Genomic DNA, 71596 nt, shown 5'->3' with positions numbered 1-71596 from the left:
TCTTATTAACTTACAAATGCACAGGAATTTAAATCACGCGTAGATTTTTTTTCTCATATATATTTACGTAATAATAATAGTAGTAATTCCGCACCGCCGTTTCCGAGAACAGGTCTTCATCAGCCCTCTGATGAAGGAATATCAGCCCAAATGTCAAAGAGAAAAATATAAATCACGCACACACCTACTCTGGGCATCAGGAAAATGCTTACTTTGGACGACTCCCTGTGGTTTTTGGCTCTACAATTTTACTTATTTTCTTACCCCCCCCCATCCCTCCCACCCCTCCTTGCCTCCTTTGTAGCCGTAGCCGACACATGCCCAATCTTGCCTCCCTGCACCCCCTCCCCTCCCACACACACAAGGACAAATCTCCACTTTTTTAGCCTTAACAGACCGTTGGGGCAAGTGCTCTGAGCACGCCACATGAGGGAGGGGTGGGTGGAGGGCGGTGTTGGATTGACAGTACCACAGCCGGCGATATTTACTGCACACCGCACGAAGTTACTCATTTGAGGCCGAGTCGACCTAGGGGAGAACCCCAGGACCGGTTCAGATAATCGTCACTGGCGTTGGCCGTGACCGGGAATCAATCTTGGGTGGCCCAGGTTCGTGGCCCGGGTTCGTGGCGTGGCATGCTAACCCGAACACTACACAAAACAAAAACAAAGGTCCCCGTATATCCTGTAACAGACTATTGGGGCACGTGCTGTTACCGGCCTTCATAGGTGGCGATGTGTTTAATAACCGCACCAAATACTCATTAGAGGTTGAGTCGACCTAGGGGAGGCCCAGAACCGGTTTAGATAATCGTTACTGGTTTTGGCCGTGAGCCGGAATCGAACCCGGGTCGCAGCGCAGCGCGCTAACCACTACACTACTCACTCATGCACCTACTTATCCACCTATCCCAGTATACACCCATTTAGTCACCCAGCCGCCCACTTAAGGAACCAGTCACTCGCCTATCCACTTTACCATCCACGCAACTGATTCAACCAACTACTCACCCAACCACCGATCCACTCAGTCACTTCCCCCTCACCCGGCCGCTCACCCAGCCAACCAGCCACTCGCCCACTCGCCCACGCAATAACTCACTCACCTAGCCATCAACCCATCGACTCACCTCTAACCCTAGCCAGCCAGCCAGCCGGCGACAGCTCCTACACCTTGCTGCACGCATTGTCTCTCTGTCGGTCTTTATTTGGCAGCCGCAGGCCCCCCCCCAACCCCACAATCCCCTTCCCCCGACATTAAACAAAAGAAATTCCCCAACCCCCAAGTCCCGACTCGCGCTGCCAACCCCGGCCTTAGACGGCCTCGTTGACAACATGTGGCTCGCAGCTGCCATCCAGAACGCACGGCACTAAAATTACATCGAAATTAAAGCCAAAAACACAATCCGCACGACACCTGCAGCCAGCCCAATCCCCCCCACCCCCGTCGCCCCTCCCCCCTTTTAGCCAGTGGTGGTGCTGCAGGGTGCAGGAGCGTGCAAGTGCGTGTCTGTGTGTGCGTGTGTGTGTTGAGCTTGTGCCGTAGGCCCCGGGGGGACAGGCGTCTATGACATCTCCTGGCCAAATCCCATTTGACAGAGAATGGAGACTGAATCCTTACCCTCGGGGCTCCTCCACAAACAAGAAAAAAACACTGCGGGTGGCCACATGGAATGTTAGAACGCTCACTGTGGATGAGAGGCTGCCACTCCTCTGTCGGAAGCTGGACCGGTACTGCCTGGATCTCTGAGGTATTCAGGAGGTCCGGTGGACCGGCTCTGGCTCCTGCCACCATGAGGGGTGGACAGTCCTCTACTTGGGGCAGGAGACTGCCAAACAACAGGGAGTGGCTCTTCTTCTGAACAAAATAATGAAGAGGGCGTGGGAGCGTGGCGGTGAGGTGTGGGACGCTGTAAACCCCAGGTTACTTTGGGTTCGCCTTCCCATCAACCAGAGGCGAGGTGTGGTGGTCGTGGTTACTTATGCCCCCACCGAAGACAAACATCCGTGGAGGGATGCAGGCAAGGCCGATGAGTCAGATGCCTTCTATGACCTCCTGTCACAGGTGCTAGCTAAAGTGGCCCCTCGGGACAGAGTCATCTTGTTGGGTGACTTCAATGCCCGAGTTGGTCATGATGCTGGCACCTGGTCTGGAGTGATTGGAAGGCATGAGCCAGATCAGCTCAACAACAACGATAAGTTGCTGCTAGATTTTGTGCAGCCCATGGGCTTGTAATTACCAACACGCTGTTTCGGCATCGGCACATCCACAAAACATCATGGATGCATGACACATCCAAGAAAGAACATCTGCTGGACTACATAGTGACGGAACAGCGGATGCGGGCCCATGTCTTTGACACCAGGACCTACTGTGGAGCTGATGTGCCCACTGACCATCGACTTGTCATCTGTAAGATGCGCCGGCCATTTCTCCTCTCCGGTGGTGGGTGTACACCCAGGACCCCATTCAAACCCATAGTGGCATGGTCTCAGCTAGCTGATGAAAGTTGCAAGCGAGAATTTAATCATCGCTTGCGGCTGGGGTTGACATTGTCCCCTACTTCTCCAGATGTCGAGGGGAAATGGGGGAGGTTTAGGACTGTGGCTCATGCAGCTGCAATGACTGCTTTGGGTGCACGGTCCAGACCTCCCCAGAGACCCTGGCTGACATAGTAGGTGTTAAGGCTGGCTGAGAAAAAACGACAGGCCCACTTTCATCGTCTACAGCATCCCACGTCAGAGATTGAGGAGGCTTACCGCAGCCTTCGCTCGGAGGTTCGGAGAACTGTGAGGCGCTGCAAGGATGGGTGGTGGTTGCGGGTTGCCGCGGACATGGAGTCTGCCTCAATGGCCCGCGATCACAAATCGCTATTAAACTCCATCAAAAAGAGTAACTTGCAGCACCACATCTATTACCATCATTAGGGAAAAGAACAGCGATCCAATCTCCGACCTCCAGGAAGAGGTTTGCAGATTTGCTGAGCATTTCGGACACTCCACCCCCACAACTCCCAATTGGTGATAAGGCAGTTGTGGAGAGAGTGGAGAGTTTTCCATACCTGGGCAGTGTGCTCATGACCCGCTTCGATTTGACAGCCGAGGTCTCACTCCAAATCAGTCGAGCGGAATTATCTTTTCATCGGTTGCATAACGCTGTGTGGAAGCTACCTGGTCTGTCGCTCCGCACGAAGCTTCAGGTCTTCACGGCCACAGTCATTCCATCCCTTCTCTACGCTTGCCAAACGTGGACCCCCCTAATGAAACATCTTCGCCGGATAAAGACATTTAGTCTGGCCTGCCTACGATCCATCCTGGATTTAACCAGGCTGGATTGTGTGAGGAGCTCACAAATACGTGAAAGATCTGGACAAAGTTCCATCGGTGAGCTCCTCCGGCAGGCAAGGCAGCGTTGGCTGGGTCATGTAGCCCGCATGCCCAGCCACAGCATGCCTAAACAGCTTTTGTTCGGCCGGATAGAGGGGGCTAAACGGGCGCGACACGGGTTAGAGAAGAGATGGAGTGATGTGTTACAGGAGAATGTGGAGCTGAGTGGACTTGCCGATGACTGGTACCAGCGGTGTCAAGATCGGCCTCTGTGGAGGAGGCTCGTGAAGAACGCTACTGGGCAGTCACCCTCCAACAACAATGGAGGTGGGAGGAGCGACGCCCACAACAACAATTGGAGCGCCGGGTGGCTAAAGCACAGCAAGTTGGCACAGTAGTGGACACAGCTGGTGCATCAGCCAGTCACCTCAGTCAGTCGACCCGTGGCACCTGGGTCTGCCCCGTGATCTCCTGCCAGCGCGCGTTCGACACTTCACGTGGCCTCAACGTGCACTTAGCCTGGCACAAGCGTCGTGGTGATATCACGGCCACTTAGTGGCGAATTGAACCCGGCGACACGGGTTCGATTCCCGCTCACTGCTAACATCAGTGACGATTATCTGAACCTGTCCCGGGCCTCCCCTAGGTCAACTCAGCCTCAAATGAGTACCTGGTGCGGTGTGTAAACATTGCCACTAAGAAAACAAAGGCGGTCGGGCGTGGTGCTGGCCACCCACCCCCTCGTGTACCGTTCCGGCCTTCATAGGTGCTCGCTAACAGCACTTTCCCCCTACAGTCTGTTAAGGCTTTACGGGGGATCTTTGTTTGTATATATATACGCGCACACGTGTGGCTCCAAATGGATTACGAGTTTAACGGTCGTGGCCTGCGATGACTCTGGTTGCTATAAGTTATACACCCCTAGTGCGTCGTAAAGGAGGGAGCAGCTCAGATGGGGTCTGGTTGTTGTTGTTGTTGCTCCAAGTATTTTGCGCACCCCCCCACCCCCGCCTCACTCCATATCCCCCCCCCCCCCCCCCCTATTTTGGAGAGAGAGAAAAAAAACATTCGCCCGGTCGATTCTGGCAGAAACTCCCGTGGCTCCAGGATTTGTTAAAGCGAAGCTTCGTTTTTTTATTCTTAGGTTTTTTCGGTAAAGTCACGTAGGTAAAAAAATAAAGTTAATAGGAGTAAAATAAAAAATAAAATAAAAATCACGACGTTTCGGAGGCAACACAAGCTTCCGTCTTCAGGTGGAAACGTCACAGCACGATAGCTGTATCAAGTGAGAGAAATTTCAAGAAAACAGTCCTTGTATATATACTGGTTGAGGGTGGGAGGAGCCAAGGTAGGCCCTGAATATTATTTTTGTGAGGTTCGGTGCGGCTGAAGCACGCTGTTAGGATGCTTCGTGGCCATGCGGTAGCAGTGGGTTACGGAAGGCAGGGTGAGTCGAGCGAACGGCACGCGGCCTGCGACTTCATCTTCCCGAGAGCATTCTGCCTCGCACACGAGGTAGCAGCACTGCTCTCCGAAACGAGGGTCCGGTGTTCTCCACTAATATTCAGTGGGGGGGGGGGGGGGGGGGTGGATTTCGCCGATCAGACATCCTCAACGCGAGGGCGGCCACACATTTTGAAAGCAGTGGGGGGCTTGACAGCAGCACGACGATGGGGTGGTGTTTTCCCTCCTCGTGTCTCGTCAGTGGCCGCACTGAAGACCGCCAGAGACCGCAAGGGGCATTGCAATGAATGTCGCTGCTCGAGTCTCACCACGTGTGTTATCATTACCCCACCCCCCCAGCACCTCCGATTAGCACGATTGGCAACGTACGGTGCGAAAGAAGTTCAGCATACATACGCACATCCATGGGCCCACTGTGTGTTCGCAACGTTTATCGAAGTGTGCTCATGCTTTGAGCGCTCGCTTCCAGCTCCGTCCATTCCCTCGCACCGCTCCACCTTGGACTTAACCTCTCAAATCTCATCCGCTCCCCCTACCCCGTAACGTCCACGAAGCGTGTCTGTCCTCTCAGACGTCAAATGCCAAGCGTCAAACGGCGCCTCTCTTTTTCCCATCCGCCCAGCCACTTTCGCTCACGCTGCCGCCTCTTGAAAAGGCGGACCAAGGACATACGCCGAATGAACACCCGGGTGGTTCAGTCTCGATTTGAAGCTTTCGTGACTGCAGGAATCCATACTCTGTGGTTCTTTCGGTAAAGCCGAGTAGGTAGAAATAAAATAAAATAAATAAAATCACGACGTTTCGATCGCAACACAAGCAATCTTCATCAGGTGGAACAAGCACGGCAACAAAATGCTAAAGTTGGCGAGTGGTTATATCAGACACGGTAGTCGAGTTCCACACGTAGGCTTTAGTGACCACCAACATGCATCACACAACGGTTGAACCCGCACAACCGGCGGGGCTATCGGCTTATGCAGCAGATCGAAAAAAAAACAAGATGTAACGTGGCAGCTTCATTTGAGAAGATTTGCGTCAATTTTCCCATCAGACGCGACGCGGAAATGGCCCCGGAGTTAGATTGCGCGGCTCTGATTGGGAATGTTTAAGCCGATAAACATAAAATTGCCTCCGACTCATTCAGTTCGAAGCTGCCGATTGTATTCAATTGCTTATTTGGGAGATTATTATCATAATACCTTTTTTGAGCATAAAAGTTCGTTGCAGATTGCGCGAAGCAGCTCGTTAGGGGGTGGCGGGCGGCATCCTCCGCCGTTCGTTCGTTGCGGAGGTTCGCGGTTCGAACCCAGCGGGCAACCCCTGGTTAATACTGCGGAGTGCATCAACCACAATACGTGCGGGTCCAGCTTGCCTCACGGTGGACGTCAGAGTGCACATGATGTCTTTCGATCAAGTGGGAGGCCGTTTGGCGCAATAATTGTCAACGTTCGTTAAGTCCTCGCAAGGCACTTAGAGAAAACGACAACGCATGCCCGTCTGCGAAACTTCACGATAATAACACGAAGCACGTGTGTTTGTCCAGCACCATAGTTCAGAGGCAATGTCACTCGGCTGTTGTGATGTTCCAGTGTAGAGGCGTGAAGTCGATGTTCACGACTGATGGACACGAGGAGGGTCGGGAGGGGGAGGTGAAATTTCCCCGCCCCACCCCCCGACGCGACCCCCCCCTAGTTGAGCAGTTTCTAGATCGGCCACTCTCGGATCGGATAGAAGAGATGGGCAATGGGTGATGGTAGACAGGAGGGAGTCAGAGCGAGTCGAGGTGGATATGCAGCTTCCCTCCCTCCCACCCACTCCATCCCTCCTTCCCACCAACTCCATCCCTCCCTCGCACCCCCCCCCCCAACATTTAATATGCAGCACGGGGGGGGGAGGCGGGGGCGATGGGGGCTGGAGGCTCGCGAAAACGACGGAGCGCGTGTGCGTAGGAAGACCTTTTCATTTTCCTTCAAATGTGGCCCAGATGGGTCTCGGCAGAACCTCTCGTCGCGAGCCGGCAGACACGCGTCTCGCGTTCACGCGTCTCGCGTTCACGCGCCCCCCCCCGCCCCCCCCCCCTTCAGAGTCCGGCCACGCCGCCCCCAGCACGCGCGCTGCCATCGCGAGCATTCCTCGCAATTATTCGGCCAAGAGGCTTTCATTTCACATTTATTTATTGTTCGTGTTCATTACATGGACTGCATTTTTGGGGAGCGGTGGCCCAGTGGTTAGCGCACTCACGGCCAACACCAGTGACGATTATCTGAACCGGTCGTGGTCCTCCCCGAGGTCGACCCATTCTCAAATCAGTACTTGATCCGGTGCGTAAACATCGCCACTTGGGAGACAAAGGCGGACGGCGTGGTGCTGGCTACCCACCTCCTCCGTGTGCCGTTCTGGCCTTCATAGGTGCTCGCCAACAGCATTTGTTCCAACAGTCTGTTAAGGCTATACGGGGGATCTTTGTCTTCGTGTATATTTCGCAAATGCGGTGGCGCAGTGTTCGGCGTGGCATCCAGAGTTTGATGTCACCCGCCACTGATGGCCAACCAACCATCAGTGCTGGGTCGCTCTCCCATCCTCCTCCGACCACAACATGCACCGAAGAGCGTGGCGAAGTATGGTCAACCAATTCTGAGAACCGACACTGCACGGCGAGGCCTTCATCCAGCAATGGATTGGCATAAGGGGATATTTTGTATTATTATTATTCAATGGAAAAAAAAAACACTTAAAAGTTGTAAATGTTGGGTGATGATGGCATGTGCGTTAGCGATCTCGGTGACACCATTGGTACCTCATTTGCCAGTAGAAAATATGATAATTGTTTTTTTACCCTTTAATCTGGCAACAAAACTGACACCTTTTTTGTTGTCTCGGGTGTGGACCAATCAACTTCAAGGACAGTGCATACATTATCAGAATTGTGTATTTTGTTTACATTATGACTACAGGTATTGTAGTCTATGCAAACATGACTCGTAAAAAAGGTGTCAGTTTTGTTGCCAGATTAAAGGGTAAAAAAACAATTATCACGATCTCGGTGACAGTTTGCAAAATGGGCAGCAGCAACAGCAGCCAACCTCCTACTTGTACACTCAGCGACTTGACGAGTGTTGAGTTAGTTTGTTAAGTGTCAGAACTCTTGGCACGATTTCGGGGCTGGGAGTGAGGGGCAGTAAAGTCGGGAGAGTGTCAGCCCCCGCGTGCGCACATAATTTACAACGACCGGGCCTCCGGACTGTCATAAGTAACGGCTCTGTGCGCACACGTGCGTGTGTGTTCAAGCGCGCACGCACACACGCACACGTGTATGTGTGTGACGATTATCTGAACCGGTCCTGGGCCTCCCCTAAGTCGTCTCAGCCTGGTGCGATGTGTAAACATCGCCGCTAGGGAGACAAAGGCGGCCGGGCGTGGTGTTGACCTCGTGTGCCGCGCCGGCCTTTATAGGTGCTAATTCTAGATTTGAAGCTTTCGTGACTGCAAGGATTCATACTCTTAGGTTTTTTCGGTAAAGTCACGTAGGTAAAAAATAAAATGTAATTAATAAAAGTAAAATAAAAATCACGACGTTTCGAATTTTACTTTTATTTTTATTTATTTTATTTTTTATAGGTGCTCGCTAACAGCACTTGCCCCTACAGTCTGTTACAGGCTATACAGGGGATCTTTATATTTGTGCGCTTTAACACGCACGCACACAGCTCCCTCCGCGTCGTCCTACGCGATCCTCCCTCGCACTCCCCCCCCACGCCCCCCCACGCCCCCCACCACCACCACCGGCGCGAGATTGAGAACCCAGTGGCACCACTTTAGCGGACGAGCGCATTCCTCATCCGAACGTACCGACGACGTTGGGGGGGGGGGGGGTGGTGGGTAGGTGGGTGGGGGGAACCTATTGAATCGTTTTTTTTCATATTTGTTTTTTTTGCTTCCTACGTTGCTTCCTAAGTCCTCGCGTGCGTCCACGTCTCCCGTGATCACCCGACCTCGCAACCTCTTGGCGAGTCGAGATGCCGCTCGCCTCCTCCTCTTCTCCCTCTTCGCACTGCTGGTGATGACGCCGTCGAGCGGCGTCCTTCATCGCAAGGCCCGTGGGCCACCGGAGACCCCTGGTGGCCTTCGGTGCGGCCACCGACATTTACATAAGCGTCGTCAAGTTTCAAGTTTCATTTATTAGGTATGGCCCTATGAGCCATTCGGCTCTTGAATCGGGTGCAACCGCAACAAACAAAAAAACAAAAACATGAACAAGAAAACATCTTAAGGTGACTATGTGCAAACAGAAAATCCAAGAAAAGACAGCAACATATGGCAGAACAAACACCGTACACCAACACTGTGTGTAAAAATCCCAGTGGGGTGCAAGTCAAACATCAACAACCACAAGACAACTTAGATTAAGGCCATCAGTCTAACTCTGTACTACAACAAACAAACATGGCCAAACCGAAAAACTTTTCAAAAATCACCAAAATAAAGCCATAAAAGCAATGAAACAGTGATCATAGGAACTGTGACCGAGTTTTCACAATAAACGACGTCAAAACACCCCATCATCGCGTTGGGGAGACAAAGGCGGCCAGGCGTGGTGTTGGCCACCCTCCCCCCTTCCTCGTGTGCCGTGCCGGCCTTCATAGCTGCTACTCGCTACCAGCGCTTGCCCCAACAGTCTATCAAGGCTACACGGGGGAGCTTTGTCGTGGTGTATGTCTGTGCGTGCGGGGAGCGGTGGTGCAGCGGTTAGCTCGCCGCGCTCGGAAACCGGCGAGCCGAGTTCGATTCCCGCCCACGGCCACCGTCGGCAATGAATACCGCGTCCTGGGTCGATCTTGGCCTTCCGCTAGGTCGACTCGGCATTAAACGAGTACCTGGTCGCGGTGCTTGCTCACAACACTTTCCCCTCCAGTCTGTAAAGGCTATACGGGGGCTCTTTGTATTTGTGTTATGAGTCTCTATCCCCCTCCCCCCGGCCCGCGTGCACACCCACGCCGGGTTCAGTGGGAACGGGAACCATCGAGCCTCAATTATTTACATTATTAAAACACGCGGCCGTATTGTTGCATCACGAACAACCGTGTACCGCGTGACATCGGGCAGCTGAAGAAAGAAAATCCTCCCAAGCGAGTTTTGCGGGATAAAATAGAATTTACAAAAACATATAAATCAAATGACGATGGTGCAGGGGGGGGAAGGAGAAGTGAAATTAAATATCGGAGAGTTCCAATTAGTCAGGCCAGACGAGTAGAGATACATTCCTCGAGGAAGAGCTTCAAAAACAACAACAACAACCACTATTCATTGCTGAGTGGCGGTGACGTTACCACAGCATTTGTGCCAGGCTAGGTGCACCTTGAGGCCACGTGAAGTGTCGAAGGCCCGCTAGCAGGAGGTCACGGAACAGACCCAGGCCCCACGGGTTAACTGACCGATGCACTCACTACCTGTGCTCCCAAAGGTGCCAACTTTCTGCGTTTTATCCGCCCGGCGCTCCGCTCGTTGTTGTGAGCGTCGGCTCCTCTGGAAGGCGACTTGCCTTCCAACTCCCAAGCGGTGCCCTTCACGAACCTCCTACTCTACAGGAGGCACGATCTTGACACCGCTGGTACCGCCACCGGCAATTGCAAACGGCTCCACACATCCCTCATTCTGTACCACATCAGTCCGTCTCTTCCTCACACTCCACACACGCGCACGCTTGCACGCTCACAGCCGGCAAGCTCATCAAAACACACACCACACGCTCATAAAACTCGCATGCTTCCCCCGTGTCATCCTCCTTGCCATCGCCAGCTACTGCTGCTGCTGCCGCTGCTGTAATCGTCAACCTCCGACGCCGCGTAAATCCACGGAAGGCGCACGAAGACGCGTCGCAGCGCTTGCAAGACGACGGCACACCAGGGTCAGAAGTGCAGCCCCTGCAGTTGCTCGCCACGCGACACTGTTGGCGGAAAGGTTTCCACTAAGGAGCTCTTCTTGAGTGGTGTTTTTGGCCGACACTGCCATGCTGGTTGTTTTGTGTTTCGTTTTTTTGTTCTTCCCTCCCCCCACCGCCGCACCTCCGATTAGCACGGTTTGGCTACGTACGGTGCGAAAGAAGTTCAACGTATTCATAATGCTGGGCCACGTCCTGTCCTCACCACAGACGGAAGCTGCCGATGGACTAACCTTCATACTGCTGGGTGGTACAGAGGGGAGGTTGGCGGGGGGGGGGGGGGGTTAAGAAACGTGCAACGTTGTCTCAGAGTTTCATTTTCCGCGCCGGGAAAATTAAGTGACGACCTCTGTTCCCGGCCATTCGACAGGGGCATCACCCCAAAGGCCACTCACACGCAGCGCCGTCAATCCACTGCTGCACTCGGTCACGGAGGTTCGTTTGTTCAGGAGAGTCTCACACGACCAATATTCATCTTCTTGGTTCTTTCGGTAAATTCACGTAGAAGGGAAACAATACAAAAATTTGTATAATTAATTTATTATTTTATTGTTTCCCTTCTACGTGACTTTACCGAAAAAACCAAGAATATGAATCCCTGCAGTCACGAAAGCTTTAAATCAAAATTTTTTGACCAATATTATTCATAATAAAAAAAGGTTTTTGGGTCAAATTGCGCAGAAATATAAAAATGCCGTGTCGTGACCCTCCACCACCCGACGCAGCCAATTAGTAAGGGATTTATCACGTAAACAAAACGCCAAGTAGTTGCTACTTCAGCCCACCGGTGTGTTTGGAGAGTAAATGTTCAGGACCATACTTCACCATGCTTCACCATACTGCACCATACTTCACCGCGGTTCGTCAGCCTACATAGGGCTTGGTGACGGAGGGATTGTCACAGCCCCAATCTCTCGCCGTTGACGTAAGCAGCAGGGGGGGGGGGGGGGGGGTCGGCAAAAGGAATGTGACAAGAGGCGACATTTATTTCGAATTCAGTAAAATCAACTAAAAACAACCTCAAAATTTCAAGAGCGGCAATGTGCTGTGTGTGGTGAATAGCGCGGCTGTCACGCACGCAAGACGAAGTGGACCACAGCTTGTGTCCACTGAGAGGACACGGGAGGTGAAGCCTGTGATGGAGGGGGGGGGATGCTGGAACAAAAAAAAAACAAAAGAGTCCCCCGAGTCGGCCTCGACTGCTTCCCGGACCATCTGACACTGGAGTCATCATTCAAGTTAAAGTTCAAGTTCATTTATTAGGTATAGCCCTGTGAGCCATTCGGCTCTTGAATCGGGTGCAACCGCAACAAACAGAAAACAAAAACATGAACAAGAAAACATCTTAAAGTGACTATGTGCAAACAGAAAATCCAAGAAAAGACAGCAAAATATTGCAGAAAAATCACCGTACACCAACTCTGTGTGCAAAAATCCCAGTGGGATGCAAGTAAAACAACAACAACAACCACAAGACAACTTAGATTAAGGCCATCAGTCTAACTCTGTACTACAACAAACAAACATGGCCAAACTAAAAAACTTTTCGAAAATCACCAAAATAAAGCCATAAAAGCAATGAAACAGTGATCATAGGAACTGTGACCGAATTTTCACAATAAACGACGTGAACAACATGTACCACCAAACTCTGCAGCCATAGCTGGCTGCATGAGTCACATCAGTCCCCAAAACGAGCCGCATGCCGCCGCTCCGAAGCCGCGGGTTGGCGACCCCCCCCCCCTAACCCCCACCCCCCACCCCCCCGAGTTGAGAGCCGTGGGCTCAGAATCGAACGACCGCTTGGGTTTGTAGCGCGGAGCGCTAACCGATATGGACCGCCGCTCCACGCGAACCGGTTAATTGCACAAGGAGGGGGGGAGTGCGCGTCCGCCGGCTCGCCTCCGGTTGTGTTTTCGGTTCGCGTCGTTTTTTCGCGAACGTTGTCCGACGTTTCGCTCCACTGGGCGAGAGAGCATCTCCCGGGAAGCGAATTCGGTGTAGTTCACGTGCAGGGAGTTGTTGTTTGATGTCGCTGTTGTCAGGATGCGAAACAGCGTGCGGTGACAACCCGAAAATACGTCGGAGTGATGTACAACATAAAGATACAAAGATCCCCCGTGTAGCCTTTACAGACGCGGGGTAAGGGGGAGGGGCAAGTGCTGTTAGCGAGCACCTCGTAAGGCCGCTGAGTTGTACACGCAGCCGCGCACAACGCGAGTGTGATTGAAATATCGCAAGCCCTCATCCCCGTACAGCAGGTACACACGGTGAGGTCCCCTGGTGGAAGAAAACTCTCGCTCCCTACGTCTCCCCCTCTCCCGCCTCGCTTCAATGGACAGCTGCCATTCGTCACCGGCAGCCAGGGATGTCGCCAAGGAAATGGTGCCAGGCTAGGTGCACCCAGGCCTTCACGTTAGGTGTCTAAGTCTCGCTGCAGGTAGGTCACGGGACAGACCCTCCCCCCCCCCCCGGGGTGTCACGGTGTGACTGACCGAGATGACTGGCTTGTGCTCCCCCTTGCTCTGAAACTGTACCTGCGTTTTAGCCGCCCGGGGATCCACTCGTTGTTGTGAGTGTGGCTACACCGCCCTCTGTTGTTGTTGTTGGAAGGCAAATACGTACAACGATCCCCCGTGTAGCCTTAACATACGGTTGGGGCAAGTGCTGTTAGCGAGCACCTGTAAATGCCGGCAGAGCACACGAGGGGGTGGGTGGCCAGCACCACGCTCGACCGCCTTTGTCTCTCGAGTAGCGATGTTGACACACCGCACTTATACTTATTTGAGGCCGAGTTGACCTCGGGGAAGCACAGAACCGGTTCTGGTATTCGTCACTGGTGTTGGCCGTGGGCGGAAATCAATCTCGTGTCAACGGGTTGGTAGCACAGCGCGCAAACCACTCTACTATGCAACAATACAATAAAGACGCCCCGTATAGCCTCGACAGACTTGGGAGCAAAGTGCTGTTCGCGAGCACATATGAAGGCCGGCACGGCACACGAAAACAAAGGACGAAGACTCGCTCAGAGGTGTCGTGTTGGTGATCAGAGGTCGCCCTCTGCTGCTTCGAGCCACGCGTGCATGCTGTATAAGTTGAGTTCGGCATCCACGTGGTTCAGAGGCATCTATTGAAACTGAAAAAAAAAATATTTACATGTTACCAGGTGAAGGCCACTGAGCTGTATAGCTCTTTATCGGAAGCGATCTGGCGATCACAAATGATAGCTCATCGAAGTGGGTTTTCACGTGTCGCAGCCAAATTATCTAAACGCACGTTGATTATAAAATGCGGAGGGAAAACACCGAAAGGAACCCGGGAGAAAAATCCATGCGAGCACGGAGGATAGAGAGAGAAAGACACATGCAAACTCCACATGTACAACAGGCGTCAGGATCTGGATCAAAGCCACGATCTCCTGCAAGCCAGGCATGTAGAATGGTGAATTAAATCACTTTCTTCAACCCGTATCACTCGAACTCTCTGGAACCTTGAGCGTGATGTGAAAGAGGACCACTGCCCGAAACGTCTACCTGTGGTATTTTTGTTTAAATTTTAAAGGCAGTCGTTATTGACGAACGTGTCGAGTGGATTTGTTTATTTGTGGTATGGTGTAGTTTTGACACTTTGAACCTTTGAACTTCGTGCCCCTTGGCGTGGTGAAAGAACACGTGGACGAAAAACACATCCGACTTCGCCGCTATCGCAGAGTCAACTCGGAACAACTCGGGCACTTCCTCGTCACGAGAGTTTCAAAATCATCCCAAGATACCAGTCAGCTCTCTACTCTGTCAAGAACATTCGTAAAAAAAGAATAACAAAATATTTTTTTCGTAGCTGCATCACGATTGCCAAGCAAATGACCCAAAGTTTCCCCGAAAACGCCCAGCGATCAGCAGCAAGCAGCACCTTTTTAACATTCGCAATCGATGTTTTTCAACAATAGTTTCGTGCGCCACTATTATTATTAATTATTAATCAGAAATCGTTCAAGTTTATTTCCCACTGAGTAAAGCAAGTTGAGTTAAGAAGCTCCTTTTCAAAGGCGACTCGTCTGGCAGACGACACGAAATCATTCTACAATCATAAAAAAAAACTAATAATGATTTAAAAAATGTTACGAGAAATAAGGATAGGTTTCACCCTTTCTGGCAATAAAACAGGTGTTAAGATGTTAAAACACCAAATAGAAACCTTTTGCAAGGAATCAAGTCTGCATTAAGCACACGTACTTGTAGTGGACATGCAAACAAATAGGCTCTGCCATAATAGAAGTTTTTTTTGGGTTAGATCGCGTAAATTTATAAATGTGTCGTTAAACCCGCCACCACCCGACGCAGCCAACTAGTAAGGGTTGTCACATAAACAGAACGTGGCCAATTCGTCACTAGTACAGCATCACCGGTGTGTTGGAGAGCCAAGCCACAAAATTTACAATCCGAGTACGACGTTTATATATTTACGCGATCTAACTAAAAAAACCCTCTATTATGGATAATATTGGTCGCGAAAGCCCTACGTGTTAAACTAAACGTGCGCTAATAATTATGTATGGATTGTCTTTGAAACGGATGGGCCTACACTAGAGACAGCCCTATTTATGGCCTAGTCTCACAAGTGTCAGACCAGAGTACAACGCCAATATTTAGCTGATATTTCAGATTTGCTGCTTCATAGCTGGTATAGCTCCTCATCCAGAGTCATATATACGTGCATTGTCTTTGTATTGGTCGCCTTTTGGCATTCTTTGGTCTGACCCTGGTGTGTGACAAGGACATAAAGAAGGCTGTTTCTGGTATAGGTTAATAATTTTCAAAGATAATTAATGCGTATTATCAGAGCAGGTGTGTTTGAACATCTTCTTGGTTCTTTCGGTAAAGTCACGTAGAAGTAAAATAATAAAATAATAAAAATAAAACATAATAAAATAATTTTCACGACGTTTCGGCCACAACGCAAGCAGACGTCTGTCGAGAAGGCAGAGTCTGCCTTCTCGACAGACCTGTTCTCCACCTGAAGACGGCTGCTTGCGTTGTGGCCGAAACGTCGTGAGAATTATTTTATTATGTTTTATTATTTTATTATTTTCCTTCTACGTGACTTTACCGAAAGAACCAAGAAGATGAATCCCTGCAGTCACGAAAGCGTTAAGTCGTGTTTGAACATCTAGTTGTATTGCCAGAAAGGGTAACACCTATTCTTACGTCTCATACTTTAATACTGGAAAAAAGGCCCGCATGATATTACAATTATGTTGTAAAATTACGTTGAAATGTAAGCTTTAATGATTTTAAGAGTCCGTTTAAATGGGGACAGAATGAAGATGCCAAGAGGCGAAAGAAGATGGTTCCAAAAGCTTGGGACAGCGTCTACATTAAATGTTTTTGATGCAAATTGCGCGCGAAATCTGGAAACTATTACGACTATTTACGTCGTGTTTGTTGTTGGCATAACGCGTGCACACGTTACAAGCACTTGTGAATTGGCTATATCTCGTGTTGGCGGGGCTCACGACACAAATCTAGCCCGGTTATATCCAATTTCGTGGCCCAACACAAATATAAATGATCAATTATAAATCCTGATACTGCCTTCCAAAAATAAAAAAACACTCTCAGTGTTAAGTTATCACTGTTGAGGTTGTCATTGCGCAACGCAGCGCTAACCGTTGCGCCACCGCTCCCTCGCCCCCCCCACCACACAGATCTACAACCCCCACCTGTGGGAAAGCCATTGGGCCAGAGTTCCCCCGCATGCGTCCAAGCCAGAGACAAACAGGGGAGGGAGGCAGCGAGAGAGAGAGCGCGGTTGGAACGAAGCAGCTTCCCCAAAAGCAGCAAAGTTCCTTCCTCCATCCGATAGCGAAAGCGCCCCCACCGCCTCCCCCCCCCCTCGATTTCGCTATTAAAGCGCTGACTCGATGTCCGCGGGCACCGCTCACGTGAGCGCTCTTCTGCAAAAAAAAACAACACACACAACCTCGTGCTCTCTCGCTGACGAAACGTCACTGCAAGGGGGGGTAGATTGCCCCCCTCCCCCTTCCACCTTCGTCCTTTTCCGACCCCCCTCCCCCACCCCCCTTAACCACTATTATCGCCCCAAAGACAAAGATCCACTGTATAGCCTGTACAGATTGTTGGGGCAAGTGCCGTTAGCGAGTTGCAGCACCTATGGAGGCCGGCACGGCACACGAGGTGGTGGGGGGTGGGGCAGAACCACATCATGCCGCCTTCGGCTCCCGAAGTGGCTAAAATGCTTTTCAAGCTCCTGCTTTTAACCTGAAGTGGCTGGAAGACGTTCTCGCCTGCCGGGCTGCACACCGCACCGGGAACTCATTTTAGGCTAAGTCAACCCAGAGGAGGCCCAGGACCGGTTTACAGATAGCCGTCACTGGTGTTGATAGCCGTGAGCGGGAATTGAACTCTGTCTCGGCGGGTTCCGAGCGCAACGTGCTCACCGCTGCGCCACCGCTCCCCACCTGCAATCGATCCCTCGTGCAGCGAGATGCACGCGAGCCGATGTCATCGCTCCGGTCTGCACGAGGTGGTCATCATCTGGGCACGGGGTGGCCATCATCTCGGACCACTTTCCCTCCTTTGACTGTCAACTCAGCAGTGGACAGACCAGGGTCTGTAATTGTGATATTGCCAGCGAGACATGACCCCGTCACGTGGATTACGGCACCGCAGCGACTACGAGGGATTGCAACAGGGATGAGGTGGGGGGGGAGATGTTCGTCATCCAGCAGTGGATAGATGATGGTTGATGATTATGAACCACTTTTGGATCATACTAGATTATTATAACGGTCTCTGTGGTGGTGGTGTTGATGATGATGCATCTGCTGCTGCTGATGATGGTGGTGGTGCTGCTCGCTGCTGCTGCTGATGATGATGGTGGTGGTGCTTGCAGCTGCTGCTGATGATTATTGATGGGACAATGAAGTGCAGCATAATGGAAGTTGCATCACTCACCACATTAATCTCAACCACGGAAGTGAAACCAAAAACAAGCGACGTTTAACTTGGCCCAAACATCCACAAATAAAAGTGCAGTCTCACTCTTACTTCCACATGACCCCGCTCACACACAGCACACACACAGCACACACACACGCCAAGACACACACAGCACACACACAGCACACACACGCCACCACACACACATCACGCACACACAGCACACACATACACACAGTACGCACACACAGCACGGACACACACAGCACGGACACACAGCACACAGCACACACACGCGGCACCACACACACATCACGCACACACAGCACACACACACAGCACACACATACACACAGTACGCACACACAGCACGGACACACACAGCCCACACACACAGCACAGCACACATACAGCACACACGCGCCACCACTCACACATCACGCACACACAGCACACACAGTACGCACACGCCAGCACGTACACAGCACGCACACACAGCACAGCGCACGCCAACACAGCGCACACACACCAACACACACCAATAAAAACACAATGGCAACCAACAACACGTAGACAAAGATCCTCCGTATAGCCTGAACAGAAAATATGGGCAAGTGCTGTTCGCGAGCACGTTATGAAGACGGGCAAATCACACAACGGCGTGGTGTGGACGTAACCACAGCCGGTCGCCTTCGTCTCCCTTGTGGCATTGTTTACACATCGCACCAGGTACTCATGCGATCATGAATCGACCTGGGGGAAGCCCAGGACCGATTCAGATAATCAGCACCGGCGTTGTGGGCGTGAGCGGGAATCCAACTCGGCTCGTCGGGTTTGCAGCGAAGCGCGGCAGGAATGCCGACGCGAAATCACCCGCACACGTCCGTGGTGCTCAAGATCCCACGAATCGCCGGTTCAATCCCTGCCCATAATCGCTCCCCGATGCAGACACTTTTTTTTCTTCCGCCACCTCCTGCTGCACCTCCACGTGTCTGGCCCCGTCTTTCCCGATTCGCGTAGGGCACCACGGTGGGTGAGACGTTAACCGCCTCGTCTGGTGTACAGGAGGAGTTCGTGGGTTCGATCCCGACCCTGCCCGATGCCTGTAACATTTGTAGTTTGCGTGTCTCACTCTCTCCACGTGCTCGCGTGGATTTTTTTCTCCGGGTCCTCCGGGTTTTTCTTTCCACGTTTAGAATGAACATCGCGCGTTCAGAATATTTGGCTGCTATACTTTGAGCGGACACATTTGGCGATTGCCAGGTAGCTTCTGAAAAATAGCTACGTAGGAGCTCAGTGGGCCTTACCTGGTAAAATAAAAAAAAATGTTTTTAGTTTAAACAGTGTTCCTAGGGGTTTTTCCGGTAAAGTCACGTAGGTAAAAATAAAAAATACAAATAAAATTTATATTTAAAAAAATATATTATTTTTAAAAAATAAAAATAAAAACAAATAAAAATAATAAATTAAAATATTTTATTCTTATTTTGTTATTTTATGATTATTATTATTTTTTTCCCCTACTTGACTTTACCGAAAAAAAAGAAAACTAAGAGTATGAATCTTTGCAGTCACGAAAGCTTCCAATCTAGAATTTAAACAGTGTGTTCATGTCATTGTCCGGCTAAATATTGAGGCTTACTTGCGCCTGTATCTCACCTTTTTCTGTCGCCTTTCATCTCATATTACATCTGCTCTGTTGCTCAACTCATACGCATTTTGTTTACGACCGCTACAACACCTCTTTGCAATATCCCTTAAGTACCCCCACCCCCCAACACTGTTGTACCTCGTTCTCTGCAATATTGATGATGGGGTGGTTGTTGTTGTGTTGTTGCTGCTTTTATTATTTTAATTTTCTTTCTGTCGCTGTGTAGCCTTCACGCAGCAACACGGATCACCCGTAGAAAATAGCCGGGGGGGGGGGGGAAGGGGGGGGTAAGTGGCCAAACGAAAAACCATCATCCCGTGTGTAACAAATCAAGACGTGTAAAACTTCAAAAAAAAGTAAACCACGACGCTCGCACAAACACGCGGAGCCCCCCACCCCCCCCCCCCCCCCGACGCCCCCCCTCCCCCCAAGAGTGCTCATCGGCGCATCCTCTTTAATTAAAGCTCCTGAATTATTTAAGCGCAGCGCTATCGACTCTCGCTCGAAGAAGCGCCGGGCGCTATAACGGGGGGGGAGGGGGGGGGGTGTGATGACGAGGGGCGGCGTTTTAACGAACGTAGCGCGTTCGCAGTAACGCAAGGACAAAGGTCACCCGTACAGCCTTCACGTCGTTTTGGGGGCAAGTGGTTGTGAACCGTTCACCTATGGAGGCCGGCACGGCTGAGTCGACCTAGGGGGGATGCATGACCGGTTAAGATAATCGCCACCTGCTGTTAGCCGTGATCGGGAATCCAACTCGGGTCGCCGGGTTCATAGCGCAGCGCGCTAACCACTGCGCCACCGCTCCCCAAATTAACAACCACCACAACCACCAATATCAGTGGTCGTTAAAATCCACAAACCCTAAAACCACAACCACCACTAGCCACCACAACCACCACGAACAATAGCCACCACTAACCGCCAACGCAGCCACGATCCACCACCACAACTACCACCACATGGCTTCCTCAGCACTAACAGAGGATCTGTTCCGCTCAGCACACATTTTAATATAACAATAGCTCACAAGCAAAAGCTTGCCGCGAGTATTAAACATTTGTCATTTCACTTAGACATTTCCAAAAAAGTTTTTTGTTAAAACCCGGAGGGAATATATACATTAAAAAAACATCACAGATTTGAGTTAATGTTTAAAGCAAATGTTTAAAATAATAATATTAAGTTGGAACAACTTGGCTGTCCTCTCTCGCACGCCAACTCATCTTTTGAATTAGCTTCCCTTGGATGCGTTTCTAAGTCAAGTGGGGCAATAGAAATCCGCGGAAGTTCCAGTGTATGCGACTGAAGAAATCTGCAGAAGTGAATTTAATTTATTAAATGACTCTGAATCATTGCAATCTTTATGTTTTGGCCGTTTCCTTTATTCTTATCAGCATTTTTAATCCCATCTGGATTCTGTCTCCACACGTAAATGAAATCCATTGGCGCTGCAGACCAATATTATCAAGCGGTATTTGTTGAACCATGCAAACTTGGGACCCGTTTCGACCTGCTAGCTCTCATCGGCAGTTAGGCTTGTTAAACGAATGCTTTTGGATCGCCGGATGTTATTGACAAAAGCAGTCCCCAGAAATCATGGGGCCCAATTCATCGCCAAAAAGAAAAGTCATTACCTTGCACACTCACGCATCACGTGTTTGTGCTTGCAGGCTCTTTCGGGTAAGAGCTGTTTGCGAGCACCTATTAAGGCTGGGGCTGTGGACAGGGCCACACCAGGCCATCTTTCTGTCCCCAGCGCGTATTCTTTTTGGCACACACCTCACTGGCTAGTTATTTAAAGCCGAGCCGACCTGAACACCAAAAATAAAACGCTACTTTCCAAAAGAGCCAAGCAAATGCGTAAACACTTTACGTGTATGCACACTGTAATTGAAACGCAGTTTTGTTGGTATGTCGATAATATGCCCCCTCTAGTACCCGATTAGTCCGGCGAGGACGCGACGAGAAGCGACTACTAAATATCGTCTCCAGAGCCGTTTGGAAGCTGTGGACCTAAATGGATGATGATACCAATCATAATGACAACTTGTTAAACGCGAACAAATTCGCAAAAGGACTCCAGGTTGAGCGCGACTCGGGGGGCGTGGAGTCAAGCTCGGAGTGATTCAAATAAGTCGTCGCGGGTCGCGTGGGTTAACCCCGCGATGTCTACAGGAACTCATCCACTCTCCAACGAGGGGCCCTGAGATTTCTTCAGATCGCCTTCTGCGAAAGACACCGAGGTCACGGCTCTGTCCCCTGCAGGGCTGATCGCGATGTTGCCACCGTGCGCCTCCCAAACTTTAGAACTACGCTTTGCCTTTTGATAAGACAATCAGAGTCGTTAGATATAATTAAGTCATGTCTTGGCGTCTCACCTCGGTAAACTGGACTTGAACTCTCGTCGAGTTTTGGCCGTTTACCCTGCAGGTTCTGAGCGTGTGGGTGGGTGGGTGAGTGGGTGGGTGGGTGAGCTAGTGGGTGAGTCGGTGAGCGAGTGGGTAGGTGAGTCGGTGAGTGAGTGGATCGGTGAGTCGGTGAGTGGGAGAGCGAGTGGGTGGGTGGGTGGGCGAGCGAGTGGGTGGGTGGGCGAGCGGGTGGGTGGGCGAGCGGGTGGGTGGGTGGGTGAGCGAGCGGGTGGGTGGGTGAGCGAGTGGGTGAGTGGGCGAGCGGGTGCGTGAGCGTGTGAGTAAACTGGCCTTTACCCCCCCCCCCCACCCCGTCTAGTTTTGGCCGTTCACCCTGCAGGTTCTGTTGCTTTCCTGCTTTCCGTACGAGGCATGGTTGGGTATCTACGGATGAAATGCGCCTAACAAAATGCAAATTTATCACGTAGGCTTTCGTGACCAATATCATCCATAAAACAGCTTTTGTAGGGGAGGGGGTTAGATGGCGTAAATAATACATGTGTCGTTAAACCCGCCACCACCCAACACACAAACCCTTACTAATTGGCTGTGTCGTGTGTTGGCTGGTTTAACGACATATTCATATTTACGCGGTCTAACCAAAACAAAAAAACCCCAATGTATGATGGAAAATGTCAATGATTATTAATATTAAACGAAGTCACGGGTCGTGCTTGGCCCGCGGGGTGGCTTTTAAGGCCCCCTCCCCCCAACCCGTTTGCTTGAGATATACACGTTGTGCTTATTACAGGGAGACACGGCTGCTGTAAGTCGACTTTTACTACTGGCCTGAAATTCACGAGCGTCCTTAATTGTGGCTAGGCGTGGTACGTGATTAAAAGACCATTCCGCGCTGCCAACAACACAACAACAACAACAACAAAAATGCAATGCGGGAGCGCAAATGTGCTTACGCGACTATGTGCGCGCGGCTAAAAAGGGGGATTATCTTCACGATGAGACGTTAATTAGAAGGGTTGTGTTAATTGGTGATCTCTGTCGGTCGCGTGTTTAATTGGACATAATTTAAACGCGATGGCAGGCAGGGATTGGGGGCGGTGGGGGATGTTGCCGAAGTCGGCCGTTGCGATGGCTTGGTTGATGGGCCCGTGATTGTGCGAATTAATGGTGATGGAATTAGCAAGTGCACATTACGCAACTTGCTAATTTGCTAGAGCCAGTGGTTCCGAGTGATTCAACTCACGCACGTGGATGTATACTATATACCTACACACAAAGCGGGCAACAGCTCCCTGTACTTGCTGGAAAGTACGTGCGGTTTGCGAGCACCTATTAATAAAAAAGGCACGCGTGATAGCGTGGTCGGCATCCACGCCCGATCCGTCTTCGTCTTCCCGGCTGCTCGTCGTGTTGTTGCATATTCGAGCAAGTTCTTATTTAAGGCCGAGTAGACTTAAGGGAAGGCTTCAAGTACCGCTTCGGATAATCGCCATTGAACGTTTCGCCATCGCCAGGAATCGAACTCGGACTGTCGGGCTCGAAGCGCAGTGCGCTAACCACTGCGCCGCCGCTCCTGCCGCCGCCACCACCGCTCGCCGCAACCGCTCGCACGAAGAAGCTCATTTTCAGGCCACCTCAACAACGCGGTCGCGAAGCGCAATTTGTGACTAAACGGTGCCCTCTGCTGGCTCCTTGTGGCATCGCATCAAGGCGCCAAGTTTGGAGACGCACCTAAAGCTCCTCCCGGGTGTAGCCTTTAGGGCTTAGGCAATTCCTCGTCGGGGCAATTCCTCGTCAGGGCAATTGCTTCTCTTGAGCGCCCACTGATAAGGCACATATGGGCAACACGACGCACGGACGCCTTCATCAATCCCAGTGCTAGTTGTGGTGGCGGTTACGCAACATGCCGCCCCAGACACTCGTTTCAGACGGAGTCGACTTGGGATGAAACATCCAGGAGGACATTTCTGCTCAGATAAAACGTGCAAACCAATGGGCAATATATAATACTGGTTTGCACGTTTTTTTTTTTAATCGACGATGGCCTTGAACCCAGGCACGCACACAGAGACCCCCGTCATCGGCCACGATCTATCTATCCACTGCTGCACATTTCTCTATAAATTAGTTGGGGGGCAGGAGAGGGGGGGGGCTTTGACAGGTTTGTGTGGGTGGTCGGGTGTGTGGTGGATGTGGGGAGCGGTAGTGTAGCGGATAGCGCGCTGCGCTACGAATCTAGCGAACCGGGTTCGATTCCCGCTCAAGGCAAACACCGGTGACGATTATTTGACCCGGTTCTGGGCTTCCCCTAGGTCGACTCAGCCTCAAATAAGTACCTCGTGCGGGGTAAACATCGCCACTGGGGCGACAAAGGCGGCCGGGCGTGGTGTTGGCCACCCACCCCCTCGTGCCGTGCCGGCTTTACTAGGTGCTCGCTAACAACACTTGCCCTTACAGTCTGTTAAGGCTATATGGGGGTTCTTTGTCTTTGGAGGATGTGTGTGGCACAGGTGCTGCATCGGCAAGTCATCTGTCAGTCGACCCATGGCACCTGCTGGGTCTGTCCCGTGACCTCCTGCCAGCGGGCGTTAGACACTTCACGTGAATGTGTGGTTGGACACTGCTTTGCTTCTTCTGGACATGTGAACAAAATAGCTTTGTAGCTCATAAAATTCCTCCAATATAAATTTACCGATTCCCGATGCTTTCTGATCCGGTCGGGAAAAAATTATCTTAAAGGAAAACCCCCTCGAAGCCGGATTGATTATATTAATGTGCGCGTACTATAATTAAATGTCTACGTTTATACGTACTATAACAATGACAAATAACGAAATATCACTTATTGGTGACATGGCCTTATTGCAGAGGTTCGCGGTTGTAATCCAGCGACAAGCCCGGATTAATATTATATAGAAATAGGCTGTCTATGTTACCCGCTAATTACTAAATTGGAATCCTGTGCAGAGCAAGCATTGCCCCCCCTCCCGACCTATTGTGAAATATTGGCAGGACACCTTCCTGAACATGTCACGAGATTCGACAAGACTTGTGGGAAAACAAGCGTGATAATTAGTCATTATCGGACATAATCAATCCACTGCTGGATGAAGGCTTCTCCAATCCACCGCCACCTCTCGTGATTCTGTTGAAATTATCTTGCACAGCAAATAGCCAACAGCGCGGACAAGGACGACAACACGTAAACATTAAGACATTTATGGTCAGAGGTGGGACAAAGTCATTGTTATGCAAGTCCAAGTCGAGTCGCAAGTCATCAAATTCATGACTCGAGTCTGACTCGAGTCCAAGTCACATGACTCGAGTCCACATCTCATAGGTGGGACAAAGTCATTGTTATGCAAGTCCAAGTCGAGTCGCAAGTCATCAAATTCATGACTCGAGTCTGACTCGAGTCCAAGTCACATGACTCGAGTCCACATCTCATAGGTGGGACAAAGTCATTGTTATGCAAGTCCAAGTCGAGTCGCAAGTCATCAAATTCATGACTCGAGTCTGACTCGAGTCCAAGTCACATGACTCGAGTCCACATCTCAGAGGTGGGACAAAGTCATTGTTATGCAAGTCCAAGTCGAGTCGCAAGTCATCAAATTCATGACTCGAGTCTGACTCGAGTCCAAGTCACATGACTCGAGTCCACATCTCATAGGTGGGACAAAGTCATTGTTATGCAAGTCCAAGTCGAGTCGCAAGTCATCAAATTCATGACTCGAGTCTGACTCGAGTCCAAGTCACATGACTCGAGTCCACACCTCTGTTTATGGTATGCCAGGCGTGGACAGATCCGGAAACGCTATCCGCATCACTCGGTCCGCCTTCAAGAAGTTTTCCTGTATAAAAAAAAATCAGCCAGATCAGAAAGAAAGCAATGCTGTGATCGTGTCTATTTAAACAAATCACCAGAAAACCGTATCGTTAAACTCAAGAAACAAGAGGCCGATTTTCGATTTAAAGCTTTCGTGACTGCAGGGATTCATCTCATTGTTCTTTCGGTAAAGTCACGTAGAATGGTGAGAAACGTCGTGAGAATTATTTTATTATGTTTTATTTTTATTATTTTATTATTTCCATTCTACGTGACTTTACCGAAAGAACCAAGAAGAAGAGGCCGATTATCAAGTGAAATTAATTTATTTTAATGAACCAGGTGATACCCCAAGAGGACCAGGGTATTCTAGTCTCATTTGGGAGTCTGAACTGGGTCTCCACAAATGCAAAAAAACTAATTAAGAGTAGAGCAATGAAGCAAATAGGAAACAGGGCAAGCACAATTGCGTCATCGCCACATGAGAAATCAAAATTATTTGGAAACGTTCAATAATTCCCCCAGACCGCAAGTCGGCTCGGGCAAATAACTTCGAGGGATCAAGGCAAATTCCTTTTTAAAATTAAAGTTTTGCTTTATTTTAAACTTGATTTGGCGCATACATTAGTTATCTTCCCATGCTTTGTTGTCCTGAGCCCACACCTCCGATTAGCACGATTGGCTACGTACGGTGCGAATGAAGTTCAACATACCTACACAAACACATTCCTGCGGAGGGAGCTGGTAGGAACGTTGGGTTGCTCGCTCAATGGCCAGGGTCAACGGCGGCGTGGTGTATTCCGCAAATATGCCCGACTGAGGGCGGGCACAAGCCGGCGTGAGTAGGTTAAACGTTGAGTTTTATAAGGGCACCACGGGGTGACCAGGCCCTCCCCACCCAGCCCCACCCCTCCCCACCCAGCCCAACCCCTCCCCAACCAGGCCCACTCCTCCCCACCCAGCCCCACCCCTCCCACCCAGCCCCACCATTGCATGACGGACGGACACAATAATCCCGTGGGCTGGTGGAACCAGTGGGTTCCTACCAGTAAAAGCTTCTCAAGACTTGTTCACAAACCCACTTGCTGTACCTCTACCTCCGAGCCACTCTGCAAGTCCCATCGAGTTTGTGAGTTTTCGCAAATCTGCGTGCTCTTAAACCAACCAACACCTTGCGTTTCAAAACACTGCATCGAAGGCGGCGCGCGCATGTGTTACAGCAAGCATATCAAGGAACGCACACTACTTGGGGTTGTCATGGGTAATGTTCAGTTACGTGTTTATTGAGAAAGAAAGAAAAACCATCTTGTTTTCCATCACAGTGTGAACAAAAGAAAAACCATGGGCACGATGGAGCATATACAATTGGGCTCAATCGGATACAGACCACGCACGACGCTACAAGGCTTCACTGTCAAAAATAGGAGTTCGCGTGACCATACTCATTACCTGTGGAGAACCGTCCTGGGCAGGGAAAGAATGGCAAAACAATATATACTATAGCATAAACTTATTAGAGAACTACATGAAAATATTGCAACTGCCAATCAGACTTTAACGACTGTAGATGAGATACAAACAGGAATAAACCTTTGGGTTAGTGGCAGGAAACTCGAATTTGCTTTGACACTGTTGTGACATTCACGAAGGGGTGGGGGCTTTTATTTTGACAGGGTGCCACCCTAAATGAAATGGGTCCGTCTTAGAGGTGCAGCCAAACGCATACCGTGCGTGTTAAATAGGCACGACACAATGTATTTATGATTAGACGTTAAACGCAAAGCATTGGCGACAGAAACGGGAGGGGGGGGGGTAGAGAGGACAGAGGTGGCCCCCTTGCCACCAATACCATTGTCATCACATCAGTGTCAAACTCTCACACATCACTAAAACGACACCACAAGGCCCGGATACATTGGTCAGGTTTTCTTCACGATCTGTCGTTCGCTGGGACAGAACATCCTGGGCGCTGGCACGCGATAGCAAGCACAGCTGTTCGCCAAGTCAAATTTCTGACCGGTTACACTCCAAAATAAATGTGGCGCAGAAAATGCTGGGGGGGGAGGGGGGGGACCCGAAGCGGCGTTGCCTATTCATGTTAGCTGAGATACGACAGTAATAAATTAGGACTGATTAGGGGTTACACGCACTTTGGGGGGTATGGGTAATGTTCGTGGCACTATTTAAACCCCACCGGTGCTTGCCGCGCGACTGTACGTGTGGGTCTCGTTACCGCCAAAGCACACTTGCCTATACTCAACGTTTTGTTTTTACACAACTTGCGCAACTTTGCGTGAAATAATTAAATTATTAACATGCGATTACACGATGATAAAAGCAATAAACTAGTAAGCAGTGGAGAGGGAGGCCAACTATTTGCTATCCCCATGGGTCCAAGCAAGCATAACTTACGACAAGTTGCTGACCAATGACTAACAAATAAAACGACCGCGAGTGCACGCGGCATCTCCTCCACTTGCAATTTTGTACAATTTAGTTTCTGCTTCCATCACGCGTGCTCCCAATTGATCGCCGTTGGACAAACGTCCGTACAAGCTGCTCCCGCGCGCCACCCCTAGAGTGAGCCCGTTTCCACGCCGCATCACACGCGCAAACCGCGGGGGGGGGGGGGTGGCAGGTTACCACCTTTCAACGTACTGACGGCGCAGTGAGGTGCAAAGTGACGCCAACCACCTTTCTCAACGGTTCTTCTGCACACGGGAGTTTTTCCCCCGGTCCGCTCGTCCGTTAATCTTTAACCCACAGCACGTATATAAACGACAAGGCTGCGCGCCAACAACTAAATCACAGCTGAGCCAAATCAACGCGAACAAGTCCAACACACAACACACAAAAACAGGCGTGTGGCTAAACAGAAACAATTTGCACCAAAGACAGGCAAGGATACACACTGCCGCCACAAGATAACGGGTGTTGAATGTACTCGCGTTGAGACCATCTCTGAAGATGACAGACCTGAACGGTCGCTTGCAGATAATTTGGAGAGTCATGAAGGGAGTCTTGGTGGCGTCCCATGGAGAGTGATGCACCCAACTTAGTTTACCAATCGTGCAAGCCGCGGGGGGCTGGTTAAGCAAGGCTCCTTAACACTGTACATATCACTGCAACGAACAAGCGTGCGCACGCACACATACAGAATCAAACGAAAGGGGAATTGTCCTAGTCGAACAAAACAATGCAGAGAAAACTGGGCTGCGACGATGCTTTTAGGGATTTGACAAAATTAATAATAAGCAAGTGTACTTATTGAGGAAGGGGGTGTGGGGTGAAGAGGGGGGTGGGGAAGCATTAGCTACACGCGCGGGTCGATATTTCACCTCTACCGCACTTGCGTGCGCGTGCGTGCACGCTTCGCGGTTAGGAGGGCTCCCCCGAGCGCCATTGCCCGGACAAAACAGAAAAAACTTCACACGAGACAAAAAAAACCCGGCTCAAACGCGCGCGTGCCTGCGCGTACCTCCACGTCCATGCGCGACAGAATGCGGTGGGCCCGAGCGACAAAATGCACATGGGCCTAGCAGTAGGAACGCACCAACAAAGCTATGCGCGCGTGTGCAACCGCGAGCACACACGCGCACACACGCGCGGGGCAACGAGCGCCAAAGCATTCACGCACGCACATGGGTGACAATCATCAAAGTGCACGCAACCGCTCATGGCGCGCGCACGCGTGGCCCGTCACTGGTGCGCGCACTGCACGCCGGGGCCCTGCTGGTAGCCGCCCTCGTCGTCCGAGCCGTCCTCGTAGGCCTCCCGCCGGCCGCCGGGACCCCCGGCGCCAGCCCCTCCGCGCGTCGCCTCCAGCTCGTGGAGATCCACCTCCTCGAAGTCGCCACTCGTGGGGCGCGGCAGCGTCGGTCGCTCGGGCAGCAGCTTCTCCAGGAGCTGGTGGTGGGAGAGCGAGAAGGCAAGGGGGGGGAGGGAGGGCAAAGCGAGAGAGGGTGATGGAGAAAGGGTGGGCAAGGGAGGGTGATGGAGAGTGATAGAGGGAGGGTGAGAGGGAGTGAGAATGGCGGTGCATGGTTACGCTTTGCCACCGCTTAACTGCGTTCCGTTTGAATTTTACATTCCAATAAAAAAAATGGGCACTGCAATTTTTGGGAAAAAAATCTAAAAGATTTTAACTGCCCTAGATACACAATGCCAGATGATGGTTACAAAATATTTTGATTAATCCAAAAACATTTTTTTTAGGTAAACATCGTCTTTCCTAGTTGGCACAGCACCAGTGAATTCGCCAATCCGACCCAACAGCCTCACCTCCAGTTTTTCGCCATCGATCCAATTCTTGTCGGGGAACTCCACGTCAAACTTTATGTAGAGGTTTCCCTTCTCGAAAGGGTTGCGGTAGTGGGGCATTCCCTCCCCAACGATTCCACGAATGCAGCCTGCACACACACAAGTCACCACCAAAACCAGTGTCATCAGCCACCATCCCATGGCACAGCTGGAAGAACGCATCTGAGAGTTGTCACATCTCTCGTTATGCTCGATGTGTTAATGATCCATCCAGCACTTGAACGCTAGCCAATGTCTTCCCTCCATCTCATCTGCATAACGTCCTCTCGGGATGCAATCCATTCCTTCGTGGCATTTGTTCTTGATTGTCGTCCATTAATCCTTGCGGTGACATGTCCCCGCCAAGCCCATTTAATAATCTTAACCCAAGTCGATTACAATTAGCCAACGCAAACACGCTCGGTCTCACATTAACGCGTTCATTTATGCACAGATATTATATTTTACCTTCATTGAGATCATCTTTAAGAAGAGATTAATTACGTTCCGGCACTCACTCATTCAACAGTCTCATCAGCCGACAGTTGCCTCCATAGCACTGTCCCATCACTGCTACCGCCGTTACTGTTCCAATGAGCACAGTTGGCCACGTACGGTGCGAAAGAAGTTCAACGTGCATACACACACCCTCCTAAAAACAAACCTACAAGTCTTGCGAGGCTCTTGCTGGGTGAACAAGCTAACGGTGAGCGACAGCATGCGCTATCACCAGGTGCCTCACCTGGCTGGATGACGTTCCCCGGGGGGTAGGTGACGAGGATCTGCCGCCCGTCGAGGTGCGCCAGCGTGAAGCGCACCCCGCACAGCGCCTCTGCCAGACCGATCTTCTTCATCATGTGCAGGTCGTTGCCGTCTCTCTGGAACACCTTTGTGAGGCGACAAAACATCGTCGTCATTGTCAAAACAAGCAAAAAAAATACCAAAAATATAAGTTGGGAAAGATATTTTACACGCGTTCGCGCTCTCCTGACACTCGTCCATCTTCCGATTATTTAAATTAACGACATGCAAGCCGATGCGGGTAGCGGTTTGGGTTAAAACACTTGCATATTTGCAAATAGTCATTTTATCTCCATGTAGAGTGAGGGGGGGGGCATCTCCAAAATTTTGGGCAACGCCTTCATCAATTCGCCTCGTTTTCAAATCGGGCAAGTACCTAATATCTACACGATTGTAAACTACAGATTGGTTCTTGTTGGGACATCTTTACAAGATGGGCAGAAGTAGTGGATTGGCAACCTTGGTTAGAAAGCGTTAAAAACAGGCGGCTAATGATTCATCCTGGCATCTATGACACACCGCCGGCCATATGTAAGAGTTGCAGGAGTGAACGGAGGTTTATAACAGGTGGCAACGTTTTATTCCCAAATCTAACGCGATGAAAGAGATTCCTCAATGAGGGAACAGCCACCGAGAAATACTTTTTCTTTACCATAGACCGAATCAAACCTTAGGAATTTTAGAGTAATCATCGATATTATACAGGGTGACCATTTGATAAATACTCCACCTGATTTCTAATGACCCTCTGTATATCATCTCAACAGGTGACTGAATATCGTGAAAGCGATAGCTCCACGTTTCAGAGGAGTGTTAACTTATTTCATGAAGTTAATACATAGCAAGGCTTTCACAGCCAATACCATGATTCTTAATACATTTTTGGGTTAGGCCAAGCAATGATCTGGCCAGATTTTTGTCGCAAGATCCTCCACCAACTGACACAGCCGAACAGGTCAAACCATCACCCATTCAATCGTATAACGTGCCCTCGTGTCATTGCTTAAAGCTGACCGGTAAGTTGAAGCTCAATACTGACAACCATATTTATAGAGGCCTTGAAATAAAACGGTGCTTTCTCCGAATGTCTCGCAGTAATGCCGTTTGCCATCCCTGTTCACACCCATGTGCAATACCTTCCTGTTCTGCTCTCTTGATAGGGGTGGGTAACCAAAGGCCCACGGGCCAGGTACAACCCGTGACTTGACTTCACACGGCCCAAGACCTACAAACTATTTGTATCCATCGCTAAGCATCTTAGCGGCACTAATCGGGCACTCGTTTCTAATTTTAACGCGCTAAAGTCACTTCGCTCGTTGCAAGGGCCCTCCCGCTAGTAGTAACCTCCGATTAACACGGTTGGCTACGTACGGTGCGAAAGAAGTTCAACGTGCATACATGAATACAGAAATGACTGGGTATGTGCGAGTCACAATGTGTAGTTGTAGGCCAAAAGTATCTCCAAGTCCTTTTCTTGCCCCTTAGGTTCCCGACCACTGACGTACAACCCCCCCCCCACACCCACTAAAGATGGCCCACTCTTTTTACACACTCCCGCAAGGTTTTACTCTGGGCATGAACGGTATTTTTTGTTCACAAACATCTTCCATCAGCACACTTCCACCACCACCGGTAACTGCTAGCCCAGGAGTCGGCAACCTACGGCTCCGGAGCCACATGCGGGTCTTCGAGAACTGCTTCATGAGGTTACGCACACGCATTGCGGCACTTGAAATAAAAAGTTTTTTTTACACCGAATTGTTATTCTGGTTGCCAACCCCTGTTGCTAGCCTCACGGTAACACAGTTGAGGATGGTGACGTGGTTGCCACGGCAACACCGTTGCCCCTGGCAGCCTGTGCGCCCTTTCACCTCGTGGTCCTTCTCCTGCAGCACCAGCACGATGTCGCCGGGCTCCAGGTCCGGCGCCTGGTCACCCTCGCCCCGGAAGGCGATCTTCTGGCCGTGCCGCATGCCCTTGTCCACGTGCACCTCCAGGATCTTCACCTCCTTCACCACCTTCTTGCCCTCGCACGCCTTGCACCGGTCGCGTTCGTTTATTACTTGGCCTGTAAGGGGATGGCGACGTACGGTCAGGAAGAACGCACGCAACGAGTGCCCCCGTGCACAAATGCACGCGACAAAGATCCCTCATTAATATAAGCACACAACCCCCAGCCGGTGTGGCTGGTTTTCCACTGGCTATTTACCAGGCCAAGCAGAGTCAGAACCAAAACCAATATTACGGAACCACTGGTGCTATGCACTTTAAATTTGGATTGAAAACACGTTTCTTTAGAACAGCTTTTTGTGTCTAGTTTGTTGTCCTTCCCCCACACGTCCAATAAGCACAGTTGGCTCCGTACGGTGCAATAGTAATTCAACGTAAATACATACATGCTGACCCACCCATAATGGACATCTGTAGAAAAAGAACTTCATAGCTCAGATTCCTCCAGTCTAAATACAAATTCTGATACATTTCAAACCGTGTCGTTACGTGTGTGTGTGTGTGTGTCATGTCAGCATGCACGGCTTGGCTTCTGCAGGTGGATAAACCCGACACGTCCCGCAGCCGTGCGGGGGCTCGCTCGGAACGGGCACGGCGCGGCTCTGTTGCGGTAGTGGAAAAAAAGAGTGCCAAGAGTGTGCCGGGTAGTGGAGGCCTCACCCTCCCCGTGGCAGTCGTGGCACATGGTCTGCATTTGCTGCACCATCCCGGGCGCCAGCTGCCGCACCATCACGCGGATCCCTCGGCCCTTGCAGCTGGAGCAGACCTCCACAGCACCAGCCTTGCCGCCTTTGCTGTATGTGCGTGCGTAAGATGGTGGAGGTGGTAGGGAGACGGTGATGAGAAATGGAGGTTAAGACAAAAAAGATAAGTTGGGGGAAAAAAAATCGTGCATGCACATGGATTATGTAACACTTTCAAATAAGCATTTTTTCTGCAGTTGCTGCCAGGGAAAATTGTGTATTAGACAACTGCAAATAATTATTTTTTTTATTTTACTTTGGTTCGTCTCTCCAATATTTTTCGGCAACATGACGGATCAATTTGGCACATTTCTTATAGGTTACGTCCCGAATAGCAACAATATTATACTGCAAGTTCACTCATATTGCATCATCATTACCAGCAGTGACCACCCCATTACAGAATAGACGGACAGACAATGTAGAAATGAATTTCAACCTCCGTTGCAAAGTGTAAAAAAACAAGTTAACGAGCCTATGGTGAAATCTCCAGCACAGTTGTGCTTGGTCACTACTTGGGATGAGAAACTGCCTGGAAATAACAGGAGTAGTATGTCTGTGCTGCAGGGTGGCCACACGATGGCAAGATAGCAGTGGATTATTCAGTCTATTGCAAAGTAGACTCAAGATGGCAAGATACGCAGTAGTTTTATTAACAGGTTATCTGGTTTCACACGGAATTGGGCAAATGTCATATGTAGCAGGACCCTCCTGAAAAAGTCTTGAGACTGAATTAGACTTTCCTGGATAAGTAATGAAAATGATTTTGTCTAATCATATTTAACCTGCTCGTTATGGAAGTCTCCATGTACAATGGAAACAAATCACCAACACAAGTACAAACGAACGCACCCATTAGGTACACAAGCTTCACACCCACACACTTGCGTTGTAACGGCAGTCACGCTGGTACGCAGCGTGTCATTTGTTCTTGAACACTTTCAATTCACAACCTTGCCCAAGAACTACGCAGATTTGAACAACGGTATTGGAGAAAGGTAAAATACATTTTGTAGCCGTTTTGTTTCGGTGTTTGGTATGTCAAGGGCTCTCGGATAGATAGGCAAAAAGATGGAGGAATGAATGCTACAATTCCTAAGCACAGCAATAATAGTCGTGAATAAACAAATTAAAGCATCACCAGAGATGTATAGGCGGATACGGTTTCCTACGTGCAGTGACCTTCACAGCTTTCATCATCACCAGTCATGATCAATAACAACGCCATAACAAAGGTCTCCCAAAACCGTAGTAATCTCCCGCGGTACCGCGATGCAGCAGTCCATCGCTCACTCTTCTCATACTGCCTACGTCAAACAGTACTCCAAACAATCGCGTATATATTGACTGTGAGGCAAGGACTACGAAACGTTTGATAATGCTTTGCCTCGGGTCTTTTAACGGCCTCATGTTGATACCCCCTGCCAACCCTAAACACTCACTCGCTACATCGTGATCAGTGTAAGGAGAGAGCACGGCAAGTCATGTCAACCTATGTATGTGCTGCGGCTTAACCTGCCAGCCATTCTGGTGACAAGGGTACCGCGTGTCAAATACCAGCGCGCGAGTTAACTTCGGAACAGTTGTCACACACAAACAAATCTGTCCCGTTAGAAGCAAGCCAAAAATGGTTTAACCCGTGTAAGTGTACAACCCCTGCTTTGTCAAACGGCTGCGGGATGAAGGCCTCCATGCCGTGTGGGTCGTGGAAGTTTGTCGACCACACTTAACCAGGATGATGATGAGCGAGAGCTGAAGGTGGTGAGAGCAGCCTACACCACCTTGATGCATGATAGCAGCCCACCCAAGCACTTTGCAGGGCTCAGCCGCGCTTAGCTTCCGAGATCTGATGAGAGCAGGCTTCGTTCCGGATGATTTGGCCATCAGCATACCTTTATACTGTACTGTGACACGTTAACCAATGCACTAATTCTACACGAGAATCACTACGTTTTGGAAATTTACCCAAACAAATGGTTAGGTAGAGGTATGTGAAAAAACTGGTGAAAATTGTTTGACATCCATCCGTGTACAATATATATGCTACCTCGAATCAGCCGAACTGACCCCCTCAGCAAACACCATCTGCGTTGATTCATGTTAATAACTATGATTGGATATAATATATATGGGAGGCACACACACCGTAAGCGCTACTAGCACAGTAATACAATAGTTTGTCTCGCAGAAATCATGTACTCTCAGAAGGATGGGTTGTATTATAAACAATTTATTATGCGGACAGATTTGCAAAGGAGACTTTGCTTATTTATTTTATACATATGCTCCGCAACGATAAATATTACTTGGTGTTATGTTTCACATAACGGAGCGTCAAACAAACTGAGACCTTATATCGTAAGGAGAGGGGTGCTTGTCTGTGCGATCTGCAGTTGACGAGCAACGATTACGTTTGCTTGACTTCAGACAAAGCTGCTTAAATTATGCACTGCCATAAGTCTACACGGCTGAAGGGTTGTGTAAACCAACGTTTATGTTTTCGTCTACTTATTTCTTGCCATTTATATTCTCTAAATGACAAAAATTATTAAATTCAGTAATCCCACTGAACACTTTCCAAATGTGCAGGTTGTAGATAAATGTTTCCTTTAACCAAGGACGGTAGATGCACTCACGGGCGAGTGCGTGACACGTGGTGGGAACGCCAAAATATTTCCCTGGTTTATAAATAATGTACTATACTTGGCATGGCCTGGATGTTTTCAAGTGCACAGATTTGTGCAGTCTGAGATAGCGGTGTGGAGTCTAACTGCATAGTTCTTGGCAATACTGTACTAGTGGTAACTGGTAAGTTCAGGTCCAACAAAAGCCGAGTATACAATTAAAAAAAAACTTGTAGTGCGCACAGTATTTACTCGCTGTCCAAGACAGAATGACTCGGAGGCACCAGGAGCCACAGACAAGCAAAAGGCAGCAGCCAAGCGGTGAGCCGATAAAACAATGACCCAAGCTCTACAGTCCTCTATACATTCAGATTTTTCAGCCAATTAATGAGTATTTATATACGCAGGAGAAAATCGGAAGCACTCAACAAAAACCCACGCATAGTAAGGGGGTAACAACATGTCGTATAGAGTGAACAGATGGAGATTAGTCCACACTTTCTGGACCGCCTGGCAGGCTAGGGTATGGGACCTTGAAGCCCACCGAAAGGGAATTTCACAACATTAGTGTGATGGCACTAACTCTCGCCCCCTCACAGTTGACTACGTACGGTGCGAAAGAAGTTCAACATACATACATTGTGCCGAATTACAGGCATGTGCCACCACCGTCCGATATACGTTGAGGCCTTTGCCCAATACACGCATAAGGCGTCGAATCTCACCAGATCACAGAAGCTAAGCAGCCTGAACCCTGGTAATACACGGATGGGCAACCACGGTGCCGAGTGGGGGTTAAACGCCACAGGGCTACATCGTGGGCAAGCGGTGGGCACTGCCGCAAAAATGTATCTGTCCAATCCTTATCTCTACAATTCTAAAAAAAACAACACTCACACACCTATGCGCCACAGCCAGACCTCCACAGCACAGTGTTTTTCGCACACGAGACCAGTGCCCACTGAGCTGCATTGGCTTCAGGTTACCGAACAAATATATTGTAACGTCGCACTCATTACAAAGTGCTTGCAGCAAATGAGCCGCAATACCTTGCTGATCTCATCAAGGAGCATAAACTATCACGCAAACTCCGGTCACCCTCGCAGCGGCTTTTGGCTAACCATCGAACAAAGACAGTCACCGAATCGTGCCCTTTCAGATGCGCTTCTATGGCCGTCTGGAACGCTCTTCCTTCCCATATTAGGACGCCACTGGGGCTAAGCACTTTTAAATCATCTTCATTAAAAAAAACATTTCTTTAGAACTGCTATTTGTGTTTAGTTCAATGTCCTTCCCCCCCACCCCTGGCGAAGCACGGTTGGCTTCGTACGGCGGTGCGAAAGTTCAACGTACATACATATGCAGGCATGTGGCTCGCTGCCACGTAGCGCAAAGCTCTACGCGGCACCGCGAAATCAAAACCTCACAGCGTGGGGCACAAACTAACCCGCTGCAGCCGCTGCAGATGACGTTTTTGCTCAGCTGGAGTTTGGTTGTCTTCCCATTGTAGAGATCCTCCAGGGACACCCTGTGTGGATACCGGGGGGAAGGGAAGAAAAGATACGAGAAGCTTAACACAAATAAATGGGTGGCGACTGAATCTTACTTACCGCTGTTTTTTTTTTTTTCAAATGAACGTAGCCAACTCGCCAGTGCCCTACAATTTCCATGGCGTATGACTATGGTACAATGACACGTGTCCGACTACCTGGGGTATCAGCAGATAAGTGAAAAGGTTGAACGTGTGAATTTTTATTGAAAATAACAACCATGTATAAATAATGCACTGGGTGTGGGCAATGTAGTATTCCGAACTTTATGCATGGCGCGCCGAGATCCCTGGATGAATTGCACTTCATAAATGTCAGTTATTGTTGTTCATGGTGAATAGGTGATGTACTGTACAAATTAAGCCTTCCACTGTGTGAAATGGGATGTAATAGAACCTGTGACGTACTTTGCAAGATAAGGCAGTGTTTTGCCAGGTGGCCGAGTGGCTCGGAGCGCTGAGCTCACACCACTGAGTGGGGAGGCGAGTGCTGCGCTCTATGCTGAACAGAGGTGGTCAATTGAAGGAATTAATAAAGTAGCTGTCAGATATCCGCTTCCACGGATCGTTCTCTAACACGAAGGGTTCAACTGCTCTGCGAGAGATCCGGATAACTTTCGCTTGTCAGAGAACAGAATTCAGTAAATTCTACCCGGCACGATTAAACAAATTATAAAGCACAGCTGGTTAAAATTACTTGCGCGCATTGAACTACAACGTGTTTAAATAACAGGATGCCGCGCGCCGCATTTTTTTTTTAACTGAGAACGTTCAACACCGCGCGGTTAAATAAACGACACGGCTAAACAAACGACACGGCGGCGTCGCAGGTGAAACGTTACTCGGGAATGTATTAACCACGACGTCGTTAGTTGAACGGGAAACACATTCGTTGCGCATCGGCATCGAGGATTACTTGAGCGGGTGCATCATGTCTTCCCCACGCCTCCTGCGACCCGCGCCTGGGTGGCCCCCGCGGCCGCCACCACCCCCCATGAATCCGCCGAAGAGGCCGCCGCCGAATATGTGCGAGAAAATGTCGTCCATGCCAGGGCCCCCGCCACCCTCGCGCAGTCCCTTCTCGCCATGCCGGTCGTACAGGTCCCGCTTCTCCGGGTTCGAGAGCACCTCGTATGCGAAGCTGATTTCCTTGAACTGGTTTACGTAGGGGAACGATGCACGGTGGGCAAGGGCAAGACACACGGGGAGGGATGAAAAGATTAAGTGACAAATTAGTGAGGAAGAACGTGAACATTAAGAAACGCAAACCGGGAAGACGATGGCCTGAGTGCTAGCACGTGTTTGCGGCGCGTTGCAGAGCTTTGTGGTTCGAGCCATATGGCCGACCAGGTTAATGCTGGGCGTGTATTAAGCGCAAGTATTTTCTTTGTGATGGATGTTAAATAACCCATGGGGAAAAAATAGTTGGCTACAAGCCGTTTTGGTGTTATGGTTACACTTTTCCACGTGTAGAGAATTAACCACCAAATAATTATTTGGGAAAAATGACTTTGTAACATCACCCCCTACTGGCAGGTTACACCTGTCTGTGAAAGTGCCTTGTGAAAAAGAATGTTGCGAATATGGAACACACTAAATGATTAATTGTTAAGCATGTATCATAATAATTAATCATCAGCCATAATCTATCCACTACTGTCAGGATGCAAAGCCTAGGGTGTTCAGCTACAAGATAAGCCTCAGTGTTTTTGTATGTTGCATTTTGATATAAGCAAGGCAAACAATTCGGACAGCCTAGAAGCTACAATCTGAACACAAGATGAATAACTTTCTTCCTCAAATTACCATTGACTTAAGATACAATCTATAAGGCAAACAGCTCCCACTGTTTGTTCTGGACTGTCAGTGAGCTTGCCGCTTCATTAATGATAAAATGAGAACTCAAAGTCAACATCACATGACTCTGGATAGTGTCCTCTAGTTGAAACAATTAAGGTATGACCCGGTGTTTATTTTTTTACAAAGCTGAGAAAGGAGGTGGGGGGGGTGTGTTCCTGGAAAAACTGGATAGGTGATTTACCTAAATTAAGGGTTATTATTAATCTCTTGTTGGCCCAGCTGGGAGAAATTATTCAACAAAATTGTGGACTGTCAAGTGAAGCCAGCACCAATTACCAAGTATTTATTTTTCAGGGCACCACTCAACTTGGCAACACTGCTATGTCATCATGACACGCGGACAGTGTGTTTTGGTTTGGCCATTTAATCAAAAACTTTCATTCGAATTAATGTTACTGTTCTCATGTGTCCCAGGTCACTGGCAAGCTGCAATACTTGATGTTTCGTCGGTATTATTTGATGGAAAAAATATCGTTGTTGTTGGACAAAGTCCAGAGAGCTTATAGTCTTAAGTTACACAAATCCAAATTATTCTCATGATTGTGGGAACCGGTACTACAGCGATGCCGCGACTCAGTGGATTATGAGAGCCAGCCATACGAAGCAAACCCAAATCGGAACGACACTAGGAATTTTCGACGTCACAACCGTCAGGTTTTTTTGATTTGCAGTTTAATTTACAGGAGCAGATGTACGGGCGCAGTGATGAGGGTCAACGCTGCTTTGATATTAAAATAACCAAGCAAGAAAATTCAGGTATGCGCATGGCTTCTGTCACACTTTCAAACATGGGGTAATTCTCAGAAGTGTTCAATTAGCGATAACGTACGAACCAAGCTTAACAATGAGATGTCACATGGCAAAATGACATGTCACTTCATCGCCCTGGCCAATAAGGCTTATATTTTTAGCGCTCGTTTTAATAGCCAAATTCTGGCCAACATTTTCATCAATTTGAGCAGCTCTTTGTCTAGTCAAACCCTTACAGCAACACAACTGTAACCTCAAGTTTACCGTATAATGGATCATCTTTACAAAAACTATCACGACCCCTGCTATGGACAAATAGAGTTTGTATATTGTTTATGCTTTAAATCTGAGTTTGAAAGCATTATGAAAGGGCTTCTTTGCTTTTTAGGTTCCTTCCAAGAAGTAAAAAAAAAATCTTACCTTGTCTCCAGCTTCAGGATTCTTGTCCGGGTGGTATTCTTTGGCGAGCTTTCTGTACGCCTGTCAGAATTACAAGCAGAGACCAGTGAGACATGCCGATCTGCAAATATGAATTGCGCAAGGATCTAAAGACAAGGAAACTTGTTTTGCTATTTGAAGCAGTGTTTTACACGTTAAACAAAGCAGACATTTTAGGTGGCTTGGTTACGTACGTCCACACTGTTAATTAAGCTTTGTGGGTTTAATACTGTGCTTTTAAATCTGCCACGGTTTAGGTTTATTTGCCAACGAAACAAAGAAGCACACAGCGGTCGGAACTCGTGATTTTATTTTTTTCTACGGAAAAATCCAGCTACCTCATCTGTGGTTTCACACAAACACACACCTGTACTACTATACAGTGCTGTCAAGGGCAGGATTGGTGGACAATAATCCAATTCTTACAATCTGCAAAGGATGGGAAACACGTCCCATAGAAAAGTGTGCAGGACCAGTGATCCCATCATGCCTTGCGTTGCCACATGACAATTGCCTCACTGCATTTATAACCACCTACACAAAAACGAGTACAAGTTGTGGCCTCTTAAAACAGAAGCGCCCATATAAAAATAGAACTGTACACCAATTTCATGCTTGTTTGGAATCATCAGTACAAAATAGTCATCGTTGCCTACTGCTGTATTGTAACTCAGACACTTAATTTGGACAAGTCCTACCTAAAATCCCTCTGAGAACACCCTGGCTCTGGCCTAAGGGCAACAGTAAACCAACTGACACTTTCTCCTACAAGTGAAGAGCAATTAAAAGTGCGTGCAGCACATGGGTCGTGAAGGCGTCACATGCGTGGCACGTTTTTATCAAGGTAGTCCAGTTTCCTCCCTCAAGCATCAACTCCTTTAAAATGGGGGTGAATTTGGACAAACATTCCAATGCAGGATCCTTCTAAAGGGTCTTGAGGCTCAATGATAACTTCCTGGATTTATAAAGGACTGAGGAACATGGACTAACATGTCCACAATCAACCAATGGCAAAGCTTCCATTAACACCAGTTCTCAATCTAGAGATAGACTTACATTTCTGATTACTGATCCAAGAGCCAGAACTGGCTTAAAATTTGGGTTCGTGTTCACATCATAGTGATTCAAACAAAGACTAACTCATTGACATAATTAGAATCAATAGCGTCCAGTGAATGTTGTGAAAAGGATATACGTTGTCTATTCAACCAAGCTACCAATGTAAATAAGAATAAGTAAAATTAACCACTGCACTGAAGAATTAGCCACCAGGACCTAACAATAAGGATTGTTTACCCTCTCAACTGTGTCGGTTTACTCTGGAAAACCTGTTTTCTTACGAAAGAATTGGCCAAATAACCAAATGCAGGACCTTCAAAGAGTCTTTAGACTCGGTATGTTTCGCATTATGCTAAACATATGCACGCAACATGAGCTTCACTGGACGCTCGAAACAAGTTTTCAATAACATGTGGTAAGGCAATGGAAAGGGAAATGGTTCGACTATGAATAGATTCCACTACTGGATCAGCAATGTAAACAAATGAGCACTGTTCCATTCTCATTTGCGTGGGAGACCAAATTGATACCTCTTTACATTCAGCCTGTGGCTCCACATTTCCTCACCTCTTGCATTCTTAACAAAACATTCACCCTAACAAAGTGTTCTTCATTGCAAACCCCGCAGGCAACTGACGGGCCCTGGTATTACTTTAGTGTGGCCCCTGACGTGCAGTCCCCAAAAATACGAAATGCTGTCAAACCCAATGGTTTAAAGTGTGATGGCCCTCACACTGCTGTGTTATTGGCGAAAGTAGCCCCCATCTGAAAATTAATGAAGACCACTGCCCTAACATATCTCCTGTTCATCCAACCCTTGACGACATTCTCCTGTTTGAAGACAAAATCTACATTTTGTGCTGTGGCCTCTGCTCAAGTTAAGGTAACCTGAGGTGGCTCAAATTCAGAGTAATGAGCTTAGAACACTTGGTTAAAATCCAGGAAGAAACCGATGATTAATCTGTGCCCCTTAGCGCAAATGATTTCATTGTCTCAGCCAAGTATCGCAGAGACACACTCGCGTGGACTAAATTATGGTTAAACTAGGTTTTGAAATGAAAGCGAATTGATGTTCACTGCCCAGTCACCAACTTCACAAGTTTGGTTTCAGTGATATGAAATTAACATTTTCCGCCAGGGCATATACAAAACATGACCTGACGAGGCCAAGTTAAAAGTGATCTTAAAACTACGTTTGTAACATCATCTTCCGGGGCCATTATATGACACAGGGCGATGGAGAAATCTCCATCTCATGACATACCACAACTGAAATGTACTCGGGGGTGGGTGATTTAAAAAAGAAAAACACGTTACTTTAGATAAAATGCAAGCATTGTATCCAGGAAGCCGTCAGTCACCCACGCTGAAATAATACAACCACGCCAACAAAACCATGCCACGGCCCTTGATCAAACCACGGCAACAGTAAGGGCAGGTCTAGGCCAAACAAAGAGCGCATTTCACTTGCCGTGGAACGCAGAGCACACGGGGAATGCAAACGCATTGCAACACCGACAGAGGTGCACATGTGCTGTTCAGACCCCATAAACTGGTGGGAGATTGAGAAATATAACGATACCTTATTTCATCTTTAACCCGGTTTTACCCCCCCCCCCCATTACCCATCCTTGAGATGATATACTGTGCTCTTTACATACATTATGAATACATTGCTTATGTATCGCAAAATCACATGAGATTCACCCGATCTCATTGTGCAGGTACGATGCTGCATAACAACAGGTTGCTATAGGGTACTGCAGAACAATGGGGGTGGGCAGCAGAGAGTAGTGAATCACATTCTATTGTCTTTGGTTCTTTCGGTAAAGTCACGTAGGTATAACATTAAATCACGACGTTTCGTGAAATTCCATTGTTTGACCTTTACTGTGATCCCACGTCGATGTTCTCTCCACCTTCACCACAAAGTACGGTCCCCCTCCCAACCCGACCCAGTGTGGGGGAGGCCCTCTCATCCAGCAGTGGATTACAAAATGGTTGTACACGTATATCACATGTACACCCGTCCTTTCTGTCTTCAGATACTGCCGTATAATCTCAAATAAATATGGTAAGGTTATTAAGTATCCCTTTGGCAATGGACCGAAAACTGTGTTGCAATACCATCCGTATTCTTCACCAGTTCTAAACGGGTATCGTTTAATCAAGTGACTACCGCCCCTAAATATATATTGATCCAACCATCGACCATAAATTCGACCATTCGCAGACCTTCCTCGGGGTTCAGTCGATGGAAATACAAAGGAAAGCCTAGTATTTAAATTTCAAGTATGGTTAAGGGATTCTGGTTTAGTGGTCCGTGCTTCGGAGTGAATGTTCAGTGAGGGGTTTTTTACGGTTCGTCTTAAGGTTGTATGGGTTTTAGGCTTCAGGGTTAGGAGTTTGGGCTAATCGTCTTAGGGTTCAAGGTTAGGTGATTGGGTTTATACATAAGGCTATTTCTAAAAACAACAAATCTGCGGGGCACGACAGTCTTATCCATTATTTTATTGGAGGAATGAGCTGCATTTAGCATTTGTATTCTGTGCTCTCAGCTTCCGTATGAGTCATCGTTGGCTATGGTTGTCTTGCGGTTACGTATATGCCACACAGAGAACGCGGTGTGCCTGGAGATGATTAGACCATTACAATTGCCGGAACAAGAGGCATGCGGCTACAGAAATTAAGGCAGGGGTATATCTTAATGTCTAATTTTCAATCACTCAATTCAAGGGACACCATGTACGATGACAGATATACATTTGTTTTAACGCGAGTTTGTTATTCTGGAAAAATAGATAACCCCCCCCCCCCCCATTGCCTCAAGAGATGGTGAAAATTGAACTTGCGTCACAATACACACGCTTTCATTTCCCGTTTAAGCACCCTATACAATCACCATGGTATTGCAAAAGCAACCTACTATAAAATAAAATATTGTACATGTGTTGTGAATTATATCGTGATGGTGCCGTCCAGTGGCGAGTGATATCTGAACCGGTTCTGCATCCCCCCCCCAACCACATTGACCAGGGCGGTGAAGTATGGTCAAACAATCACCATTACCAACCACGGCGCTTGGATGCCTTCATCCAGCAGTGGATTGACAAAGTGTGGTCGTGCGTTACTCTGAAATTTCTGCAAGAGCGTGCGATTCTAAATACATTGTCGAGACAGTATATACATGTAACACTACATTAATTAAACATTACGTTGGACACTAGACATATTTGAAAACGGAATACGTTACAAGTCGTTTTTTTTAAATACCGTATCACAAATTCTGGGTATTTTACACAAAGACCGCATTGGGTGGGCGAGGAAAACCCCCCTAATTCTGGCACAAGACAACCCTAACAGCGACAAACTCCAAGTCTTACACTCGTATCTCAATTAATCACCTCAATCATTTCTCGATTAAATAAAAAAAATCCGTAATTTTAAAACCACCAGCGCGGCGAGGCCTAATCTCCTCGCAAGCGCCTGCCCTCGCCTAGTTTCCCTGTCGTCAAATGCCGGGCATTCGCCATGTTGAAAAGGGGGGAGGGGGGGGAATGCCTCTAAACCCCCACCTCGCCGTCACGTGACGCGGCGCGGCCAATAGCGAACAGGCATATCGCCCTCGTGACGCGCGCCGACCAATGGCAACGCGCCGATTTCCCTCACTGATGGGAGAGCGACAAGGCTGGGGGGGGGGTAAAGGAAAGGACTTTTACTAGAACAGTCGGCGACTCGCATCGCTCGGGAGACAAAAAAAAGACGGCCGGGCGAGGGGAATCCAACGACGCCGCCCGGTCGACCGGACGTGGGGGTAACTGTAGTCCTCCTCACCTTCTTGAGGTCGCCTTCGTTGGCGGTAGGCGTTACGCCGAGCAGTTCGTACAACCGAGTGTCCGCTACAGACGCCATGATCGCTCTCTCTCGGCGGCGGGGAGGAGGGAGGGGCCAGAGGGCGATTCCGTCCAACTGCTTAAGACACGCCCCGTTTTAAAGACGTCATCGCGCCTCGCGCTTATTGGCTGAGAGCTCAGGTTTAGACCCCCACCCGCTCTCGGTGACGTCATTGCGCCTCGCGCTTATTGGCCGAGAGCTCAGGTTTAGACCCCCACCTCGCCCGCTCTCAACTACGTCATCGCAATGACGTCAACGCTCTCGGCACTTACCTTGAGGTTTTTGTCGCGTGACGTAATATCGCCTTCGTGTATTTCCGAGAGACGGCGTGATCGAAGCCGCCCCGGCCTGGTGACGTCGTGTCCACCATATCACCCCTCCCCCCACACACCCACGCGGGTAATGACGTAATTACGTAACGAAGTTACGCTCAAATGCATAGCTACGTGGTGACGTCTTCACGCAAACATCGAGAACACCCATCGCGTACGCCAAGAACAATGCGTCCGTCCTTCTTTCACAACTCGACAACAGCAAGGCCAGAGACAGAGTGGAGAACAAGAGTTGGACATTGCATTTTACACCACAGGTCCCGATGAGAACATAAAAGAACATGTTTCGTGATGACCATTTTTTTACTTGGCATATGAACTTAGGGGCCGTCCATATATGACGTCACGCGATTTTGGACGATTTTTGACCCCCCCTCTCGTCACAAAAAATCAGACCCCCCCTCAAATATGACGTCACCAAGCTCTGCCCCCCCCCCCCAAAAAAAAAACAGGCTTCAAATAGCTTTAAACTATTGTCATTGTAGTGAGTATTTAATGTGGCGCTGCACTGATGTTGTAGAAAACATGTATTAAAAAGTCTATTTAATAATGTCTGTCTATAGTTTGTCTATAGTTTTCTAGTTAGATTTTTGTTGCTATTTCTTTTATGCCTGATGATGATTGCTTGTGTTGCAATCGAAAGGTCGTAATATGCTATTATTTAATTTATTATTTTATCTTTAGACGTGACTTAACCGAAAGAACCAAAGAATAATTCCTGCATTCACGAAAGCTCCAAAATTAAGAACGTGTTTATATTTATTTAAAGTTGCGTATTTTGATGTGACGTCACATTTCTCACCCCCCCCCCCCCCCCCCGGTCACACATCGTCACAAATATTTGACACCCCCCCCAGGTGCGTGACGTCATTTATGGACGGCCCCTAAGACCATTTCCTGCGTTGGCGAGATGTTAACTACCTCGCCTGGTATACAGGAGGTCGCGGGTTCCATACAGATTTTGACGCATGGATATTTGCACGCCTCTCTCGCCGTCGTCGCGTGGATTTTTCTCCGGGTCCTCCGGTTTTTCCATCCACATTTAGAATGAACATGCGTTTAGGGTATTTGACTGCTCTAAATTTCCACATAAGCCACTTATTTGGGATATCTTTTGTGGCCAGGTCGCTTCTGAAAAATAGCTGCATTGCTCAGTGGGCCTTACCTTGGTGAAGTAAAACATAGTATTCAGAATCAGAAGTTAATTTCCTGAGGAAAGCCCATTGAGCCAAGAAGCCATTTTTCAAGGGCGACTCTGTGGCAGACATCACAGCATTCCACACTTAAAGATAAAAACCTAACAATAATTACGTAAAATTTTATTTCACTTAAACTTTTGTGAGTTTAATACAATAGTTGGTATAAATGACAGAGATGGCAGAATGAAGATGCCAAGAGGCGAAAAGAGACTTGGCTCCAAAAGTTTGGGGCAGCGACGTAAAAAATGATTTTGATCAAAAAAATTTGGATTGTCTTATGGTAGAAAATTGAACAGAAAATCAGCTATCCCTTGCAACAAAGATGGAAAGCATTACATATCTTGCTTTGATGCACTCAACACTGCTCGAGTACAATAACATTTCATTGAAAATGGGAAAGTTGTTTTTATTGGTATATAATTTACAAGGAATGCATAGGATATATATACAAAAATACAGTTTTACTGCCAAGTGTACATATTTTAAAAAGTTGGTAATGCTCGTGCGATTAATGACCCCAATCAACGAACAATAATTATCGTGTTTTTGCTCCGTTGAAATATCACGCGTCAAATGAAACATAAGCACGTTTAGAAAAAATGGACCAACACAGTAACATTTAAAAATTCATAAAATATAAAAGTGCTAAACATTCATAACTTAACACTTTTTGGGGGTGAAATGTATCAAAATAAGTAATGTGTGAAAATGGAAAATATTCGGCATTCTCAAGCTTACATATAATTGCTGCTAAATTTGAACAAAGTGCAAATCTGCAGTTGTATAATACGATGAAGCAAAATAATTGCCGCTCCATCACGTAACCTCTGGCTACAGCCTTCACATCACCAGCCCTTGGGTTCCGGAGTAATTGTTATTGAAATGCCCTTTGTACCGGGACATCTCGGTATTTTCAATGCAATGAGGCAACTTACATAACATCTAAAAAATGTTTAATGAAATGTGTCCCGTTGAGTGGCAGTTGTCACCTGTGTGGCACAGTTTTTGGCATCTGGCCTGTAAGCAGGTATTACGTCTGCAAGTCGAGGGCGATGATTGCGGTGTAATGAGTAATTCGTAGAGGGGACATTACTCGAATCGGAATCGTCCCAGCGACATCACAAGTGCCATAATAACACACTTGACCAACGTTAACATCTTGCTCTGTCATTAAGGAAACTTTAAACTCATGTCCATAGCCCAGCAGACATTGTATAACGTGTATACAATATGTAATTACGTATTTTTTGAAATATAATTTTGCAATTCGTAGTCTGGCCAGGTGGCTTAGTGGCAGAGTGGATCGCAAGATAAATACTGCAAATTATCATCCTGGTTGTGAGGGTTGACTCAGTACATCCCCCAAAATTCAACAAAGTGGTTAATTGTGGGTAAGTCAACAGTGGTTGTGTAATGCACTTAGACTCACCTCTTCCATAGAAATGTGAAATTTCTATCACTGGGTCAGGGATGTATTATTCAGTTGATGAGCCACCTTCTGAGTGATGTATTGAGCAGGAAATCGCTGATGACTACCACAATTAGTGCCAAATTGAATCAGTAGCGGACGTTATCATTGTCATGTTTCTTTTCTGGCCTCTCTATTTATGTGCTGTGAAGGACTATTGCCCAAAACGTTGCCTTTTAAATATTTTTCCTTTAAAGGCCACACACAAAGTGTTATTGAATACTTTGTTTGTAATTTACACACGCGACGAATGAATGAGACAGTGAGTCCGTCCGTCCCTCCCTCCTGCCAGCCAGCAAAACTGTTTTATAGTATAACATGTATGTATGTTGAACTTCTTTCGCACCGTACGTAGCCTATCGTGCTAATCGGAGGTGTGGATCCGAAGAAACATGGACATTGGCGAATAAAAGAGAACAGCTGAGAAGTGCGCAATGCAGTGTAGGGAGACATGTGCGTGGAATTACACTGGAAGAGAGAAAAAGGAGCGCGTGAATCAGGAAACAAATATCAGAAAGAATACATAGTGAAGAAAGGTGAGCTTGGACAGGACATGCCGCTGTAAGGGATGAAGGCCGACGGTCGAGACCGAGAATGGAATGGCAGCCAAAGAAGTGAGCAGCACCCAAGCGAAGTCCCCCACGGAGATGGGAGTGATGGAATCAGCGCAAGCGCCGGTGCTGGATGGATTGTTGCATTGCGTGAGAACACAAGAGAAAACCTTCATCCAGCAGAGGCTATATCATCGGTGATATTATGCACCCTGTGGTTGATATACATCCACCATAGTCGGATAAAGAGATGGTTTTATTTCTTTAGCCGACAGATGAGTTGGGAACCATGAATTGTGACACCTTGTTTAATCGTGAGGGGGCGAACCATTACGTTCCTATAAGGCAAATCAGTATTAATATTTCACATAAATTCTTAGTTTGAAAGCCTCAGCGTAACACCCCTTGCCCCAACATACATTGGGGCCTAATTCGTACGTTAACAAAAAGGAACTGTCCACCAAATTCTGAACGGAACCATTTCCAAAAAGGTGCTACATATTCACGATCGTGACTCACTTTGCATGTTTCTCGTCAATTTAATCCCGATTGTGCTATCGGCATCACGTCACGAGACCAAGTAACCCATGTAGAGCTCTCGCAGAGCAGTGCACAAACGGCCCACAGAAGCGGACACCACCGAGCTACCTCCGAGATTCCTTCACTCCCCACCCCCACATAGTAGGGGGGGGGTGGGGGCAGCACTTTCACACCTCTGGCCGAGCAGTCGAAGCGGAAACAACCCTACACTGCCACCGCCGCTGCAGCGACGGCTTTCAGATTGTTTTTAGATCGTCGCCGTGCTCAGGCGGGCTTGAAAAAGTCGGTGCCTCGCAGCTCTTCTGGTAAGTACTCCTGCTGAACGGGCGCGTCGAAGGCCGGGTTGTACTTGTACCCGCGCCCGTAACCCAGGTTGCGCATGAGCCCCGTGGGGGCGTTGCGCAGGTGCAGAGGGACCGACGGTAGCGGGCCACGGTGGCAACGCACGCTTGTCTTGGCCCGGTTATAGGCCGCGTACACCTCCACCGATTTGGGAGCGCGGGCAAGGTACGTGGCGCACTGCGCGAGGATCACCTGTGGCAGGGATGAGAAGGGGGGGTGGGGGGGCGTCACGGTTAGAGAGGAATGTTATCTCGTCTCGCTTGGTGTACACGCGTAGGTCGTGGGTTTGATCCCGTGACCCCGACCGATGCCTGTTGTATATCTCCCCGTGGTCGTGTGGATTTTTCTCTGGGTCCTCCGGTTTTTTCCCTCCACATTTATAACCGTGTGTTTAGAGTATTTTGCTGCTATAAATGTTCACAATAGCTACTACGTTGAGCTATCATTTGTAGCCAGGTCACTTCTGAAACAGTGCTATATAGCTCAGTGGTCCTTACCAGCTAAGATAAAAAGTTAGTTAATATATAGATTGTGTGTTCTCTCTCTCCCTCTCCCTGTGATGGTTGTGTGGATTATTCTCCGGGTTCCTCCCGGTTTTGCCCCCCCCTCCTCAACAATTAGAAACAACGCGCATTTAGGTTATTCGGCTGCTACTATACTTTCCCACGTGTGAAAATCCACTTCAATGTATGGCCAGGTCACCTCTGAAAAAGAGCTAACCTGGTAAATAAAATAGTTCAGTTTCGGTTGGGAGGGTGGAGGTCAGGAGGGGAGGCAGTGAATACGTAAACATATCCATGGGTAGTCTTTATAATTATGTATGCATAACTATCTGCAGAGCTCAACTACTCCAGCAATCAAAATTGGTGTTAGAATGCTCATTATATATTAATTACCTTTAACGTCATAATTCAAGCTTATGGACCATGGTGCTACTTATCCGCTCTACAATTTACAACAGTCTGCCTCGTGATGTGGCCCCATTTATTAATCATACCATTTTCCATCAATATGCTAAATTCCAGTGTTGATATGTAAACTCCTTTGTCAAGGCGCTCTCCTCCCCCCGACCCAGCTTAAATATACGCTGCCAAGCTTGGCGGTGTTCATTAGGACGCTGTCTTTCCGACAGCTCTGTTTCTTCACCTGAGGACGGCTGCTTGTGTTGTGGCCGAAACGTCGTGAGAATTTATATTTAATGTTTAATTTTTATTATTTTATTATTTCCCTTCTACGTGACTTTACCAAAAGAACCAAGAAGAAGAATCATACCATTGATAAACGCGTGCCATTGGGGAGGAATGTTGGAGGTGGACGGGGTGGGGGAGCATTGGAATCTCTAATTATGCGCTGCCAGAAAGCCGTGCGGCTGACGGGTTGTATAAGTAATACTTTTAATTTTCATGTAGAGACAGGAATACGTTCAGGATATGTATTGTCTGCTCATTTATTTTGTTATTTGAATCTCAGTGGGCTTTCCACTATACTGTATAACCGCATCAACATTAAGTGGTTAATGCCAAAGGTCATGCCAGTCAGTGGCTGGCAAGCCATGTCAGTCGAGTGGTCAATGTAGGGTGATGGTGAGTTGAGCGTAATGCGAGTGGCAAGCAAATTTAGTGGGCAGCCCCCTCCTCCAGGTGGGATGTAGGAGAGGGCTGCCAACTAGAAGCATAAAAGTGGCCAGGTGGCACCGAGCCAGCAACACTGAGATGCTGGGTTTTATTCTGGATTATAACCCCAAACCCGCCGTGATGTAACTCGGTTCCCATTTGTAGTGGCGTTCACGGTCTCAGCCTGGTCACTCATGATTGTACATAAAAAAAAACACATCAAGTTTCGTTTTTAACTGAATTTGGCTAAATTGTAGCTTTTGCGATGTCGAATATTGGTTCGCCTGCCACATGACAAACATTACTCTTTAGTAGGGCATTGCGTGGGCAAGGGGGCAGCACAAGAGTTTGAGCGACCTCCCACTGCGCAAAGGTTGAATTAAAATAACCACCTCACACTCGGGCATCCCGATGAAGTGGCAGGACTGGTAGGCAGCAACCGCCTGGGGGAGTGCAACTGGGTCGGCCAGACCTAGGGGTTGGGAGGGGGCGCAGGGTGGGTGGAGGAGGGCAGAAGGGGTGGGGGGGTGCAGGGTGGGTGGAGGAGGGCAGAAGGGGTGGGGGGGCGCAGGGTGGGTGGAGGAGGGCAGAAGAGGTGGGGGGGTGCAGGGTGGGTGGAGGAGGGCAGAAGGGGTGGGGGGGTGCAGGGTGGGTGGAGGAGGGCAGAAGAGGTGGGGGGGTGCAGGGTGGATGGAGGAGGGTGGAACGGGTGGGTGGGGGGGCGCAGGGAAGGTGGAGGACACGATGCTGATCAGCAGTCAAGCAACATAAAGCAAAACCACACAGTCCAAAGAAATGTAATATTTAACCACGACAGTCAACAATGTCACAGTTCTTTTGGCGGAAAATAAAGTAAAACCGTCGTGCCTAGGTGTTTCTTGATGGGAGTCCTGGAACGTGGGGCCCACAAGAATGTGATATCGCATGCCACATCACGACAACAAATTGCTTTGAGCGCAGCACTCACCCCAAAGGTCTATTCAGGCTATACGGAGGATCTTTGTCTCGCGTGTACCCGTGCCCCATGCATACCCACGTCCTCGCTGGCAAAACGCACAAGCCTCCTGGCCACGAACAGCGGATCCTCGCCGCCCTCCAGCATGCGCGCCAGCCAGTAGAGGCCGGCACTGGCGTCCGATCCGCGCAGTGACTTGTGCAGCGCCGAGACGCAGTTGTAGTGCTCCTCCCCTGGGGGGCGATGGGACAGATCGGATAGCGTGCAGACAAATGGTGGTGAGATGTTAACTACGTTGCCTGGTATACAGCAGGTCGTGGATTCGATCCCGACCCTGACATCGGTATAGATGGAGGTTGCATGTTCTCCGCGTGGTCATGTAGATTTTTATCCTGGTCCTAGAGTTTTTCCCTCCATATTTATAAACATGCTTTTCGAGTATGTGACTGCTATAAATTTGTGGCCGGGTTGCTTCTGAAAATGAGCTATATAGCTGAGTTCCCCCCCCTCCCCCACCCCTTATCGCAATCATCATCGTCGCCGCCACCGCCATAATCACCAGCTCGGTCGTAGAGCAGGTGCGAGCGCTGTAGGCCTTCCTTGATGTGGGCCTCCGTGACGATGGGCAGGAGGCCTCCTGCAGTGTCCCCCTGCGATGACGACACTGCCGCCGACGATGCCAGCACCGCCTGCACGGCCATCTGCAGGCCGTTGAGCGCCGCACGCGCGTCACCGTCCACCAGCAAGGAGATAGTGTCCAGCGCCTTCTCCTCCACCATCACGGCCACCGGCCTAACAACGCAAACGCGTCAATACCCCATCCCCCAGGTTTACATCGGGGCGGGGGAGGATGCGTTCCTGAAAGATGCACCGTCAAATATCGAAACGTCCGTCGCAGCAATTTTCTCAAATCACCAAAATACCGTACGTAAATGATGTATCGTATGCAAAGTGGTTTGCGCAGAGGGTATGGTAGAGGCCGAGGCCAAGAGGCGACGGATACAAGGACAGATGATGCTGTCAGCGACGTAAGTGTGGATTGAGGAGACGCAAATCAGGTAGTAGTAGTAGTAATAAAGTGATGACGTATTTGCGAAATGACCCAAAAAAGGGGAGACTTAAATCGGGGTATTACTGTAATCATGATTTGTTTTTGATGTGGCGCCCTTGACGCCGGGGCGACTTGCATCACATCTCGTCTCCGATTAGAACTCTGTATAAAATGCTTGCTGCTGTAGACTAAGTAGCATGTTCAGCAACAGCAGCAGCGGCAGCTAGCATGCACAGCGACGTTCATGACAACACTAGCAACGGCTGGCAGACTGTATGATGGCAGCAACATTGAGAAGCCACCACTGGTTCACCAAAGGTCCGGTTTAGACACGTGCAGTCACACCCGAATGAAGTTGACATTATACATTTTAATCAAGGGGGCTGGATGATAATTCAAATCTAAGCCGTCAATATTAGTCACGAAGCATTAACAATCCGCCTTACTGGGCGCCGTTGGGAAGACCAGGCTGCCCCACGTCCGCGAGCTGCTGCTGCTGTTGCTGCTGCTGCCCGTGCAGGACACTGGCCCCAAGTTGAGGCAGCGCACGCATCAAGATGTGCCGCAGGTGCTCGGGCGAGAGCTTGCGCAGCACGACCACACGGCAGCGGCTGAGCAGCGCCGCGTTCACCTGGAAGGACGGGTTCTCCGTGGTGGCGCCCATCAGGGTGATGACGCCGCTCTCCACATGCGGCAGGAACGTGTCCTGGGCAGGGCGCGCGACGGACGACGATCAAGAGCCAACACCACCGTTTGAAGTCGTATACGTTAAACTAATACTGAACAAAATAAATTTTATTTTACCAGGTAAGGCCCACTGAGCTGAATAGTTAGTTTTTCAGAAGCGACCTGGGCATCACAGCAGCCTAATACTCTAAAACGTACGTTGATTCTAAATGTGGAGGGAAAAACCAGAGGACCCGGATAAAAATTCACAACCACTGGGAGAACATGCAAACTCTAAATATACAGCAGCCATCAGGGTAGGAAATTAACCCACGACCTCCTGTATACCAGGCGAGGTAGTTAACATCTCGCCACCGCAGCACCCCAATTCAACATTCCAGGCATTATAAACACACCAATGGAGTAAGGCCTTCCCCATTGCCATGTTGGTCATGGTTTTTGTTAATAATCATACATCACCACGTTGGTCAGTGCGGGTTGATCGCGCCATACATCGCCTCCCCACCTGCTGGCTCTTGTTGAAGCGGTGGATCTCGTCGATGAAGAGGATGGTCCGTCTCTGCGCAAGCCGCAAGTCGTTCTGCGCCTGCCGGATGGCTTCCCGCACGTCCGCCGTGGAGGCGTTGGTGGCCGACAGCGTCACGAAGCGCGTGCGGCCGCTCCTGCGCGAAGAGGCCGCGATGACGTGCGCCAGCGACGTCTGCGTGTCGATGAGGGGCACGGTGGGGGGGCAAATGGGGCGCCGTGGTGGCAAGATGTTAACTGCCTCGCCTGGTACACAAGAGGTCGTGGGTTCGATCCCGACCCTGACGCCTGTTGTATATTTGGAGTTTGCGTGTCTTTCTCTCTCCCCTTGGTCGTGTGGATTTTTCTCCGGGTCCTCGGGTTTTTCCCTAAAGATTTAGAATCATCGTGCGGTTAGAGTATTTGGCTGCTATACATTTCCACGTGATAAGCCACTTCGTTCGGCTATCATGTGGCCAGGTCGCTTCTGAAAAAGAGCTGTATAGCTAAGTGGACCTCACCTGGTGGTAAACTAAAAAAAAAGTTTTTTATATCCGCTTACTACACCATCATAAAGGAGACTTTATTTGCAAACGTAGAATGCATGATTGACGACAAATGCAGATCACAGTTAATCGTTACGTTTAACATCTCTTGAGAATGTATCATTGAATGTGGCGGCCTGACTGTGGGTTGATCCCATGACATTTTGTTCAGTTTTATTGTTTACCCAGATGATGATAACTTAAGGGGCAACAATCGAGTGCCATTTGCAAAAGCGACCCAGGTCACGAAAATGCCACAAGCAAAAAAACATCAACAAACGTACAGCAATGAAGCGAATAGAAATCGTGCAAAAGCAACTCCTGAGTGAATATGAGCAATATGAAACATTGCACTAAATCTAAACACTTTTAAGCAATGCATTCCCTATAGCCCAAAATCGACTCGGGCAACATCATGTTAACACTGATAATAGTACAAGTACAATTTAAGTTACATTAAACAAATACGCGGTGACTATCGTGTAAAGAGGTGTTACACACACACACGCACAGTCCCCACTGAACACGTGTTGTCCCCTCGCACCTCCGACGAGCACGACTGGATGCCTACGTACGGTGCGAAAGAAGTTCCACGCAGGTCAGTCATCACATACCCTCTCGTACCGGGTCAACACGTTGGTGGTGCACGGTGCTTTTTTCTGGAAGACTTTGTAATTTTTTCCTGGATTTTTCAGTTTGCGCATAATCACTTTAAGATGTTTTCGTGTTCATGTCTTTGTTTGTTGTTTGTTGCGGTTGCACCCGATTCAAGAGCCGAATGGCTCACAGGGCTCTACCAAATAAGTGAAACTGAAGGTGGTGCTGGTGGGGGGGGCCTCACCTTGCCGCAGCCGGGCGGACCCCACAGGATGATGGAGGGGATGTCGTTGGCCTCCAGCAGGGTCCGCATGAGCGTCTTCTCTCCGATCGCCTCGGCCTGCCCCACCAGATCCTCCAGCGTGTCGGGTCGCATCCTCTCCGCCAGAGGTCGGCAGTCGAGTCGGGCGGACTTGGGGGTCGTGGAGCCCGCGGTTAACGAGGCTGCAGGCTTAGCGAACCACGAGGGGGACGCCGGTGGTCGTGGGTTGAACTTTGACGGTGATGGTGGTGGTGGTGATGACGGTGGATTGCTATTTAATGCTGACGGAGGCGATGAAGCAAACGCATGTCCTGACGGATTAATAATATCCGATTGCAGTGATGGCGATGCTGGTGTTTTAACATTTGCTGCTGCTGATCCCGATGATGTTATAGCAGCGAATGCTGCTGCCGATGACGAACGCATCGCAGAAGCCCTGGCCGGCTTTGTCGTCCCAAACGCAGCCGACCCCACCGCGTTCCCTGCCCGGGTCGCACCACCGCTGCTCCGACCACTACGTCCCAGCGTCTCCTGAGATCTTTGCTTCTGACTGAAGAGTGGAAATGAGGCCACGGGACCAGCACCACCACCAGCACCACCATCGCCCGCGGTGGCTCTCAACTGAGAGGAGGGTGAGGTCCAGGACCCGGGGCGAGGGCTCACGGTTCGAAGTCTCTTGGACTGTGGGGTCAGTGACGAAGATGGTGAAGACTGTGGTGGTGGTAGTGGTGGTGTTGGTGGTAGATCGTCAACATTGGCGTCATCGTCGTTGTCTTCGGGAGGGAGCGCAAGGCAGCTGTCGAGGTGGTTGTTGATGAGGTCTGGAGCGATGGGGACGCCACACACGGGACACTGCAATGCCATTTCGGAACTGCCAGGTCTGCCACCGACTTTTTGCATGACACGGAATCGATTCCGGGTAGGATCGTTATTGTGGAATCGATTCTTCACGGTAATGTGGACAGTTGGCGAAAGATTATAACGATCCGTACTTTCGAGATTCTTCAATGCAAAGCTTAGAATCGATTATCCTACTTTGAATAACAAGCGTATGACGATTTATATAAATTAGTATTTGTTTTTAATCGTTTGATTTTTTCTACTTGTACATTTGGTAAATTATGTTTTTTTTTAAATGTATGTTTAACTTCTTTCGTACCGTACGTAGCCAACCATGCTAATCGGAGGTGCGAATAACTGGTAACAGAGATTCATATTCTTGGTTCTTTCGGTAAAGTCACGTAGAAGGGAAATAATAAAATAATACAAATATTAAACAATAAAAAGCTTTAAGTAAAAAAATGATAACAGAGAGTTAAACAATTGATGTTTCCACTGTGGGCAGTGCCAATCGATACCAGCATCGCAGGTTCGTCTCTCGTATTGGGAATCGTCACTTCACCACATTGACGTCACGGCATTTCCGGGCATGTTAAACGTCACTGTGTTAATGACGTCATGTAACTAGCGAATAGCCAGAGTGCGATCAGCAATGACGTTTCCCATTTCAAAACGTCATCATACAAACCACCAGCATGTCCGTGCGTAAGCTGTGACGTCCCGAAACAAATATCAAACTAAGCGGTCAATAACGCTGCCTTAACAACAAAAAAACATAGCTGACGTTTGAGGCAATGACCCTTCTTCAGAGCACCGCTAAAACCACACCGTGTTCACTTTTTAATGACGTTTTGTGCTTCCGCCGCACCTCTCATGAGCACGGTTGACCACGTGCGGTGCGAAAGTTCAACGAAAACACGCAATGACGTCATCGTTATCAAGAACCCCCACGTTCAACGCGCTCACAAATGACGTCATGTAAACGGTGACGTCACGACTCAACGCACGGCGGTCCTAGCTCATAGCTGCCCCTGACAATTGCGGCCTGTTCGCTTTGGCACTCGTTTTTTTAATTTCTTTACTTTCGCTTTCAGCAGCAGTAGCTTCATCATCATCATTAACGACCACGTCGTTGTACCCTGGATTATAAGACGCACGTTCCTCCTCTATCCCCCCTCACCGACGTCTGGTGCGGTGCGTCAATGTCGCCGGGCCACGTGCGCGTTCGACACGAAACAGCAGATATCGATCCGTGCTTGTTCGAGATTCGGAGTTTCCGTGCTTGTGTGTAACTTTTGACGGCGACGACGACGATGACCGCCGACGCGCAGTTCTTGATCACGTACCTCACGGAGGTGGAGACCTTGGCCGAGGATTTGCTGGCGGATAAACACCAGGTCCGTATGATAATCATGTACTGTACTGCAGCATTACACTGGTCAACAAACAAACATTTTTTTCTGGCCTGGACTTTTGCAGCTGTTCTAGACTAATTTCAGGGTGCTGATTCCAAATCTGATCTCAGATTTGCTCTATCACATCTCATTTTTATGCTATCGGCATACCCCATTTTCATTGATTTTACCCGAAATTAACTCTGTCACTTATGATTGCAAGTTGTTGCGAGTCAGTGACTGATTTAGTGTTAAAATATGGTGCTGTATTTTTAGGATAGTGTGTTTATAATATCATTTTATGTAGATATCCACATTTATTTAAGATGTTTCTTCTGCAGTTTTTATTGAAAATGCAATATTTGATATCTCAAAAACCTGAAGAAGGGTAATTGCCTGAAACGTCGCCCACACGTAGTTCCATCTCAAGGCCGCAGCGAAGATGCTGCATTTTAATTCTACAAACGCGAAGCCTCTCATCCAGCAATGGATTGAACACGGCTGACGACGATGATGATGGTGGTCGTGGTGGTAGTTCCACAAAACGTCGCCTAGACATTGTCAAAGGGCGCGCTACGATGCTTAAATGTGACATGCGTGTTACGTTCATAGCAAAGAGGGGAAGAAAATAAACAATGGCAAGGAACTCTGTTCGATTTGTGATGTGGCAGGAGGGCTGCCTTAAAAGTGTTCGGCCTCGCGTGGTCCACATTAGGGTCCGTCCATAAATGACGTCACGCGATTTTGGACGATTTTTGACCCCCCCCTCCCCTTGTCACACGGCGTCACAAAAAATCAGCCCCCCCCTAAAATGTGACGTCACAAAGCTCTGCCCCCCCCAAAATATATATATATAACATGCTTCAAATCGCTTTAAACTATTGTCATTGTAGTGCGTATTTAATGTGGCGCTGCACTCTGATGTAGGAGAAAACATTTATTAAAAAGTCTATTTAATTAAGTAGAACGTGTTGTCTATATTTATTTAAAGTTGCGCATTTTTATGTGACGTCACATTTCTCAACCCCCCCCCCTCGTCACACATCGTCACAAATGTCTGACCCCCCCCCCCCAGGTGCGTGACGTCATTTATGGACGGCCCCTTACCTGATGAATCTCAACGTGCATCTTACAAAGTCTCATCACAAGGGAGAAACACGAAAAATAGATGCAAAATAACTTGTTTTGCCCCGTATTGACACAGCTGTGCGCCGTATGAACCTAAAAACTAACTTCCCCTGTCTAAGAAAACGAGGTTAAGCCGCATGGCTTGACACGGTATGTTGTCCCAAGGGCCGGTTCACATGAACTTGTTGGGTGCATCTGGCCCAGGGAGTTTGCAACATTTATAAGAAGAGGAAGAGCCACCATCTGTTTCAGTTTGTACCACAATATTTCGAGATCTGCATCACGCGAAGAGAGAGAGGGCTGGTCGTGTAACATGGCCTACATTTTGCCATGTAAATACAAATTTTTTTTTTTTACAAAAAAACAGTAATAGAAGACTGACAATCGTGTCTATTATGTAGCCGGAATGGATAACTCAACTTAACAAATTGTATTACTTCGCAATTGTAACAATCGGTAAACTCGTCGTTCACACGCCTATGCTTATTTATTTTATATCTTCCTGTGGGGCTCTCACAACCCAGCCACCCCACTCTGCTCTCCAGGCTTAACTGAACCCCAACTGCTACGATCACCCCTTTGTACGTTGTGGTGTCCACCTCCCTTTGGCATGTAGCCTGTCAATTTCTTTATGGATAAGGATTGTCTCTTGATTTGAAGCTTTCGTGACTGCAGGAATCCATACTCTTTGGTTCTTTCGGTAAAGTCGCGTAGAGTATAAAATAAAAATAAATCACGACAATTCAGGCGGAACACAAGCGTCCGTCATGTTTTCTCACCTGATGACGGACGCCTGTGTTGCGCCTGAAACGTCGTGATTTATTTTATTTTATACCTACGTGACTTTACCGATTAGGATTGCGGTTCGCTATACGTCTTCGTGTACACAAACACATTCTCGAGCAGTGGTTTTTAACCTTTACTGCAGCCTTGTAGCCCTTTGGTTCCCAATGGTTAAAAATAATGTATGGTAATAAATACATAGGTTTGATGAAACAAAGTAGTTGTACGCACGTATCCGTGCTTAATTTGTGTTTTGATTATTTACCTTCTAGTAAAAATCTGGCCATGTCTCGCACCCCCAGGGGGAGCATGCACCCCAGGTTAAGAACAGCCCACTGCTTTAGAGTGTAAATAACCTATTAAAATAAAAAATAAAATCTTTAAAAAAACGGCCGCCCGCCCGCAAGGGGGCAGCCAAAGAGCCGTATGCGGCTCTGGAGGTGCAGGGTTGATAGATGATGGAGGTGGTTGGTGGTGTGACTGAGTTGGATCTCAGTTTTAACGCCGATCTCATCTCTCTCGTTCCCTGCAGATGGTCGACTTGGACAGGAAGAGGAACAGCAACAGAGAGGCTCTTCGTGCCGTGCAAGGGGGCGCAGCTGCGGGTACAGAGACTCCAGAATGTTGTTTTTCAGAATCAGAATATTAATTTAAACTGGAGGAATCCGATGAGCTATAAAGCTCTTTTTTCACAGATATCCAGTCGGGGCATGGGTCAGAACGTTGCAACAACAAACAGTACAAACACACGATTGGAGTGCAAAGTATAGAAGCAGTAAACAAATCGCTTAAGAAAATATACGAATAAAACTAAACTATTTTATCTTATTCTTTGGGTCTTTCGGTAAAGTCACGTAGATAGGTGCAAATTAATAAAAAAAACTACGACGTTTTGATCACAACATAAGTGATCGTCATCAGGTAAAGCCCGCTTAAGTATTAACTTATTATTTAGAAGTGAATAATAAAACTCCGACCATGAGTAGCGTTGGAATGACTGTCCGAACACACGTCTCATTTTTCCTATTAAATGAATGGGTAAATCCATTCCTCTTCATGGAATGTTGTTTTACCGTTGTTTATTTGAAGAATGCATCCCTTTTGTAAGCCGACACCTTTCCACGTCTCCTTCGTCAAAATACGAACTAGCGTATTCATTGTCTGAAGACTTTTTTGAGTTGTGAAATTTGAAAATGGTTGTGTTTGATTTTTTTTTTAGAAAAAACCTGGGTCTGTTTTGGAAATATGTTCATCAAAATACCCCGATCGAAAACAAGACAGATGATAAAAAATGGTAAATATCTTTGCCGCACAATCGCACTCCACACAATTACACGCCTCGTCGCGTTTGAGTTTTAAATCACCGATCGGAGGAGGCCGGGTGTCTTGTAGGTCAGAGCGCTGAGCCGGTGCTGCTGAGAATCTGGGTTCGAATCCAGGCAGCTGCCTGTTATTAAACCGGGTTCTCAAGTGTGCAGTGATTCATGAGCCACAGCCCAGTCGCCAATGACTACATGACAAAAAAAAAACACCATGGGAAATTCGGTTCCACACTTCTTGTTTCGTATGGCTGCCGATGTAGATGCAGAACAACGACTACAAATTCACATTCAGGTGGTCAAGCCAGACAACGGCTTCAGGAGCAGCGGAGTTGGTATCATCAGAGTGATGTCTCCTTCGTATTTGTGGATCAGGAATTGCGTCGTTATACGTTGTACTGTCTAAATTTCGATTTAAAGCTTTCGTGACTGCAGGGATTCATATTCTTGGTTCTTTTGGTAAAGTCACGTAGAAGGGAAATTATCAAATAATAAAAATTAAACAATTAAATTCTTACGACGTTTCGATTGCAACACAAGCAATCATCATCAGGTGGGAAAACCACAGCAATACATTTTGGTTCTATGTGACTTTACCTAAAGAACCAAGAATATGTTGTACGGTCTGTTCTGGATGACCAAAATCGCAAACTGGAGATTTAAAAATGTGTCCTTTGTGCATCATGTATCCGCATCTGCCATGGTTTGTGCGGATGTACTTTAGGGTGGACCATGAGGGATCTTATTCAGGAGTATTTTTATGAAAATGCTTTCCCAGTTGCATGTTAAACAAAGGTGATTTGAAAGCGATCTCAGAGGTAGCTCTGTAATATCAGCTTCTGTGGACCGTTTCCTGACACGAAAGTTCTCGCTGCTTTCCGAGAGATGTATGTATGTTGAACTTCTTTTGCACTGTACGTAGCCAACCGTGTTAATGGATACTTTGTCTTGAGGCATGATACTGATATCACGATCATGGTCGGGGGGTGGGGGAATAACTTTGGGAATCGTTTAGTTTGACAAGAATAAACGAACGAACGCCGCTTGCTGTACCGTCGTACACTGGATGCTTGAAGAGATCCTGTCGACCCCGTGTCTGAACTTCAGATCAAGAGCAGCTGGAGTCGGAGATGACAAGGATCCGCAGGGAGCTGAAGGTGAAGATGAATCGTCTGAACGAGGCGCAAGGTGAGAAGGTCACGGGCCCACTTGTTCGGGTAGCCGCGATGTTATTTTCACGAAACGATGTTCATTTCCGCGATATCGGTTTCCCATATAGCTGTTGTGGAAGAGTAGGCCAAGTATATCCTCTGTACAGTCCGTTGAGCCCAGACCAGATCATTTACATGTCAGTTACCATCACTTCAGTGGTTACAATTTCTCGTGGTCGCCACAAACGGTGAATTATAACCAATCGAAATGGGTGGGCTATGAAATAATAGTTGACTCGTAAAAGCCGTATAAATCATTCGGTACTATTAACGTTTTGCTCCCTTGGGTGGTACCGACTTCGTGGGCCTCTTTAGCGGAGGCCCTTCCGCCAGCAACAGCGCGAGAAAGACGTTACAGGGCTGCGCCTTTAACCTTTGCAGTATCGTACGATAGATATATCTTGGTATAATCCCCCATCATGGCAACCACCGCCTCTCTCAATTGACCAAAGCGCGGAGCGTTTGTCGCATGAGCGGTGATTCTCATTAAAAGAGGCTGCAATATAAGCGCCGCGTCTGACCTTTTTCCTCGCTCCTCCACGCACCTCGCGTCTTCACGGTTGGACTGAGCTGCCATCAGGCGACCGGGCGTCTGATCAGGATAATGGTCCCCGGGAGTTTGAGTCACCGCGCAAAATGTACAACCCGTTGCCAATCCACTGCCGGACGAAAGCCCTGTCCCAGGCTTTTCTGTGTTGGTCGCGCACGGGCGTCGAGGACAATTTTGTCCGCGTAGGTCGGTACGAGTTGACCGATGGCGGGAGGCTCAGGGGACCAGTTCGAATAAGAATATTTATATTGGAGGAATCCGATAAGCTATAAAGCTCCTTTTCACAAGATGTCTAGTAGGGGCATCTGACCACTGCCATCAGCCGTGGTGAAAAAAATCAAACTTGGGGTCACCAAGTTTTTAGCACAATTTTACTCAACACTGCACCGCCTCTCCAACATTTTTATTAAGCATGTCTTGATTGATTCTATTGTTACAGTTGTTTTATTCAGAACATGGATTGTAAATGGTTTTTTTTTACCCTTTTATCTGCCAACAAAACTGACACCTTTTTACAAGGAGTCATTGACCACAATACCTGCAGTCGGAATGCCAACAAAAAACATAACTCTGATAATGTATGCACTGTCCTTGAAATTGATTGGTCCACACCCGAGACAGCTTTCTTTAGAGCCTAGTCTCACATGGTATTGGACCAGATGACGCCATATTTTGCTACTGGCAAATGAGGTTCCAATGATGGATTGTAAATGTTTTACATTCTGACTAAACGACTGTTTTACCCCCCCCCTCTCTCCCCCCACCAATACATTTTTGCACGTGGACACAATGTATGAAGGCCTCCACACACCGTGTGGGGCGTGTGGGTTATCTGACCATACTTCACGCTGGTCAGTGCAAGTTGGACAGACGCATTGTTTTTCTGTTTTACTTTGAAGGGTGTCCACTTGGCACGTGCTCCAGATTTACAGATTAATCCCAAAAGCATCGGGCCTAGATACGAGGTTTCGGACGATCCAATTTTTTTTTGTTGAAGATCAACCGCAAAGTATGACGTCACGGGAAATGATGTCACTTGCATTACGTCTCTTCCGTGCTTTTCCGGTGAAAAGTCGTGTCACGTGACACCGGGTCACTTTTGTCAGCATGTAGACACTTTAAGTTCAAGTTTATATCGTTTAAAGAGATGAGGATTTAGTCTAATTTTCAAGAGTGGCTCACGGCTTTGGTCTGCCAGTAGTGGGCGGTAGTTTGCTGCCTGTATTTCCCAGTTGGTTTAACACGTAGGCTTTCGCAACCAATAATCCCAGTTGAGTAATTTACGAGTAATTTTTTGAGTTTGCCAAATTTGGACCAACTTAAATTAGTGCATAATGTCAATGATTATTACGAAGTGTATTTTTTTTTTAATAAAAACCCAAAATTGTGTTTTTTTGTTTATCCGAAACCATCCCTTATTGTCTACAAATGTTCGATGTGCCTGGCTGTCAGACTAACCGGCCCAGTGGCTCAATGGAAGAGCTACTTGCTTACCTTTTCCCTATCCTTGCACTCATATCGTGTCTGGAGAGCTGTGAACAAAGAGCTTAATGCCTCATCGGATTCCTCCAGGACAAATAAAGATTCTGATTCTATAGGCACGATTGCAGCCGATCCACCGATTGTGGGCAAGCCGGTAGAGGTGGCGGTGTTGGTGGGGGGGGGTACCCTTTATGACGAGTCGTTGCAAGCGGGGTAATCGCGGCGGAAGAGATGTAAGTTGCGGTCATGAACCACACAACTCCATCCCCACCTGCAATAACACGCGGGGGATGAGTAACGGGAAATCGACAATTGCGGCACGTGGAGCGCACGCCACAAAGCCTCGGCGTGCCGCGCTTTTTCGGTCAAACGCAAATCCATTCCGCTGTCACTGCGATGAGCGTCCTGCGGTTGTGTGCGCCCGGCTTGTTTATATATATATATAATTTTTTCCCTCTCCGTTTTTCTGCAGGAAAACCGGAGCTAAAGGGCTTCGATCTCGCCCCGCTGTCGCGGGAGGAAATGCTCGCGATCAATAAAGTAATTAAAGAGTGACGAAGGAGCTGTTCCCGCGCGTTTGCCCCGCGATCATCGGCGCCGCGCGCGCTGGCTGTGACTCCTTCCGCCAAGCGGGCGCCAAGAGCCGCTCGCTATTTCGGATTAAACTTTTTTTCATCATCACCATCACCACCACCACAGTCGCCCAGCACGGGCCCAAAGACCCCCGAAACGCCGAGCGACCAGCAACAAACGACACGACCGAAGGCGCGATCTCGGGTCAGCGGTGTCGGATGTGCCAGTGTATACATCGGTGTGGGGACAGCCGTTTGGTCAGTACACTGCCGGATGAAGGCCTCCCTCCACTGTGTCGGCCACGGTGGTTGTTTGACCATACTTCACCAGGCTTGTCAGTGCATTTTGGTGAACGGAGCACATTTCTTCTGCTGAGAATCGCTATTCGGGTGAACAGAGCACTTTTCTTTTGGTCAGTCCACTGCCGGATGAAGGCCTCGCTCCACTGTGTCGGCCACGGTGGTTGTTTGACCATACTTCACCACGCTTGTCAGTGCAGTTTGGTGAACGGAGCACATTTCTTCTGCTGAGAATCGCTATTCGGATTGTGCCATTGGCATCACGAGATGAAGCGCTCATTCGGAACTCCTCGCAGAGCAGGGCAACCCTTGGTGTTAAGAGATTGAATGTCGCTTGGAAGCGGATATCACTGAGCTACCTCCGAATTACTTTTGAGTTTTATAATCCACACGTCTAAGGAGTATGTTTTTGTATTCGCTCATTTATACCCGAGTTCAAGAACGCATTAACCATTTTTTTTCAAATAGTTAAACGGTGATTATAGTGAAGTCACAATGAGTGTCGGCTAATGTATTGTGATTAGCGCGCTGAGAACCCGGCGACCCGAGTTCGATTCCCGCTCACGGCCATTGTACCCTGTACAAGCTACATTTGACACATGCAGAAAACATCAATCATATTTTACATTAATGACAAAAAAGCCTCCCGTGATTTTGAAATTTACTTTGCATTCTGTGTTCTCGAATGACAATAAAAATTGATGTTAACAAAGCAAATATACTTCCTGTGTAATGTTTGAGTTGATGCAGGGTCACAAAAGGAAGGAGGCTGGGTTTTGGTATTTCGAACCCTGAACATAACCTTGCCTTTTGCTTTGTGACTTTGCGTGTCACGGACTTGCCGACTGGATATTTTATTTAAAGAACGTAACCCCCGAGATGGGCAAGGGTTTGCTGTGTATTTAAAAATGCCGGGTGCGGGGTGACGGGGTGGGGTGGGGGATGACGATCGTTGACAATGCCATCCCTGTGAAGTAACAGCATGGCGGTAATTGGAGTGGGAAATTTCCCTCTCGCTAGCCCAGCGAGCTGCAACGGTTGTTGGACAATGGGCCCCTCTGTTCAAACGCCGTGCGGGAACACGCGGAGGTGTTTACGAGAGTGAGCCGGGCATGGCTGCTCGCATCCACCAGATATTTATTTTAGAAGATGTATCCACAAACAAGCCCGGACATGTCAGTCTCAATTCGAACAAGGAGTAGTAGTAGTGGTGGGGAGTTGCCACCTGTCCAGTTACCCCCCCCCCCCCCAAGGAGTCGAGGGAATTCTGTAAACCAAGGGTGGCACAGTCGGGTTTTTTACAATCGGGTTTCATTGTCTTTTTATATTAAACCCGATCATCTGAGATTGGGAGAAATCGGTTTCATTGGTTCTAATTGCAGAACCTCACTTCGCCAACTTCGCAACGATGGGCTTCATCCATTCCAAGCTAATGAACTCACTGGGGCCAACGATTGTGGAGAAGCTCGTGTTCATCAGGACCAACCTGCCCGCCGCATTCTACGACTACCCCGTGCCCGACGGCCCCCCCGAGTACGATAGCAGCACCGACGAGGAAGCAGCCTAAGCGTTGTGGATCAGAGTTTCGTATTCATTAAAGCAGGTTTTAATTCCCCGAAATCGGGTTTAATTGTATTAAAGAAAAAACCCGATGCCTGCCGCTGGAAAAATCGGGTTTTTTCCACCCATGCTATAAACAGAATGAAGTCACATGGCAAGACTTCCCAGTCTTCAAGGTGGCGCTGCGATGGTGATACACGTGCCTCAGCAAGTTGGGAACCCGGCCGGGTTCGATTCCAGACTAGGGCACTTGCATGCAGACACGGAACGGAGTTCTGGCTGCATCTTCTGTTAGCCGTAGAGTCACCTCGTATCGTAGTATTGCCGGAAAGGGTAAAGCCTATTCTTTGTTCGAAACTAAACTTTTTATTTTACCAGGTAAGGCTCTTTTGGAAGCGACTTGGTCAAATTATATAGCAGCCAAAGACTCTAAACGCATGATTTGTATTCTAAATGTGTGGAGGGGTGGGGGGGAGAAACCAGACGACACGGAGAAAATCCACGTGACCACGGGGAGAAGAGACATGCACACTCTAAATACACAACAGGCGTCAGGGTCGGGATCGAACCCACGACCTCGCGCATACCAGGCGAGGTTGTTAACATCTCGCCACCGTGGCGCCCCGAATCATCGTCATCTTGACACCGACACAAAATGGTCCCGTAGATATAACTGCTCAACCCGAGATATTAACCCTTCGATATCTGCGTTGTCTTCGTGCTGTTCGACGTTTGGCGTTCTCACCAGTGAGATGAAGCCTTAAAGGAGGCTGTCTCTGGTGTAGGCCAATGAGTTCCAAGGACAATGCACACATTATTATCAAAGCGCGCTTGATTGCATGTGCTACCACGAGCACGATGTGTGGTGAATGCATACTTGATAATGCCTTGCAATAGGTGGGGTCTATTTGGTGTTCGAACATGTTACCACATCATTATTGCTGCCGGGATGGCTAAAGCCAATTATTGACCATCTTGATACCTACTCTTAGTTTTTTTCGGTAAAGTCACGTAGGTAAAAAATATAATTAAAATTAATAAAAGTAAAATAAAAAATCACGACGTTTCAGAGGCAACACAAGCTTCCGTCTTCATGTGGAACCGTCACAGCACGATTGCTGTATCAAGTAAAGAAAAACAACCTATGAGTATGAATCCTTGCTGTCACGAAAGCTTCAAATCTAGAATCATCTTGATACCGACAAGAGACACATCGCCACTCCTCTTGCCACTAACGTTCAACTCCGAACCTCCAAGCTCTCTCCCCTATCCAGCACCCCCCCCCCCCCGTGCCATCACCTCGAATTCCTTGCTACGAACGCGCGCGCTCCGCTCTCCGTCGACTCGTGCGTGTGGCGCGCGCATTCCTCCCGCGCCTCTCGTGTCCCCACATGCCTGACGGCGGCCGGGAGAGTTTGAGTCTTCGCGTACCCACGCTGTCTAGAGAGCTAGATAGGTGGGGGGAGGGGAGGGTGGCAAGGGCAGGGCACAGAGAGAGAGAGATAGAACGAGAGAGAAACGCACGCTGAGTCAAGAACTCAAAATTACTCTCCCGAGAGCTTCGCGAGTGACATCACCTCTCAGACTCGCTCCGAAGTTACTCCGGTGCGCGTGGCCTGACGAGTCGGACGTTCGCGCAAGCCGACTTCATAAAGATCTACCTGGATGTGTTTGTTTAGAATTCTCAGAGGACCCGAGCCGTGTTACGTGGTCGGAAACCTCGTGGTGTGCTCTGTTTGGTACATTGCTTTTACTTAAACCAACGTCTCTTTTTTTCGTATACGTTCCATAGAATCACCGAACTCGTGAATTAATTCATTGATTGCTTAATTAAAGAGTCGGTTGCCAGGACAGCTTGGCCAACTGTTGGCCTCATTGCTTGACAACAGGCGAGGTAATATCTTTCTCTCGAAGCGGCCGCGTCATTATTTTGTCCGCCAAAACTTGGCCGGCCAATTTTGATCTCAAAATTTTCGACAAGGGGACCTCTCCTCTCAAACCGAACGCTCAATTTTGATAGCCCCTCTCCCTCCCCCCCCTTTGGCCAATACTTGGTGGCACTTTTTGTTTTATATATCACGGAAGGCCATTTCATCAAACCACCCCAGGCTCAGCCGATCAGCCATGGCCGCACAGTCTCAGCAGCTGGAGGATTGGGGGACTCAGCACATGAGCGTCCTTCGTCGGGAAGCCGAGGACTCGTACAGGGAAGACCAGCGACTGGCCCTGGAGGCCCTCCTCAGCGGAGGCATCCTCGCTTACCGCTCGATGGTGGAGCGGGAAGGTGCGGAGGACTTCCTCGACGACGACGAGATGGAGGCCATCCTCGCCAGCGTGGAGGTGTCACCATTGCAGCATTGCCAGGATGAGGACGAGGAACAGCAGCAGGAGAGAGGAGTGGGACGTCCCGGTTACGTTGGTCACGAAGATAAGGCGGGCAGGACATTGGAAGACGCGCGGTCGCTCACCTACTTTCCGCAGATGTCCGATCTGGAGCCGCCAATGCTCGACCTCGGATGGCCGGATGAAAGAGACCTCATCAATCATCATCAGCTGCTGCTGCAGCCGCAGAAGCAGCTGCAACATCTACAGCTGCAGCAGCATCATCAGCAGCTGATGCAGGCGAGGTCGTGGAGGCGGCTGGGCATTCCAGTCGACGAAGCGATGGCGATGGCCGGAGTGATGGACGGCGCGGTGGGCCCGGGTCTCGGCGTCAGAGGCCCTGCGGGTCCGCGAGTGGAGGTGCGCTTCACGCCCAGAGCTCGCGACGAGGAGCCCAACTGCAGAGAAGCTGTGCTCAGGCTCATCAGGGCAGCTCGCACGGTGAGGTGGAGCGTGACACGACATCGCGTTGTTCCACCAGGGGGGGGGGGCTTTTTCAAACCGGCCACTCGATATGGATTAGGGGCAGTTCGACCAAATTGTTGGAGTCATTGTCGAACGGTGGGACCAGACACGGTAGCCTGTGCACACCAACACTACCACTACCAACACGACCACCACCAGCACTTTGCCATTGTGACGCACCACCACAACTACCACCTCCACCTCCACTACCACCACCACCCCTTTCCAATCGTCAGGCACAACCACCACCAGGACCAACACTATTATGTGTCGTGGTGTCAATGATGGTGCTGTTGTTCATTAATGATGATGATTATTTTGATGATGGTGATAATTTATGATGTGGGTGGTAGTGGTGATGATTCTGATGATGGTGCTGATGACAAATGTGTATGACGGATGATGATGAGGAGGGTTAGAATGATGGTGGTAATGACGGTGGGGTTGATGTTGGTAATAGTAACGACGATGATTAATATATGATAATTGACGATGATTTATTATGATTATGGTCGATGTCGTTTCATGATGATGACGATGTTGGCGATCATGATGATAATAATGACGTTGTGGATAACGGTCACGTGCATGAGACGTTTAAGTAAGTGTGACGGACATCGCTTTGACATGTCGTACACAACGTGACGAATCACGCCGCGTACCCGGGGCGACACGGCGCGGCAAGGGGGAGTCGAGAGAGTCGGGGATGCGATGCGTGGTGGGGGGGGAGACGAGGAGTAGGAGATGAGAGGATGGAGAAGGAGCGCAGAAACGGGGGCACGGGGATCAGGGGAGACGAGGAGAGACTTGACTTTTCAACAACTTTTATTGCCGCCAGCAGCAAAAGCACTGGAGGCGATTTCAATATGAAATACAGTCACCAGCAAACAAAAGAAAACAAACGTTACAAATCGTTACAAATCGACGCGCTGTGGCGCTGAAAGCACCGCGCACAAAACGAAAGAAAAGTCACGTGGTTGTCGTGTCATCGCGCACGCCACGGTGACGAGCGAGCGCTTCAGAAGGTGAACACGAGGGTGCCGTCCACGCTGGTGCAGAGGGCCTTTCCGGCTCCCCAGCGTTCGAAGAAGACGTGCACATCACGAACAAGTGTGAGAGAGAGGAGGGGGATGCTGCGTCAGGGTCTTCACGCTGCCGCTGCTGCTTTCACAGCGGGAGAGGGGTTCAGAGTGGGGGTGGCCAAGCACAGAAGTCACGCTGTGCACGGGAGGCTTGATTTGATTTAGATCGGGAGATGTATGGATGAGAGGGGAGGGATTCAAAGTGGGGCTGGCCACACACACCAGTCACGTGATTTACTAGAGGCTTGGGCTGATTTCAGATATACGCAGGATGACCCAAACGTCACGGCACAGAGGCTTATTTAATTCTTGTTAAAAC

General features: G+C 48.7%; 3 protein-coding genes across 4 annotated transcripts; 1 reads left to right on the top strand and 2 right to left on the bottom strand.

Annotated features, from left to right (window-relative positions):
* Positions 1 to 26798: 26798 nt before the first annotated feature.
* On the bottom strand, positions 26799 to 45651 carry DNAJA2 (DnaJ heat shock protein family (Hsp40) member A2). Its single transcript, XM_078863990.1, has 9 exons — positions 45504 to 45651; positions 40593 to 40652; positions 38479 to 38717; positions 37461 to 37541; positions 33307 to 33440; positions 32508 to 32704; positions 30578 to 30722; positions 29818 to 29945; positions 26799 to 29442 (listed from the first exon to the last, which is right to left on the bottom strand). The coding sequence occupies exons 1-9, from the start codon at positions 45579 to 45581 to the stop codon at positions 29236 to 29238; spliced, it is 1269 nt and encodes a 422-aa protein (XP_078720116.1). The 5' UTR covers positions 45582 to 45651; the 3' UTR covers positions 26799 to 29235.
* Positions 45652 to 47491: 1840 nt separating this feature from the next.
* On the bottom strand, positions 47492 to 57168 carry WRNIP1 (WRN helicase interacting protein 1). Of its 2 annotated transcripts, XM_078863988.1 has the most exons (7): positions 56192 to 57143; positions 54807 to 55001; positions 54061 to 54320; positions 53123 to 53355; positions 52641 to 52796; positions 52001 to 52080; positions 47492 to 50187 (listed from the first exon to the last, which is right to left on the bottom strand). In XM_078863988.1, exons 1-7 carry the CDS (start codon positions 57107 to 57109, stop codon positions 49918 to 49920), a joined length of 2112 nt encoding a protein of 703 aa, XP_078720114.1. In that variant the 5' UTR covers positions 57110 to 57143; the 3' UTR covers positions 47492 to 49917. The 2 variants fall into 2 exon arrangements, with proteins under 2 accessions (XP_078720114.1, XP_078720115.1); XM_078863989.1 differs by lacking the exon at positions 47492 to 50187 and having other exon boundaries at positions 51999 to 52080; positions 52576 to 52796; positions 56192 to 57168.
* Positions 57169 to 58058: 890 nt separating this feature from the next.
* On the top strand, positions 58059 to 66493 carry PDRG1 (p53 and DNA damage regulated 1). The gene is made up of 5 exons (XM_078863987.1): positions 58059 to 58446; positions 60887 to 60959; positions 61574 to 61648; positions 62781 to 62861; positions 65389 to 66493. Exons 1-5 carry the CDS (start codon positions 58363 to 58365, stop codon positions 65469 to 65471), a joined length of 396 nt encoding a protein of 131 aa, XP_078720113.1. The 5' UTR covers positions 58059 to 58362; the 3' UTR covers positions 65472 to 66493.
* Positions 66494 to 71596: the final 5103 nt, after the last annotated feature.

The sequence above is a fragment of the Lampetra fluviatilis genome, chromosome 17, assembly GCF_964198595.1.
Source record: "Lampetra fluviatilis chromosome 17, kcLamFluv1.1, whole genome shotgun sequence".
Classification (NCBI taxonomy): Eukaryota; Metazoa; Chordata; class Hyperoartia; order Petromyzontiformes; family Petromyzontidae; genus Lampetra; species Lampetra fluviatilis.
Note: the sequence above shows the minus strand (reverse complement) of the source record. Positions and strands in the feature narration are given on the sequence as shown.

Bases quoted from the DNA above. Each gene is read 5' to 3' on its own strand.
- PDRG1 (XM_078863987.1), top strand. From the start codon at position 58,363: ATGACCGCCGACGCGCAGTTCTTGATCACGTACCTCACGGAGGTGGAG. The intron at 58,447-60,886 runs GTCCGTATGATA...CGTTCCCTGCAG, and splicing joins TGCTGGCGGATAAACACCAG to ATGGTCGACTTGGACAGGAA. The intron at 61,649-62,780 runs GTAAATATCTTT...TCTGAACTTCAG, and splicing joins AAGACAGATGATAAAAAATG to ATCAAGAGCAGCTGGAGTCG.
- WRNIP1 (XM_078863988.1), bottom strand. From the start codon at position 57,109: ATGCAAAAAGTCGGTGGCAGACCTGGCAGTTCCGAAATGGCATTGCAG. The intron at 52,081-52,640 runs GTATGCATGGGG...CCCAACCCCTAG, and splicing joins TTTTGCCAGCGAGGACGTGG to GTCTGGCCGACCCAGTTGCA. The intron at 50,188-52,000 runs GTGGTTATTTTA...TCCCTGCCACAG, and splicing joins TCGGGATGCCCGAGTGTGAG to GTGATCCTCGCGCAGTGCGC.
- DNAJA2 (XM_078863990.1), bottom strand. From the start codon at position 45,581: ATGGCGTCTGTAGCGGACACTCGGTTGTACGAACTGCTCGGCGTAACG. The intron at 33,441-37,460 runs GTTAGTTTGTGC...ACGCACATACAG, and splicing joins ATCTGCAGCGGCTGCAGCGG to CAAAGGCGGCAAGGCTGGTG. The intron at 32,705-33,306 runs GTGAGGCCTCCA...ATCCCCTTACAG, and splicing joins CCACGACTGCCACGGGGAGG to GCCAAGTAATAAACGAACGC.